The following is a 70,863-nucleotide window of genomic DNA, read 5'->3' on the forward strand; positions in this document are numbered from 1 at the left end:
TGAGTTCAGGAAGCTATCATTTGCTGTTTGGGGCTATGGGCCAAGCTCTGGGTGGAACATTCTCATGTTATCTCATCTAATACTTAATATTATCCCTGTTTTAAAGATGAGGTGTCTCTGTAATTCTTCCACTATGAAATGGGTGTGATAACCATCTCTTAGGATGATAATAAGGAACAGATGGATAAAAACAGAAAGTGTATTGTGAATAATTATAGGAGATTATTAACATATTGGCTTAGTCTAATAGATATTTAATTATATTGCAGCTCTGGGAATTCTAAATGAGTTTTGGGGTCTTTGAAAAATAGACCAAGAAGGCCATCTGAAAATCAATGATAATTTCTCATTGATTTCCAAACACGTGTATTTCAAATCCTTTAACTCAGAGTCCTTTTAGTTCAACACTGTTCATAGATTTTTACAAAATCCCCAAGACAATTACTTAATTGGTTAATAATTTGGTGATGGTATTTGCATATACAAATAGTGAATATTCCTATTCAATAAATTCTACCCTCCAGGGAATGACATAGGTGGAAAATTTTGAAATTTTTATATTTCAACCTGATAGGTCAGATCCAGTACTTCGTATTTCCTGTGTCAAATTTCCATAATTACTTGACTGTATTTTTGGTTGTTTTGTTTTGTTTGGTTGTTTTGTTTTGGCCACGAGATGTCACACTCTAGTTCCTCAATCAGGGATCGAACATGTGCCTCTGGCAGTGGAAGTGCAGAGTCTTAGTCACTGGACCACCAGGGAAGTCCCTTGACTGTATTTTTGGATAGGTTTTGGAAACTGCTGGTAGTGTTTGAGAAAATAGTGATGTGTGAGAAAAAACATGCAGAGAGTAGTGTTCTTAAAAAAAAAAAAAAAAAGATAATGAACTGAGGCCCAGCTTATTCCATGGTTTGACAGTAAATGATGATTCCAAGGGCTTTTCTGGTCCAAGTGGGCACTTCTGGGTGCTGGACAAGCAGCCCACCGATGAAGAGGCTGAGGATGGAGAATGGGAGTGGTTGCAGCTGTGAGGTGGGCAACTGTTTCCCTCCTAAACCTCACAGGAGGGGCAGACTCAGCAGTCATAGCTGAGGGCCTGAGCAACCAGCTGGCAACCAGTTCAAATAATCTCTGAACTAGAAGGGGATTAAGGATCATCTCATCCCATCTTGCAAATCATTGTGGTATCTTCTTACAACAGCAGTCCCCAATATTTTTGGCACCAGGGACCAGTTTTGTGGAAGACAATTTTTTTCCACAGACCCGGGGGTGGGGATGGTTTTAGGATGATTCAAATGTACTACATTTATTGTTCAGTTTATTTCTATTATGATTACATCAGCTCCACGTCAGATCATCAGGCATTAGATCCCAGAGGTTGGGGACCCCTACCTTATAACACCTTGAAATCTCACCCCCATTTGCCTTTAGTGTCAGGAGGTTCATTTCCTCCAAAGACAATAGTCCCTTCTAACTATGGACAGCTCAGGTGGTTAGAGTTCACAAAATCACTGAGCTGGAACCTGCCACCTTGAAGCTCCCATCTACTAGTTGGTCTGAGTCTTAAAGATAAGGAAAGTAATTCCTCCAAAATCCCGTAAGTAGAGAAGTAGCAGAGCCCAAGTTTATTCCCTGTTGTGCCTCTGGGGGTCCATAGCTTGCCCTCTCTCCAGCAGTCCTCCCGTGAGACCGAGTCTCCCCATAGCCCCACCCAGAACAAGTCTGCCTCCCCGGACTCCGGCCAGCCCAGGCCAGCCCAGGGATGTGGCCAGAACTTGCCTCCCACTTTTTCTCCTTCTACAACTCAAAGGCCATTAGCTGTGTGAGCGATTCTGGCCTGCGGGTGTAATCTAAACAAATTCCTCCGAACACCTTAGGGTCTTCATAACACAGCTGCTTTACCATGATCTCCCAGAAACAATTAGGCTGAGTCACTATTCATGCCCTGGAAAATAATTTTCTCTCTTGGTTGAGAAGTTATTACCATCAGGCTCCAGTCCCTCCATCTGCTGACCTGGACTTTCCTGGTTTCTTTTGTGCATAGGTGGGTAGATTAGCTGTGGGAGGATAGGGGTGTTGCAGTGAGAAGTCTCTTGAGACGCCCACATCTTTCCCCACTCTGGTCTGGGGTGTATTTCAAAAGAGAGATCCCACAGGGTTCTAGAAAGTACTTAGACCTGGAACCCAGGGTTGATTTTTGTCACTCTTCATTGGGCCTGAACCACTCATGGAATTTTGGATTCATTTCCTCCTTCCTTTAGCATTATAGATGGGAATGTGTGTGCACGTGTGCGTGTGCGTGTGCGTGTGTGTGTGTGTGTGTGTGTGTGTGTGTGAGTGTGAGTCACTTAGGTCGTGTCTGATTCTTTTCAACCCTATGGACTGTAGCCCACCAGGCTCCTCTGTCCTTGAGATTCTCCAGGCAAGACTACTGGAGTGGGTTGCCATGCACTCCCCCAGGGAATCTTCCAACCCAGGGATCTAACCTGCGTCTCCTGAGACTCCAGCATGGTGGGCGGATTCTTTACCACTAAGCTACCAGAGAAGCCCATAGATGGGGTCACCAAAGCCCAAAGAAGTGAGATGACTTGCCTAAGGTCACCCATTTAAGATCTGGCACTAGATCCTAAATGTCCAGATTCCTCATGTTGGTCCTTTGCCCTTTCTCCAGCAGGTCCAGATTTTCCCCTGGGTTTCCAGGGCAATGACAGGTGATCCCTGCCAGGTTCATTCATCAGTCCCAGAATCATAAGCAAGAGGGAGTGCCAGGTTTTAGAACAAATAAATGCCCCTTTTGCATGCTAGGCTACTCATAAGCTCCCATCAGGAAGAAAACCGTAATCCCGGTTGGGTTAGGTTTCTTAAAGCTGGGCCCAGGTTGGCCATGAAATCTTAGTAAGGAGATCTTCCCTCGCCCCCTTCCCAGAAGCCAGGGTCCTTTATGGGTTCTGTAGGTCCCACATCGAAGGGGAGGGTAATGTGGTTGGGGAAGTTGAGCTCAAAGGCTGAGGGGGCTTGCGATCCAGAGAAAGCACATGGCTTGGAGTTGAACCCGGTAGGCTTCCTGGAGGAGGCGGCGGGGCCGATGGGTTAGACAAAGGGAGGGGTGGATCTTCTTGCTGATGGGAAAGGACTGACTGGAGATTCAGACCAGGCTGGAAACATCCTTTCCCCCAGTCCCTATACCCCGTTCCTCCCTCTCTCTGGTCCTTGCCCTTTCCCGTCGGGTCCTGGGGGGCGCTGCGGGCGGTGACGGCTCCTAACCTTCGAGGCCCAGCGCAGCCGTGGGGCGCGCGGCAGGCGGGGAGCTGGGTGAGCGCGCCCCGCAGGGGTCTCCTCGGCCCTTACAAGGAGTCGGCGGCGCACAAGGCGGCCCCGCCCGCCGGCACCCCCCGCCCTGGCCCCTCCTCCCCGCCGGGTCTGGCGGGGCCGCGGGAACGCCGCCCGCTGGGCGCCGGGCCCGGGAAGCGGACGCCGACGCCGCCGGGCCCGCGAGTGCCAGGGGGCCCGCCACTCGCTCCCGAGGCCCCGACGGGCTGGCACGCTGCTCGGGGCCCTGAGGCGGGACCCGCGTCTCTCTCCGCAGCGTCGCCATGGCCTCGGTGTTCGGGAAGCCCCGCGCGGGCGGGGGGCCGCAGAGCGCGCCCCTCGAGGTCAACTTGGCCATCCTGGGGCGCCGCGGGGCGGGCAAGTCCGGTGAGTGGGGTGCGGGCGGAAGGGAAGGGGTTCGGCGGGTACGGGAGACACGGGGAGCGGTGGAGAGAAGCGGGAGCTCGGGGTGTGCAGGCAGGGTCTCCCACTGTCTTTAGGGGCTTTCTGCGCCCAGGTGAGCTGGCTGAGACCCCGTGATTTTCCTCTTTGCCTCAGTTTCTCTGTTGCTTGGTTCTCCCTCTTATTTTGTTTTCAGCTCCTCCGTGTCTCAGCTGTCTTGGGTTCCCGGCCTGTCTGTCCCTCTGTGTCTCCCCACTGTGTGTCCTCCTTGTCTGTGATCCCAGCTGTCTCCTCTCGTGTCTCAGGTCCCCTGCTGGTCTCCTCCGTGCCCTGTACCACCCTGTATCTCCTCCTCCCCGCCAGCAGACAGCCCTGGTGACTGGCCCCAAAGGGATCTGTGAGCCACTGATTCCCAGCCCCGTGCCCCTATTAGCTTAATCGCAGGGGTGAAGGGGCCCCAGACGCCTGAAGGGAGGTGATACTGACTTTGGGGATTTCCCAGGGGGAGAGTGCCATTACCCACTCCCCACCTCAGTGCCCTAGAATTCTGGAACAAAGTGTGAATTCTTTTCAAATGTATTTGTTTCAAGCCAGACCCTTCTCCTGACTTTCTGGAAACACGTTGGACTGTAATCTCAGGTGCCTTGGACTGAGCCTGCCGGGGTCAGCCCCGGTTGGATCCAGGGATTCCCTCGGGACGATGGCGTTGATGAGCAAAGCTCTTGGATTTCTACTTAGGCCATTTCTAGCAACACTGAACAGTCTTCATCACTTCTGGTAGCTATCACCCAGCTGGAGCTCAGGTGGTGGGGGTGTCACCGTAGGCAAAGATCCAGAAAAAGGATCTTTGCCTTAGCCACTCTCAGTCCCAGGCAGCTGAAGGTGGGAGGGCCGAGGGGGCTCCTCCACTGGCTGTTTTCCAGTTACAGCCATTCGTGAATGGCCATCATGGACTCCGCTATGAGTTTCCTTCTTTGAGAGTCAGGGGGGCCTCCTTTCCACTTTTAAAGCCAGCCCCCTGACTCAGAGTGGGGATTCTGAATCATGCTGTCCTACAGAAAAGACTTCCCTCGTCCCTTAGAAAATCAAACTGTTATCCGCAGCTCAGTCACTGGTACATTAGCCAATGACTACATGAATGAAGGAATTTAAATGTTAAAATATGTGTTCCCTGGATAATTAGTTTGCAAACTGACACTGTTAGGAATCCTGGGATAGAATTTTAAGGATTTTCTTTAAAATATTGTGCTTCTTTTTAAGAGTCCAGTATAGTAGTGGGCTGGCCCTTGGCTTTACGTGGCTGAAGTGAAATTGCTTAGTCGTGTCCAACTCTTTGCAACCCCATGGACTGTAGCCTACCAGGCTCCTCCCTCCATGGGATTTTCCAGGCAAGAATACTGAAGTGGGTTGGCATTTCCTTCTCCAGGAGATCTTCTTGACCCAGGGTTTGAACCTGGGTCTCCCGCATTGTAGGCAGACACTTTACCATCTGAGCCACCAGGGAAGTCCAGGTGGCTAAAGTTCTGAACAAAATTAGTCTTGTGAATGCATTCCACCTGGAGACAACTTCCCTGGGTTTTACATTCTGTGAGACTTGCATGATTAGTGTGGAGGCCTTAAAGGCGAGACTTGAGGACTAAGGACTAGAGTGTGTTTACTTGGGACTCAGAGGCTTCATACCCCTCCCAGAGATTACCCACTGATCAGCTCAACTTGTACTCTCTCTTTGGCTTATAGCCAAGATTGGGCTAAATGCCCCCATACTTCAGAATCTCTGTGCCTCATCTCTGAAGGGGATGTCTCTCTTCAGTTTCAGTCTCACTAGGCTGACCCTATGGTAACTGATTGCATGAGTCCAGACCCCTTAATTAGGGTCTTCATAAACACAAACACCCCTTAGACTTGCCTCTCATTTCTTTAATTGCTGTCTCCCCCCCAAATGCAACTGGGAAGGACGTGTTCCCCATATTTCTGGTTTCATCTGAGCCTCTCAAACCAGCTCCCCAGCCACATTCCCCCAGAGAGCAAAGGGGTTACAGCACCTAGAAAAGTCTTCTCTAAAATGAGAGGAGCAGCCTCCAGTGTTCAGCAGCCAGACACAATGGGGATACTAAGCCAACTTCTTTCTACTTCTTGCAGCCCTGACCGTGAAGTTTCTGACCAGGAGGTTTATCAGCGAATATGACCCCAACTTGGGTAAGGACCCACCTACTCCTCCCCGTTCCTCTGGCTGTGACCCATTGGACTCTCCCCTGCACACCCACATACACTGTGGTAGGTCCAGGCCTGACCAGAACCACGCATCTGGGGGCCAAGGGGAGGAGCCATCAGCATAACCCAGGCCATGGGCAAAATATTTTAGGTTCCAGAAATGTACCCTTCCACAGCACACCCCAGATAGCTTGGGGGTTAGCCCAATTAAGAGAACTGAGAGAAGTTGATTTGCCCTAAAATATTAGGTATGATGAGACTTGAAAAAAAAAAAAAAATCAAACATTGCAGAACATGCACCTCCATGAAGTGTTATTCTTCCAGATCGTCATTCAGTGTACTTTTCCAGAAAAGCTGGACATTTGGAAAATTCCCTAGTGATACTGGGTTCTAAACCAGTTTTTTAACCACGCAAGAAAACTAGTCTTGTTTGGTGGCTCTCTCATGGTATATTGGGAAAAGGGATGCCCTGGTGTCAGTCAGAACTGAGTTTGAATCCTGGCTCTGTCACTTACTGGCTGTGCACCTTTGAAGCAGTCACCTAACCTCTCTGAACTTTTGTTTCCTTCTCTGTAAAATGGGCATAAAAATAGCTATCTCAGAGAATTACTGTGAGGATTAAAGAAATAACATATGTAAAAGATCTAGCCTAAGGCTTGACCCACAGGAGACACTAAATGCATATTTTCTTCTCCTTCCTTCTTCCTTCTCAGATGGCTTCCCATCTGTGGTGGCTGAGATTCACCCAAGTTAATCAAATCAGTGTTTCTGAAAATTAATTTTAGCAGCAGAATGCTTTCCTCAAATAACTGCTTAATGGAGCCCCAATATCTAAATAAATACAGAATTTTATTAGTATAAACATAATTTAAAGCTCACATTTATAGCATTTCTTATGGTCAACTTTCCACGGAGATAAATGGGATGTCTGGGTGCTCTCTGCTTTTTGGAAATGGGGACTGCAGTCTTAGATTATTTTCCCCATTCATGAGAATTGAATAAGCTTTTGTGGAACCCCCAAAGGCCCTCTGAGGAAATCCAAGGCTCTGGGAGGACACTTGGGGTCCCACAGTGAAGCAGCACCCACAGCAGGCCTTTGATGGAATGTCCCTGTGACACCAAAAGGAAAGAGCTCTTTAGCCCCTAGGTGTCCATCAGCCCTTCAGTCCAGGCTGGGATATTGAATCCCAGTGTCAGACCAGGAAGGGGGCGTCATGGCTATTTGGTCCAATGGCTTTTAGAATTTATTCCTTAATCAGCAGAATCTCTTCTTCCAAGGAGATCTTACACAAAACCCTTGGGTATCAAACAGAGAAAGCAAAAGGGGTCCCTGGCTAAGTCAGGAGTGCAGGGCAGGCAACTCGCTGCCAGTCCCTAAGGGGTGGCAGGGAATGGTGTTGGGAGAGGCCAGACTTGAAGTTGGTCACTGAGGGGAGTGGGAGGGAGAAAAGTCACACAGCAGGGATGTCTGGGAAGGAAAAATGGAGATCCCCAAGGACAGTGCCTCAGAAGACAGATTCTGCCTGCCTCAATATAAGTATGGGGCATACTTATAACTATTAGCTGTTTATCTGAAATTCAAATTTAACTGGTCATCTTGTATTTTATTTGACAACCCACCTCCAGTGTCTCTCCTTCCTGTCCCCTAATTCATACACTTCAGGCAGGGTCCCACCAGGGGCGCCTAGTACAGTGGTAGTTTGAGCCTCCTGATTGAGCAATTTTGGAGTTCTGAGCGGGTGGAGGAATTTGAAGTTAGACAGCTGAGGGGGCGGCAGCTGCGCAGTGGTTAGTCACCTCAGCCTTTGGTCTCTCACCCCGCCCTCAGAGCTTCTGAGCTGGAGAGACGGCCGGACGCTCTCCTGTCAGCCATTGGGAGGCCAGCGCTGCTCCTTGGGGAGCCTGTCCACTGTCTAAACATTCCAACCACTATCCCATGGCTGGTTCCAGCAACAGCGGGGACTCTCTGACCAGATCCTCTTCTGTGCAGAAAGGTCTGAGCATCTAAGGGAGAGGTAGCCATGTGGAGATGTAAAACCACCCTTTCATCCCCTGGAGAAGGAAATGGCAACCCACTCCAGTACTCTTGCCTGGAGAATCCCAAGGAGGGAGGAGCCTGGTAGGGATCGCAACGTCGGACACGACTGAGCAACGTCACTTCACGTCACTTCACTTCTAAGAGCTTGAGCCCAAAGAAGCCTTTTGGGGGCGGACACCTGTGTTGTTCATTCCTGTTTCCAGCCTGGAGTGCACAACATGCTGCTGCTGCTAAGTCACTTCAGTCGTGTCCGACTCTGTGCGACCCCATAGATGGCAGCCCACCAGGCGCCCCCCCAACCCCCCCAGCCGGTCTCTGGGATTCTCCAGGCAAGAACACTGGAGTGGGTTGCCATTTCCTTCTCCAATGCATGAAAGTGAAAAGTCAAAGTGAAGTCGTTCAGTCATGTCTGACTCTTAGCGACCCCATGGACTGCAGCCTACCAGGCTCCTCTGTCCGTGGGATTCTTCAGGCAAGAATACTGGAGTGGGTTGTCATTCCCTTCTTCAGGGGATCTTCCTGACCCAGGGATCAAACTAGGTCTCCCGCTTTGCAGGCAGATTCTTTATCATTTGAGCCACCAGAGAAGTCCAGACCTCCTATTATTATCCCCATTTTACAGGTAAAGAAACTGAGGCAGAGAGGGCTCAGTGTTTTGCCTAAGACCATGGAGAACTTCAGGTATGAAGGAAGATAAGACACCGCTCCAGTTGTCCTCCATTAAGGGTAGCCTTATGCTATTGAGGACTTCCCAGGTGGCTCAGTATGTAAAGAGATATGGGTTTGATTCCTGGGTTGGGAAGATCCCCTGGAGGAGGACATGGCAACCCACTCCAGTATCCTTGCCTAGAGAATCCCCATGGACAGAGGAACCTGGCAGGCTACAGTCCAGACTGAGCATGCATGAGTGGCATGCTATCGAGGGCCTGAAGTCAGAAGCCTGTGGGAGCTCTGAGCCTCAGTTTCCCCATCTGGAAGATAGGACTAATAGACTGTGCTCTGTGTGTGAGTTGTGCCTTGTTATGGGACTAATAATAATAAGTTGTGCCTTGTAATAGGACTAATAGCCTGTGTTCTGTGTGTGAGCTGTGCCTTGTTATGGGTTGGGAGCTACTGGAACCAAGAGATTCAGTGCCTGTGTGCGTGTGCTGAGCACTCCAGGAAGGGAGCAGGGTCTCCAGAACACCCTCTTCTCACAGAGGGACTGGGGGAATCTTGGCTGGTCCGCTTAGGGCAGAATGACAGCTTCTTACCTCTCTTCCTCCTCAACCTGCTCCAACAAGGATACAGGTACCATTTCGGAAGCATCATCCTATACATACTCTGACAAGAGCTCCTTTGGTGGTGCTTTAAAAATTATTAGTGTAAATGAGAGAAAAACACTTGGGGGAAAGAAACTTCTCTCAGCATTAAAGTCCTCAGAAGTTCATATAGAACTAGGAGTTGTGCTGTGTGCTCAGTCACTTCAGCCGTGTCGGACTCTGTGACCCCTTGGACTGTAGCTCACCAGGCTCCTCTATCCATGGGATTCTCCAGGCAAGAACACTGGGGTGGATTGCCATTTCCTTCTCCAGGGGAATCTTCCCGACTCAGGGATTGAAGCCGCGTCGCTTATGTGGCTTATTTCTCCTGCAGTGGCAGGCAGGTTCTTTACCACTACTGCCACCTGGGGAACCCTAGGAGTTCTGAAGCCCCTATTTATTAAGGGACTCCAGAATGTCCCGAGGGCAGGGAATTTGTGACAGGAAGGCAGGACGTGACTACATCTTGAAAAGGAGCCCCTACCGCACCCCCAGCCCCTGGAGTCACCTCACTTGCAAGGGAGCGAGGGAGCTGGGTGAGATGATCTCATGACCTCTGAGCCTTCTGCACTCCCCCACGTATGTTCCACAGTTGCTGTTGGATGGGCAGCTTCTGCTCTGCCCAGTCAGAGCTGGAGGACTGGCGGGTCCACTTAACAGAGGGTGTGAGAAGGTCTCACTGTGGAGCCCTGAGTTCACGTTCTTACTGGTAGGGTGCTGTGTGCCTGTGACCAAGTTCTCTCCTCTGGGTCTCAGCTCCTTGTCATCTCTCTTCAGCAGAGCTAACAGGAATCTCAGAAGGCTATCGTGTTGTACGGGGCTACAGTAGACCAAGCCTGGGCTAATATTTCCCCCCAGGCTGGGCACAGCAACGGTGTCTCCTTGGGCCCAGGACTTGGGAAGCACCTAAAAGGCACGCATCAGACAACTCTGGCAGGAAAATAAAGACAAATCTGAACGAGACGTAGGCATCCACTCTTCTTGCACCAAATATAGTTAAACATTTGGGGCATATTTTCCATTAGATTTTTTTTTTTTTTGTCTTTGAATAAGAGCAGCTATTTATCCAAGTCCCCACAGCAGGCTGGGGATGGGAGCTGTCTGCGATTTCTGCTGGCTGCTAGTGGGCCTGGCGTGTGTCCAGGCCTGGCTTGTCTGCCAGTGACCCTCAGAGAGAAGTGTTTGTGAATTCCGCCAGAGTTGGGGGGGAACTATTCTCACAGTGGATTCTGCCAGCAAGGCAGAGAGGACCCCAGTTCTGCCCAGAGGGTTCTTCTTTGGGGTTATCTGGGGGCCCAGGGCACCCCCAGGGAAAGGTGACGGCGAAGTGCACCCCACATGTGGGCCAGTGGCACAGGGGAAATTTGGGGGTGGGGAGAGCAATTGCCTGTGACAGTGAGGTCCTCTTTGCAGGTCTGGCCACTTGACTCTTTCTCAGGTTTGAGGTTATGAGAACTTTGAAAAAAAATAAATAAAAACTAATTTGAAATCCAAATAAGAATCAGCGGTTCAGCTCATAGTATGGCATCAAAGTCAGTTTCCTAGTTTTGATCCTTGTACTATGGTTATGTAAGGGGCTAACACTGCGGGGAGAGGTGGGGCATAGGGTACACAGGAACTCTGTGTACTGTTTTGCAACTTCTACATGAGTCAAAAATTATTTCAAAATAAAAAGTTAAAAAAAAAATCACCTAGGAATGTGAACCTGCCCTGGAAACTTTGGAGCATCATGTCCCCAGCGTCCTTTCCTAGGCATTTGTGGAGGGCCAGGTATGTGCCTAGGGCCCCATCCAATCCTCCCACAGCCCTTTGAGATGGCGTAGGGACAAGCCTTTAGCACAGTGCCTGACACAGAGTTAAAACTTGAAAACTGTTAGCCATTGTTATCATGTTATCCCTGCTGCTGCTGCTGCTAAGTCACTTCAGTCGTGTCCGACTCTGTGACCCCATAGACGGCAGCCCACCAGGCTCCCCAGTCCCTGGGATTCTCCAGGCAAGAACACTGGAGTGGGTTGCCATTTCCTTCTCCAATGCATGAAAGTGAAAAGTGAAAGGGAAGTCGCTTAGTCGTGTCCGACTCTTCGCGACCCCATGAACTGCAGCCCACCAGGCTCCTCTGTCCATGGGATTCTCTAGGCAAGAGTACTGGAGTGGGGTGCCATCACCTTCTCCGTCATGTTATCCCTATTTACTTTAAAATTTTTTTATTTGGCTGAGCCAGGTGTTAGATGTGGCATGTGGGATCTAGTTTCCTGACCAAGGGTCAAACCCAGGCCCCCTAGCCACTGGACTACCAGGGAAGTCCCACGTTATCCTTATTTTAAAATTAGAAAACAGAGCCTCAAAATGTTGAAAAGACTTGGCCAAGCCACACAGCTTAAAAGTAGCTGACACTGGGTTTGATTTCCATATCTCCAACCTAAAACTTTCAACTCTGCTAGATTCCTCTGCATTTATTTTGACAAAGATCATGTGTAAAGCTTCCTTGGAACTTCTAAACAAGATCTGACTCCCCAGCCTCAATCAGGTTGTGTGTTTCTCCTTTCATGTCCCTTCCCCTACTGAGTGCAAGAGGATTGTCCTGACCATCCTTGAGGGGCTTCCTGTGGGCGAGGTGCTGTGCTAGGAGAAGAGGGTGGAGAAGCTTGGGGATCAGGAGGAAGGGGCTAGCAGTGTAGTTCCTGAGGCCTCTGCTGCTCACTGGGCCTAGGAGCTGCATACCTCCTTCTGCAGGCATGGTGGGTGGGCCCAGCACACAGTCCTGTCCTCTGTGGCATGTTCTGTGAGTGACCTCTGATGCTCTGAGCCCTGACAGGTGCAGCAGCATCTCCTTGGTGGGAGGTTCTGCCCATGTCCTCTATGTGGGTGAGAGCCAAGGTCTTCTCCTGTGGTCCCAGCTCAGCCAGCCCCAGAGCCAGCCCCCCAGGGGTGCACAGGGTCTAGCAGAAAGGCAAGCTGGGAGTCAAACTTAGCTCACCCTGGAGTGGCCGGCCTGCCTCTGACTGGGCTGACCGTCTGTTACAGAGGACACCTACAGCTCCGAGGAGACCGTGGACCACCAGCCTGTCCACCTGAGGGTCATGGACACTGCAGACCTGGTAACATTACCCCCCTGTTACCCTTGAGGAGCAGAGAATCTGTGCAGCCTCTGGAGGAGTCCTGCTTCCAGAGTGGGGGCCTCGGATGGGAATCTGTAAACCTTTTCAGCCCCAATCTGTTGTGTGTTCCTGAGGTGCTGACCTCTCTGGGCCTGAATCCATCGATTTGCCAAATGAGAAGGGATAGGACAGGGCCTGGGGAGAACTGATGATTACCGGTGTCAGTTCTGAGATCCTGTGCTCCGGGGTTTGGTGCCTGTGTTCACAGGTGCACACATGTGTTTACAGATGCCCCTCTGACCCCAACTCCCACTCCCCACCCAGTACATACATCTTCCTATGTTCTCACCACCCCCTACCAAGGCCCAATGCCAGTTCTTCTCAGAAGCTAAAGGGGCACCATGAACCTGACCCCAGATCAGCAGTGCCCAGGCACAGCCAGGTCTCAGTAGGGGCCATGCCAGAATCTTGGCTCTATGCCCCAGAGGCCAAGGTCTCCCAGTCTGTGGTTGGGTGGTGGGAGTGAGGCTCAGAGACAATGTCTCCTTTCACATCAAGCCAAATCCACACTCAAGTGCCCCTTTGAAAAGGGCCCTGTTGGGGAACAATGTACAAAGACCCAGGGAGCAGGGAGGCGGGGAGAGGCAGCTTCAGGTGAAGTCCTTTACCCCCGTCTGTTCTGCCCCTGACTGAGGCTGCCTGCTTTGTCCCAGGACACCCCCAGGAACTGTGAGCGCTACCTGAACTGGGCCCACGCCTTCCTGGTGGTGTACAGCGTCGACAGCCGCCAGAGCTTTGAGGGCAGCAGCAGCTACCTGGAGCTGCTAGCTTTGCACGCAAAGGAGACGCAACGCAGCTTCCCGGCTCTGCTGCTGGGCAACAAGCTGGACATGGCCCAGTACAGGTGAGCACGCACTTTGTCCCACAGCCTGGAGCTCGCTTTCTTCATCCAGGCGGTGTCATCTTCGGGGATTATTTGGCTGCTAAGAAGAGTGATCCCCTCCGATGTAGGTGGAAGGGAGGGGGTGTGTCGTAAGGGTACAGGGTGGGCAGGTCTTCCAGGCAGTGCCGGGCAGTAAGGGAAAGGCATCCAGGCTGCACAGGGGCTGGACCCTGAAGGTCAGAAGAGAGGCCACTCCTTCCATCTTCCTGGGCCTCTGAGGTTTCTCTTGGCTTCACCCTTTCTTGCCTGGGACTATATGACCTTCTGTTTCCACACCCTGCAGCTGGCTGGTCATCCAGGGCCCAATTCCAGTTCTGGAGAGAGAGGCTCTGATAGGCAGCCTGAGTCAGGCCAGTCTGCTCTGGTTCAGCCAGGTCTTGCCTACCCCAAGTGAGGTCCCCAGGCTCACTCCAACCGTTGGCTGTGCCGAGGGCAGGAGTCTCTTAGAAAGGGCTGGACTTCAATCAAAGGCCACAGACTGGGCCAGGGGGCAGATGACCACTGAGTACTGCAGTCATATTTTGTTTGGCCGGCACAGTGTTTTAAAAGACCTGGAACTGGAATGCTTTAGGGTGGGGTGTGCTCCCTCCAGCTGACCACAGGCCTCATAGTCCCCATGGCTTATCGCTCCCCACACATTCAAGTTGCCTGCCTGGCCCCTGAGGTGTTTGAGACTATAACGCCTTCACCTGATGAGTGCCCCATTGGCCCTCTCCAGCACAGATGTCCATCCCTTGTGGCCGGTCTACCTGGGAGGTGGGGCAGCCTTCCTCCACCCATCCCTCCTCAAGGCCAGTTACCCCTGCTTCCCAGATGCCAAAGGCCCATTGACTGGTGTTAGACAGGAGGGGATGCTTGATATAGACCAGAGCTGATGGGCAGTGGGGAAAAGAGATGTGGTCTCATGAAAGAGATTCACAGGAGGAGCCTTCAAAGGCAGGCATGCCCTCACATCCAGACAAATTCCATCTCAGGGAATGAGGGAAGTTGTGTGAACTTAAAGCCAAAAGGTAGTCTTTGTGGAGTCAAAGAGCCCCCAGAACCTAGAGGAGGAATCAGAAGATTGGATTGAGAATAAACCAGTTTTAAATATGAAGGAAAAAACTAGGCCACCATTTTGGTCCCAATATTTGCCCAGGGGATTGTCTGAAAGTGGTTTGGGAGCAAAGAGCAAAGCAGCATCAGTTCCCTAAGAAGGAGTCATGATGATTTATCCCCATTTCCTTCTTTGGTTGAGTCCCGAGGTTGGTAGGTCAGGATTTGACAGGCACAGTCAATCTAACTTTGCTGAGCAGTGGCCAGTGTCTCCCATGATTGTCTTGCAGCTGAAGGGTAAAATGTGGGTTAGGGCAGTGGTTCCCAAACCACTGATGCCATTTTTGCTAGACTATGCCAAAATAAGCAAAAAGGGTAATAATGTTACATGCCGGGTCAGCCATTCACACACCTGCATGGGCACATGGGGTCGTCGTTTCTGAAAGCTCATTATTCAAGCCCCACAATGACAAAGTTTCAGATTCAAGTTCAGCACAGATGCATGTAATACCAAGTATTCTTTCAAAAGGAGCTCCTCAGGAAACTGAACTGACAGGACACCAGCCTTGGGTGGGGAATGGATTCTGTGCTCTGCCCCGACCCTTTTTGTCCTAGACACTCTCCCCGTCTGATGGGCTAACCTGCTCCTAGCCCTTGCTTCTGCTAGATTACCCTTGGCTCAGAAATCTTTTCCCTCCATACTTGCCCTGGGGTCTCCTCTAACCTCACAGGCTGTGTCCTCATGGATGGTGGGTGAGGCTGCTCAGCAGTGGGATTCAGTCATTGAAACCTTGATCTCCAGCCCTTTGGGGCTGCCCCCACTGCATCTCTTCTGGACATCTGGTCTACCAAAGGGCCAGTATTTTTCTCTCATCTGATGTCCATGCTTTCAGGACCTTCCTAAAAGTTACAAATACTTGATCCCACCATCAAGAGAGGTGGTTACAAATACTTGATTCCATCGTTATGAGTTGTTGTTCAGTCATCCAGTTGTGTCTGACTCTTTGAGACCCCATGAACTGCAGCATGCCAGGCCTCCCTGTCCCTCACCATCTCCTGGAGTTTACCCAAGTTCATGTTCATTGCATTGGTGATGCCGTCCAGCCATCTCATCCTCTGAAACCTTCTTCTCCTGCCCTCATTCTTTCCCAGTATCAGGGACTTTTCCAATGAGTTGTCTCTTCACAGCAGATAACCAAAATACTGGAGCTTCAGCATCAGTCTTTCCAGTGAATATTCAGGGTTGATCTCCCTTAAGATTGACTGGTTTGATCTCCTTGCTGTCCACGGGACTTTCAGGAGTCTTCTCCAGCCCCACAGTTTGAAGGCATCAATTCTTTGGTGTTCTTTCTTTACGGTGCAGCTCTCAAAACTGTATGTGACCACTGGGAAGACCATAGCCTTGATAAAAGACCTATCGGACCTTTGTTGGCAGAGTAATGTCCCTGCTTTTCAACATACTGTCTAGGTTTGTCATAGCTTTCCTGCCAAGAAGCAGTCATCTGATTTCATGGCTGCAGTCACCATCCACAGTGATTTTGGAGCCCAAGAGGAGGAAATCTGTCACTACTTTAACCTTTTCCCCTTTTATTTGCCATGCAGTAATGGGGGCAGATGGCACCCCACTCCAGTACTCTTGCCTGGAAAATCCCATGGACGGAGGAGCCTGGTGGGCTGCAGTCCATGGGGTCACTAAGAGTCGGAGACGACTGAGCAACTTCACTTTCACTTTTCACTTTCATGCATTGGAGAAGCAAATGGCAACCCACTCCAGTGTTCTTGCCTGGAGAATCCCAGGGACGGCGGAGCCTGGTGGGCTGCTGTCTATGTGGTCACACAGAGTCAGACAAGACTGAAGCGACTTAGCAGCAGCAGCAGCAGCAGCAATGGGGGCAGATGCCATGATCTTAGTGTTTTTAATATTAATCTTAAGCCGGCTCTTTCACTGTCCTCCTTCACCCTCATCAAGAGGCTCTTTAGTTCCTCTGCCGTTAGAGTGGTATCATCTGCATATCTGAGGCTGTTGATGTTTCCCTCTCCTATCTTGATTCTTTGGGCAGAAAACTCCCTTGATGTTTCCAATTTTCCTGTAGAGATCTCTCATCTTTCCCCTTTTGTTGTTTTCTTCAATTGTTAAACACTGTTCATTGAAGAAAGCCTTCTTGTCCCTTCTAGCTATTCTTTGAAACTCTGAGTTTAATTGGATGTACCTCTTTCCCTTGCTTTTTGCTTCTCTTCGTTCTTCCGCTATTCCTAAAGCCTCCTCAGATAATCACTTTGCCTTCTTGCTTTTCTTTTTCTTTGGGATGGTTTTGTTCACTGCTGCCTGTACAATATTACGGACCTCTGTCCATAGTTCTTCAGGCACACTGTTATCTAGATCTAGTCCCTTGAATCTGTTCGTTACCTCTACTGCAGATTGATATAGGATTTGATTTAAGTCATATCTGGCTGGCCTAGTGTTTTTCCCAGTTTTCTTAGTTTAAGCCTGAAGTTTGCTATAAGAAGCTGGTGATCTGAGCCAGTTAGCTCCAGGTCTTGTTTTTGCTGACTGTATACAGCTTCCCCATCTTCGGCTACAAAGAATATAATTGATTTGATTTTGGTATTGACCATTTGGTGATGTTCATGTGTAAAGTCATCTCTTGTGTTGTTGAAAAAGTATTTGCTATGACTGATGCATTCTCTTGGACAGAATTCAGTTAGCCTTTGCCCTGCTTCATTTTGTTCTCCAAGGCCAAACTTGCTTGTTACTCCAGGTATATCTTGACTACCTAGTTTTGCATTCCAATCCCTGATGATGAATAGAACATATTTTTTAGGTGTTAGTTCAAGGAGGTCTTCTAGGTCTTCATAGAAATGATCAACTTCAGCTTCTTCGGCATAGGTGGTAGGGGCATAGACTTGGATTATTGTGATGTTGAATGGCTTGCCTTGAAATGAACTGAGACCATTCTGTCATTTTTTAGGTTGCACCCAAGTACTGTATTTCAGACTCTTTTGTTGATGATGAGGGCTACTCCATTTCTTTTATGGGATTCTTGCCAACAGTAGTAGATACAATGGTTATCTGAATTCGCCCATCCCCATCCATTTTAGTGTGCTGATTCCTAGGATGTAAATGTTTATTCTTACCATCTCCTGCTTGACCATGTCCAATTTTCCATGATTCATGGACCTAACTAACATTCCAGGTTCCTATACAATACTGTTCTTTGCATCATCGGATTTTACTTTCATCACCAGACACATTCACAACTGAGTGTCATATCTGCTTTGTCCCAGTCACTTCATTCATTCTGGGGATATTGGTGATTCTTTTTCACTCTTCCCCAGTAGCATATTGGGCACTTTAAGACCTGAGGGACTCATCTTGTGGTATCGTAATTTTTTGACCTTTTATACAGTTCATGAGAGGTGGTTGCAAATACTTGATCCCACCGTCATGGGAGGTGGTACAGGATAAAGTGGGAATAGGTGCTGCTCCCTCTCTTGTGTTGTCACCCTTGCTGTCTCTGGGCAGGCAGACAAAAGTTCCCATGAGCCCTGAGAGCTCTGCCGACCACAGGTGTCCTGAGTCACGACCATAGCCCACCAGGCCTCTATAGACACCGTGGTGTCACATCCTTCTGACCAAACCACCACCTCTCTCCAGAGCTTAATCCACACCCCAGGGCTGAGGGCGGCTCATTTCCTGACCAAGGAAATGAGCTGAGGAGACATGGGGCTGAGAGTGGCCATCTTCCTCTGGCCACTGGCAGGGTCTAGCCAGGGACTTTGGGCCAGCTTCTCCCTTCCCTGAGCCTCGTTCTGACATTCTGGCTTAGGTGACATCAGCTGCCATTTACTGAGCAGGGACTGTGCTCGGCCCTTGACACAAATCATCTTTCTTAATCTGAACAACCCTGAGAGGCAGCTGTCATTCTCCCATTTTACTGATGAGTAAAACAGCCTCAGAGTGATGAAGATGGCTCCAGGTCATGGAGCTGGTAAGTGAGGAGCCGGGAGTAGGGCCGGGCCTGCCTGACTCGGATGCTCCTGACCCTGACTCCCCCTGCTTCCTCGCCAGGCAGGTCACCCAGGCAGAGGGCGCCGCCTTGGCGGGCAGGTTCGGGTGCTTGTTTTTCGAGGTCTCTGCCTGCCTGGACTTTGAGCATGTGCAGCACGTCTTCCATGAGGCAGTACGGGAGGCGCGGCGGGAGCTGGAGAAGAACTCCCTGGCCAGGCCGCTCTTCATCTCGGAGGAGAGAGCTGTGCATCACCAGGCCCCACTCACAGCCCGCCACGGGCTGGCCAGCTGCACCTTCAACACACTTTCTACCACCAGCCTGAAGGAGGTGCCTGCTGTGGCACAGGCCAAGCTGGTCACTGTGAAGTCGTCCCGGGCTCAGAGCAAGCGCAAGGCACCCACCCTGACGCTACTGAAGGGCTTCAAGATCTTCTGAGGGCCCCTGCTCAGGATCCCAAGCTCGGCACTGGGCGGTCTGCCGGGCAGGGGCTGGCTTCTCACCACCGGCTTTCCTTCTGATGGAGTAGTAGCCCTCACCGTCTGGCAGACAGATGACCCCTCCTCCAGCGCCAGACAGTGTCCCTGACACCCAGATCACTGTAGGAGCCGTAGGGACAGACAGGAATGCTGCTCCTGTTCCCTCCAGGCCTTAGTTTCCATGGTAACCACTGTATCCCTCACCCTGAAGGAAACACCACTGTGACAACGTGGAGACCTGGGGTCAGCCGGAAATGGAAGAAAATGGCAACATCCGTCATGGTGCCATCATCCCCTTTCCTGCTCCAGCTACAGCCAGGCCTGATGTGGCCCCTAGGGGATGGCTCTGGGTGGACAGCTTCATGAGGCCTTCATGAGGCTTGAGAGCAGCCCACCCTGAAGTCCCAGCACCTCCTGGTGGATGGGCAGGGCAGGGCAGGGGCAGGTTTTGCAGGGCTGGAGCCTGACCCTCCCCTTGTCTTCTGACCTCGCAGAACCCCCAGGCCACAAACCCCACAGTTTGCTCAAGTAAAATCTAGTTGAGAAATCCTACTTAGCCTGTGAGAAGCAAAGCTGTCTGGGGAAGGGCTATTTCCAGTGCTTTGCCTCTCAGTGAAGGTGGAGGGAAAGTGCTGCAGGCTGACCAGTGCAGGGAGCCTCCGGGGTATTTCTCCAGGAGGCAGGGCCCCTGTATTTTCCAACCTTAAATCAAGGACTCTGTCCACAGACCCTCAGGACCAGGCTTCTCAAGGTGACTGATCAAAACTGCAGAACAAAGTCATCTTCTCCAATGACAATCACCCAGGACTCCAGGGACCCCACACTGGGTGTACCAGGCATCCAGTAAGGAGAAACAGTGTTCTGCGTATTCTGTCTCTAAGAAGTCTGGGATGGCAGGACCTAGGATCTTTGGCAACGGGTCTGTGTGTTCAAAGTCCCCTTTTGGAAGACAGAACCTACAGCATTTTGGGTTCATAAATTTTGCATAAATTATCTGGGGTTGCCACCCCAGCGTGTACTGCAGCATGGTGGCTCATACACAGGATCAAGACACTCCTTTGGGACCCCATGGTTAGTAAGAGAAAGGCCTCAGAGGCAGGGGGTTTCATAGTTTTCTAGCTCTGCTTACCGCAGGGCCCCTGGCCCAGAGGAAGTCTTTCATGGACCCTCGGCAGATCAGCAGGTAAAGGAGAGGGCTGCAGTGGAGGGAAGGGAGTGTATACATGCTAAGTCACTTCAGTCGTGCCCGACTCTGTGCGACTGTATGGACTGGAGCCCACCAGGCTCCTCTGTCCAGGGCTTCCCTGGTGGATCAGATGGAGGGAAGGGAGGGGCAAGGAATTCTGAGCCCAGAACCCTGTCCCTTCCTTACTCAGCCCTTCCAGGAGCTTGGATTGAAAACAGGAGCTCCAGCCCAGGCTTCAGCCACATTCTACAGATGGAGAAGCCAAGGTCAGAGGGAGGCTGGGAACTCCTCAAGACCATGTGAGGAGTCTGACCAGGCTTTCTGACCCACAGGCTGGCTCTGGATTTCACACTTTCACTCCAAGCCACTTCTGTGTGGCCCACCGCCATTTGAACAAACTATGCAATTCCAACTGCCCACATCCAGAAGCATTTTAATAAAAAGATTTTGTTTGTTTTTTTTTCAAAACAGGGTTTTAGTTTGATTGCAGTTCACTCACTCTGCGAACACTCCGGGGGCACTGCCCTGCACCCTGACTAGCTTTCAGATTCTTGTGGGTCTGGAAGACGGACCTGTGGCACATCCCTGCATTTTGCCTCCATTTCTCCCTGGGCCAAAGTTGGCTTTTCAGAGAGCAAAGTCTCTGTTAGGATGGTCAGGTTCTTGTCATCTTTGTTTCTGCCCTCAGCCAAGTACAGGACTTCTGGAGTTTGTTTTTCCGGTGGCAGCTTCTTTTGATTTCTGGGAGGAGAGAAAACACTATTGATTGTGGGTTCCCCGTGTGGGGCACCTAGTGGTTGGAGCAGTGGTTGGGGCTCCCAAGTGGGTCAGCAAGTTTGAGGGGGCAGATCCAGTACACAGTTCTGGAAACAGTCTGGGGAGAAAGCTGAAATGGTTTGATAGGTTTTTGGCAGAGAAACATCTTAGACTTCTCCATGCATCATCTTACCAAACCCACAGTGCCATCCGTGAACTCAGCTACTGTTGCTTCTCTTGCAAGTGACATAATATATCTCAGAGGGGCCTGAGGAGCATGTGCCTGGGTCATGCATTTCTCTCCTGACTCCAGTCCTGTGTTCTTTTCACCAAGCTATAGTCTCATCTTGCTTAGTGTAGTCCTTATACCCCATCCCCACCCTCACTCCACTCCATCCCTAGATGGAAATTCCTACCTAATCCTTCTGCCTCTAGGTGCTTATGTCTCCAAACCGGCCTGCACACACCAGCCATGATTCCAGAGTCCTCAGCTCAAGTACCTTCACTGACTCCCCACTGCCCATTCTGGAACCTGGCATCCAAGATCCAGCCTTCCTACCAGCAACTTACCCAAACATCTTCCCTCCGAGGTGGTTCTACTCCAAGTTCCCACCCCTAGATCTCCTAGTGGAGAGATCCCGCCAGGGTTTGAGCTGACTGCCCAGACAATCTGTTTGGGTCACAGGGGAACATCTGACTGTCTGCTGCTCCTGAGGACAGCTGCCTTGTCTCCTAGGTGACTTTGCCGAGGCGGATGCTTCCTGACAGTCTGAGAGAGGAAAAGTCACTTTCTCAGAGGCACTACCCCTCTGGGTCTTTCTAGCAGACTGATCTTGCTAAAACATAAACCTTTCATGTCCCTGTACAAAGCTCTTCTCTGGCTCCCCAGTGCCCATGAGCTAGAACCTGAAAACTCCTTAGGGAGCCCCCAGGGCGTGTACACTCTGGGCCCTGCTGCCTCTTGGCCTCCCTTTCCTCCCCCCACCACAGTCCACACTACAGCCCCCTGGGCCCTCCTGCTCCTCCCTTGGGGCGTGCTGTCCCTTGGTCAGCTCAGCCTCCGTCTCTTTTTTGCCCTCAAGGCCCTAGATCCCACCTCTATCTATCCCACAGTCATCACCTGTCATTCTCAACTACACTTGTCTCCCCACCAAACTGTCAGCTCCATAAGACCGGGGCTGAATCTATCTTGTCCAGCCCTGTGGTCCCCATTCTCGGCACAGAACCTGGCCCACAGCAGTGCTCGGCTTATTCTGTGGAATGAATGATGACTGAGCTGTAGCAGTTCATAATGACTAGTTACTGATGTGAACGAAATAACTGAGTTCTTTCTTTCTGGCTTTATAGCAAAACTATGAGGAGGATTCATAGATGACATAAGATACAGCATAGGAAGAAGAGCTTGGAGGTTGGCCAACCCTTCCATGGATCCTCAGTGAGCTTAATCTGTACAGTGGGACTAAGTAACTTGTGCCAGCCTCACTTTACAGGGCTGGTTTGGTCAAGTGAGAGAATGTGAAGGTGCCTTCAACATTGCAAACCATGATACAGATCTGAGGAGGGATTCTCAGTATTACTCTTTAAAAGTTACTGCTAGTTACTGCTGCTGCTAAGTCGCTTCAGTCGTGTCCGACTCTGTGAGACCCATGGACTGCAGCCTACCAGGCTTCTCCGTCCATGGGATTCTCCAGGCAAGAACACTGGAGTGGGTTGCCATTTCCTTCTCCAATGCATGCAAGTGGAAAGTGAAAGTGAAATCCCTCAGTCGTGTCTGACTCTTAGCGACCCCATGGACTGCAGCCTACCAGGCTCCTCCATCCATGGGATTTTCCTGGCAACAGTACTGGAGTGGGGTGCCATTGCCTTCTCCCACTGCTAGTTACTAGGATATAGTAATTATTGAATGAATGAAGGAATGAGTGAACCAATTATTTGTTGAATAACTTCTAGAATCTGACACTGAGCCAGTTGCTTGGGGAAGCAAAGTTGAGGCAAATGTAGTTCCCGCCCTCAAGGAGCTTTCAAAAGTTAGTCCTGGACTCATCCAGAGAGTTTAACAAAATGCCAGTGCCCAGGTCCCCTCCCCCGCAGACCCTCTGCATCAGACTCTCTAAGGTGAGGCACAGATTTCTGTGTTTAACGTTCTTCCGCAGGTGATTTGTTTGTTCAGGGTTAAGGAGTATTGTTGTCATAAAAATGTCAGAATTACCCAGGAGTCCCAAGTGATCTCAGGTCTCTATCCATGCCCTGCATTTGGCCTTGGAGTAGCACGAGGTTTTCCCATGTAACCACATCCCTAATTCTGCAAAAGCCCCCACTGAGCACTTCCCACAATCCTAGGAGGAAAGAATCCATCACGGTTGCCATTTATAGAAGGAGAAGCCAGCCTGGAGGTACTGAGTGTCTTGCCCAGCTAGTGAGTGGCAGAACTGGAATCTGAACCCAGCCTGTATGACTCCAGAGCCAGTGAGCCTGATTTCTGAGACACACCAGCCCCCGCCCTGCTTGCCGGCCAGGGAATGGTCATCGGGGACAGCTGCTAGTTTTTCTGCAGCTTTGGGTTCTCAACCAAACAAAACCCTGCAGGCTGCATTTTGTTGACCCAAAGGGTGGACAGCCAAGGTCTCTAGATGACCCCTCTTTAGATTTCCCCACCCTTCAGAGACCACCCCTAGACCAGCTCCTCACCTGTTTGCCTGGATGTTCCTTCCCAAGAGGATGAAGCTTATTATGATCACCAAGGCTGCCAGGACGAACATGGAACTATTCCAAGGAGTTGCTGAGGAGGGACACGCAGGATGGAGCCTTGAGGACAGGCCGGGTGCCCCTCAGGCCCCTAACAGACCAACTCACAGCATCAGCTTCCCCCTGCTGTGGGCCACATATTGTAGAGAGAGAGTAGCCAAGCTGAAGATGAGCCAGGGAACTCCTGGTCCAAAGTAGGGGACAGGGGGAGAAGAGATCTCTGCTCCAAAGAAGTTCTCATCTACCTGGGGGAGACAGCACTGCAGTGGGATAATAATAGTGGGGAAAGGAGGTGTGTAGTGAGGATAAACTTCACCATCTTCAGAGTTTTGCTAGGGGCTGGCCAAGTGCAGTACAAGGGAAAGGAAGGGAGGGAGGAAGTGAGGAAGGGAGGGAGAAAGGGAAGAAGGAAGCAAGGGAGGGAGGAAAGAAGTGAGGAAGGGAGGGAAGAAAGGGTGGCAGTTAAATTAGATTTGACAAGCTGCCTGCAGATAATACATAAAGTAGCGAATCTGAGTTTGGATAATCAGGATCTGTCCATACCGTACCCAGATGAGGCAGCATCTAGCTTCAGAGCTTTTGCATCTACTGTTCCCTCTACCAGGAATGCCTTTCCCCACATAATCTGCATGGCTAATTCTGTTGCCTCCTTCAAGCCTTTATTCAAACATCAGCTTCTGAGCGAGGCTGTCCTTGACCACATGCATTCCATGGCTGCACGCTTCCTATTCCTTTCTTGGCTTAAATTTTCTCCTTATTACTCATTTCACCAGCACGCTATAAATTTTAGACATTTGCTGGTTTTCCTCTTTCACTAGAAGGAATGCTCTATGAGGGCAGAGATTTTTGTGTGTTTCCACTTCTGTAACCCCCATGCTGAGAACAGTCCCTGGTGCACAGAAGGAACTTAATAAATATTTGTGAATGACAGGATAGATGAGTAAATGAGTGACCAGCCCTGAGGAAAGGAGAGCGCAGTTTAGCCAGGCCCCTCTGGGTAGTGAGACCCTCAGCCTCAGTTCTTGCCCTGGAGGAAACGTGCAGCCTGCCATGGAGGAGAGGACCATGATGGGGGCTTCAGCTAGGAGAGCGCACCCTCACCACCCATCCCCGCCGCTTACCATCCTCTACTCGGAAAAACCAAAGCATTTCTTCCAGCAGCTCCAGAGGCACCTCGGTCATGGGTGGGGCTCCGGTTAGCTCCTCACTGTAGTTCATGCCCCTGCTCCTGGTTGGGATATGTTTCTGACAAGGAAGTTCTCAGACCCCTTCGCTCCCAGCTGCTCTCCTGGCCTACTAAGGTTATGACCCTTGGCAAAGGCCTTTAGACTCCTGGAAACGAAGAACGGAGCATGAATGGATATCCCACCCCAACTTACTCTCCCCTCCCTGCCCAAACCCTGGGCCCAAACCCTGCCTCTCCCTGGGGCCAAAGTTACAGGACTGAAATAGCTGGAACTCCCGGAGCAGGTGGGGCCTGAGCAGAGACCAAAGAAGTGGGAGCCACTCAAATCTTTATTAAAACTCATTACACGTGAGGAGGAGCACTGACGCGGGTGTGGGAAGGACTGAGCCACTGATGGGCTGTGGGACCGACCCTTGCAGGGTCTCTCCAGTCTCACCTGCCCCGCATTCCCTCCAGCGTCTGCAGTCCACCCCACTCCTTCCCCAAGTTTCCTTAGCAGCGGATTTTCCTGTGCTGGCCAATCACAGTGCCTGTCTCCCCCACGTGATGAAGGCTGGGCCTATCACCGTCTCTCTCTTGGATATCAACATACCCAGGACCCAGAGTGGAGAATGGTGAAGTGCCAGACAAAGATAGCTGCTGGTTAAATTTGGACCATTACAGTTTAATATAGTCCTAGAGGTCAGAGGAGCCTGGTAGGCTGCAGTCCATGAGGTCGCTAAGAGTCGGACACGACTGAGCGACTTCCCTTTCACTTTTCACTTTCATGCATTGGAGAAGGAAGTGGCAACCCACTCCAGTATTCTTGCCTGGAGAATCCCAGGGACGGCGGAGCCTGGTGGGCTGCCGTCTGTGGGGTCGCACAGAATCGGACACGACTGAAGCGACTTAGCAGCAGCAGCAGCAGAGGTCCTAACAAGTGCTATAAGGAAAGAAAAGGAAGTGTAAAACTTGATAAGAAAGAGTTAAAACTCATAATTTTCAGATGACAAGATCATCTATTAATACCTAGAAAAATAAACAATAGAACTTACAGACGCATTCACTGAAGTTGCTGTATACAAGCTCGAAATAGTATTTCTCCCATTATTAGTGAAACTGGAAAATTAAATAAAAATAAGATCATTCACAGTAGCATCCCAGCATCCCACAGCAGCACAGTAGCATATAAAGAATTTTTGGGAGGTGGGGGCTGTGCTGCGGGGCATGTAGGATCTTAGTTACCCAAACAGAGATTGAACCTGTGACCCCTGCAGTGGAAGCATGGAGTTCTTAACTCCTGGACCACCAGGGAAGTCTCTTGAAGAACATTTTTTAACTCTAGAACAAGATAATAATAATAAATGATCTGAATAAATAGAGTGGGATTTATGTTTTCAGACAGGATAAACTTACTAAGATATCAGTTATCCCCAAATAAATCTATAAATTCAATGCAATCTCAGCCAAAATTCTAACTGGATGGTTTTTGAGGACCTCAATACACTTATTCTAGTATTTATATAGACAAAGTAAACTGCAGAGTCAGACAGGACTGAGCACCTAAACATCGAAAAAAAGACTAAAAGGGGAGATTGGCCCCATCAGATGTTGAGATGTATTATAATAAAAAATGTGGTTTTGACATAAAACCAAGTCATTATACCAAGGCATGGGAACAGAGATTTCATAGAGACCTATATTCATGCAGAAACTTAATATTTCTAAGGTAAGGATAGCTCTGCTGACCAGTAGGGAAAGGAGGAATTGTTTAATAGATGGTGTCAGGAAAACTGGCTCACTCTATGGAGAAAGGAAGACCAGTTGCACATCTAGGGGTTTCCCAGGTGGCTCCAATCCACCTGCCCATGCAGGAGATGCAGATTCAATTCCTGCATTGGGACGATCCCCTGGGCATGTAAATGGCAACCCATGCTAGTATTCTTGCCTGGGAAATCCATGGACAGAGGAGCCTGGCGGGCTACAGTCCATGAGGTCACAAAGAGTCGGACAGGCTAGCACATGTCATGCACAGATGCACATCTAACAAACAACACACACAAAAACAAACTCCAATATTAAAGGCCTAAATGCAAGAGGAAAAAGTGCAAAGTTAATAGAAGTAGGGTGCTGCTGCTGCTAAGTCACTTCAGTCGTGTTCGACTCTGTGCGACCCCACAGACAGCAGCCCACCAGGCTCCCCCATCCCTGGGATTCTCCAGGCAAGAACACTGGAGTGGGTTGCCATTTCCTTCTCCAACGCATGAAAGTGAAAAGTGAAAGTGAAGTCGCTCAGTTGTGTCCGACCCTCAGCGACCCCATGAACTGCAGCCTTGCAGGCTCCTCCGTCCATGGGATTTTCTAGGCAAGAGTTCTGGAGTGGGGTGCCATGGCCTTCTCCGAGAAGTAGGGTAGCACTTCTTAAAACCATACAAGCTTAAGTCACTGAATAACAACAGAAAACTGTTGAATTTGATTACATCAAAATAAGATGATCTGTTCAATGAAGAATACTATCAATACAGTAGTAAACACATTTCTGATTGGGATAACATACTTGTGATGCTTAAAACCCAGAAGAAACTGATATCTAAAATGTACAAAGAATTCTAACAAATTAACAGGAAAAGGACTAGAATCCTAATAGATAATATAAACAGGCAGTTTACAAAATAGGAAACTCAAAAGGCTAACAAGCATATGAAAATATGCTTAAACTCTTTGGAAATCAGAAGAATGACAATTAAAATGAAATGAAACACCACTTGACATCTATTAGACTGGCATAGTTTGGAAGGTGGATAATGCCAGGTGTTGGTGTGGTTCTGGGGCTGTAGCCTTATGCACGGCCAGGGTGTGTAGACTGGGGCGGCCATCTAGAGAGCACATTAGTCAAAGTGAGTGTACACATGACCCAGCAGTTCTTCTCCTGAGCATATTCATATCCTGAAAATATCCCCAAGGATCATAAGGGAGCATGCAACACCATTTATGAAAATTCAAAATACATGCATACAAAACAACAATACACATTTTACAAAGACATATTTTTAAAAAGAGACATTCAACACATTAGATAATTATCTCTGGTGCGGGGGTGGGCATGGGAGGGAGAGGGGAGGAAAAGGGGTCAGAAGTGGAGATCAAAGTAAAGGGTTTTGAACAAACCAATCATGAAAACATGTCATAGGGCTAAGAGGACAACAAGGCAAAGAGAGACCAGAGGCCATCTCAGAATCCTCCCACTCTTGATGTCCAATCCAAAATAGCCTTTGCAGGCTCAGCCAGGAACATCCAAAAACAACTGGATGGCAAGCAGCCAAACAAAAAAACAAGGTACTAATAAAAAGACTGACGTCAGAGTTTTCTCCAACTCTAAATGCTCTGAGAAAACTGAACAAACATCTACAGATTTTGAAGGAAAATATTTTGATACAAATATAATACTGAGCCAAGTTTTCCATATATGAGTCATCATTCACATGCCAAGGGCTTCCTGGGTGGCTCGGTAGTGAAGAATCTGCCTGTAGTGCAGGAGATGCGGATCTGATCCCTGGGTCAGGAAGATCCCCCGGAGAAGGAAATGGCAACCCATTCCAGTATTCTTGTCTGGGAAATTCCATGGACAGAGGAGCCTGGAGGGCTACAGTCCATGGGTCATGAGAGTCAGATACAACTTAGCAACGAAACCATCACTACACTACTAATGTGCCAGGACAGAGATGGAAGTCAGGGAAAAAGAAAGATTTTTTTTTTAAAGAGTTTCACGGACTCAGATGCCCACTACCTACTTACTCATTTTAATTATATATATATATACTGAATAATGGAAAGACAAATTACAGGGATGGCCAATCGATGTGATCTTGTGTTCCAGCTCCAACTTCTCCAGAGCACTTGTTAAGGGTTGTGATCTTCTGTCTAGTCTCAGATGCAGGAATACCTGAATTAATTGGTAATATTGGCCACAGACCCCTGTTGCATATGCGGAACATGCACCCCCTCCCCCGATATACACCCACAGAGAAAAGAACACGGAGGTCAAGATGCCAACACCAGCTCCCTCTAGGGAAGTGGGCTGGGGTCTAGACCCATGGGACATCCACTTTGAACACTTCTGTACTGTATACCGGAGAAAGCAATGGCACCCCACTCTAGTACTCTTGCCTGGAAAAGCCCATGGACGGAGGAACCTGGTAGGCTGTGGTGTTTGGGGTCGCTAAGAGTCGGACACGACTGAGCGACTTCACTTTCACTTTTCACTTTCATGCATTGGAGAAGGAAATGGCAACCCACTCCAATGTTCTTGCATGGAGAATCCCAGGGTGGGGAGAGCCTGGTTTGCTGCCATCTCAGGGGTCGCACAGAGTCGGACACGACTGAAGCGACTTAGCAGCAGCAGTACTGTATACATTTCTCCTGAGTACCTACTACCTTTGTGAAAATGATACATGTAATTACATTTTTAAATGTATACATTTTGTATATATATTCTAAAAACACATATTTTGTGTATTTGTGTGTATTTTAAATGTATGCATATATTAGCCAAAGGAAATGAAAACACCAATTCAAATGATACATTCACTCCGATGTTCATAAGTAGCATTATTTACAATAGCCAAGATATGGAAGCCACCTAAATGTCCATTGACAGAGCAATGGATAGAGATGTGGTACACCTGTACCATGGACTCAGTCATAAAAAAGAATGAAATCCTGCCATTTGCAACAGCATGGATGACTTGGAGGCATGAGGCTAAGTGAAATAAGTCAGGCAAAGAAAGACAAATACTGTATGTGTCACTTATATATGGAATCTAAAAAATAAAATAAACTAGTGAATATAACAGAAAAGAAACAGACTCACAGATATATAGAGAACAAACTAGTAGTTACTAGTGGGAAGAAGGCATGGGCAGGGACAAGAGGGGGTAGGGGATTCAGAGATACAGACTACTATGTATAAACTAAGTAAGCTACAAGGATATATTGTACAGCACAAGGAATACAGGCAATAGTTTATAATAACTATAAACAGAGTATAACATTTCAAAATTGTGAATCACTATGTTATACACCTGAAACATATAATATTGTAAATCAACTATTCCTCAATTAAAAAAAAGTATGTATCAATTGTGTGTATACCTTTCTGGACAAAAATTCCAATTTTGGATGTTAAATTAGTGGAACTAATCAACATGTCAGTTCTTCCCAATGGGATCTAAAGATACAGGCAGCCCAAATCAAAATCCCAGCGAGTTATTTTATGGATATTGACAAACTGAATTTCAAGTTTATAAGGAGAAGCAAAAGGCCCAGGATACTCAACACAGGATTGAAGGAGAAGAACAAAGTTACAGCACTGATGCTACCCAACTTCCAGACTCACTTTAAAACTCCAGTAATCAAGACAGTGTGGTACTGGAACTAATCAAAAAGTGTACACATCTGCATGTGGGCTGATGCCCACAGTGGAATGTATGTTTTTAAACATGCATAATATTGTTATAATAAAAATATAGCAACACATGAAACAAAATGATAAGATGGATACACGTTGGCCCTCTCTATGTTAATGCTACAGAAACAAAGGACACATTCCCCTCAAAGCACTTATCCAGTTTTTTCTACAGAGAGTACAGTAGTAATATCTCTGAATTTTTAAAAAATTATTAGCTAAATGTCATGATTTATTTGCATTTCACTTTTCTGTTATTGTCTTTTTCCTGCTTCCGGTTCCCATCCAGGATATCGTATTGCATTTAGTCGTCATGTGCTCTTAGGCCCCTCCAGGAGATTCCTGCTTTATTTATATTTTTATCTTTCTTTTTCATTTTTCTTTTGAACTTTTAATTTTGTATTGGAATATAGCTGATTAACAATGTTGTGACGGTTTCAGGTGAACAGAGAAGGAACTCAGCCATACATATACATGTATCTATTTTCCCCCAAACTCCTCTCCCATCCAGGATGCCACATAACATTGAGCAGAGTTCCCTGTGCTGTACAGTAGGGCTTTGTTGGTTATCCATTTAAACATAGCAGCGTGTACAGTGTCCATCCCAAACTCCCTAACGATCCCTCCCCCGGGCAACCATAAGTTCTGTTTCCTCAGTCTGTGAGTCTGTTTATTTTGTAAGTAAGTTCATTTGTATCATTTCTTTTTAGATTCCACAGATAAGGGATGTCACAGGGTATTTCTCCTTCTCTGTCTGACCTACTTCACTCAGTATGAGATGCCTGCATTTTAATCAGAGCTTAACCACCTGCCCCTGGACATGATTCCTGCCAAAGACCTGGCACCCACCACCCCATTCCCGCGGCAGGCTGAAGACACTCACCCTGGGTCCCGGGTTCCGAGGACTCGTCTGGCCTGCTGGCGGGAGCAGCACTGGTTTCTCTCTTCCTCCTCCTCCTTTGAGGGGACACTGGCTGGTCTCCGCACCTGAGCTTCCTGCACAGCTGTCACCTGGGGGGCAGTGCGGCAGAGCCTGTGGCCGCCAGGCCCTTTTGGGAGCTCTGATTTAGCACACGCCCATGCCTGGAGCCTCCTTTGTCATTCCGGGGTGACTGACCTCTTGAATGAGTGGCTGCTGATGGCACACAGGCTCCATCTGACTTTCACAGTCAGCAAGAACCAGGAGCCCCATACTTTCCTTCTTATCTGTTGGCCTCAGGTAACAGGAAAACATCCAAACCCTCCTGCCAGCCCAGAGGAACGGGCTGGGGAGGACTCTCTGTCTGGAGCGCCATCATCGCAGGGGGATGTGTGCTATGTCCACTCTGGGGCTCTATTTCCTGGTGTTATCAATATTTAACCACCGAGCAGGGAGCCAAGGCTGGCCTTTTACAGCCTCTGCTTTCTCACAGCGAGGGTCATGGCCTCATGTGATATCCGCACAGAAAGCTATAAAATAAGACCTTTGGAGGGCTGGGGGTGGAGAGGCAAGACACGTGAGGCTGTGTGGGTGACCCAGAGAGGAGGAAGCAGGTCAGCGCTGTGTAGCAAGAGCTTGGTGAGGAGGCTGGAGCGAGGTGTCCCCCAGCCAAGCCAGACACATTCAATTCTGATCATCAGTGGGCTTTTCTACCTACCAGCTCCTTGCATCTCCAAAAACGCTTAGAGCTGGCTTAGCAAGGAGTAGGGTTCCCATTTCCCAAATGACAAAAGAGGTTGAAAGAAGTCACATGACAGGTGCAAGCTCCTCTACGTGTTAATACTGGCCAGCGGTGTGGATAACAGAGAAAAGGAGGTGCAGTGGGGAGCTAGGGCCTGAACGGAACTCCAGCTCCTCCTCATTCTGTCACTCATTCATTCAATAAATATTACTTGAACACCTACTGTGGACACAAGGTAAGCAAGACAGGCAAGGTCTCTAGTCTCCTGAAGCTCATACTCTAGGGGACAGACAGCCCACAAAAAAGTGAGTAAAACAAATAATTTCAACTAGTGACAATTTCTGTGAATAATTGCAACAGCAAAATGATGCAGAAATAGATGGGGGGCTGTGATTACTGTATTACATTACTAAAAACTGAATGATGAAGAATTAACTATGCAAAGACTTGGGGCAGCAGGTGCAAAGGTGCTGAAGAAATAATGAGGTTCATGAGTCTGAGAAACACACAACAAAGGGCAACGCAGCTGAAGCACAGTGATGGTGGGAGGTGGCACAATAGTTACAGGGTAGGCAGAAGCAGCTCATGCCGCAAAACAGGATAAGGGATACGGGTGTAGAGAGAAATCACTGGAGGTGACATCATTGGACTGACATTTATCCAGGATCAGTTCACCTGCTGGGTGGACAGTGGTTTCCCAGGGAGCAAGAGAGGAGATGGTAGCCTGTTGCATTCATCCAGGCAAGAGACAGTGGTGGTTTGGACCAGGTTAATGCAGTGGAGATGGTGAGAAGTGCTTAGGTTCAGGATGTATTTTGGAGAGAAAGGCAGCTCATAGGTTTCAAAAAAAGGACCGCAATTCTAACTTTCTTAAGCACAAAAGGAATTTAAAAGGAATTCATTGGCTCGTATAATTGGGAAGAGCAGAGTGGAGTCGATCTTAGGGATAGCTGGAATCAGGAGCCTGAAGATCCTTCGCTCTTTCTCTCTCTTGGTCTCTCCCTGTTCTCTCTGGATATCAGGTTCTTTCCTACAGGCAGGCCATCTCCTGGCAGCTGGACCAGACTGTGGGAAATCCAGGCTCACACCGTCACAGCCAGAGGGGGAAGGAGTCTCTTTTCTTAACTCCAGTTTGACAATTCCTGGGACAGGACCCTAATTATCCAGGTCTGGGTCACAAACCCACATTTTGGATCAGTTATTGTGGTCAAGGGTGAAGTACTATGAATGCTCGCTCAAATCTCATGCCCATTGAGTAGCCAAGACAGAAAGGCTGTGAGCTGGATGGGCATGTCAGTGTGGGTCCCTAAAGTGACCCTTGACCACAGTCATCTGAATCTGCCCTGGGGGCGTGTCCCTGGGATTGTGTCCCCTTCAAGATGTGCCTTCCCCAGCCAAGGCTTTCCACTCTCCTGCCTGTGTCTCTTTTCTTCCTCCTCTCATTCAGTTCTTTCTGCTATAACTTAACCAGTAACTATTATTCCATGTCTGCCCTGTGCCAGGATTTATGCTACTAATGAACAATCACAGGCATTGTCCCTGACCTCATGGAGACTACAGTCTTGTGGTCACACCAGGGATCATGCAATTGATAGCTGTGTGATAAGTGCCATGAAGTACACACAGAGATGTGAGTTCATTACCAAGCCCTCCCTTCCGCATAGCATCAAATGTACCTCTGGACAAATCAATCTTACCTTGAACTCTCTTGACCTCTCCAGCCCCTAGTCTTCCTGCCTGGAAGACGGTGGGCAATTAGTGGTGGAAGGCAATTGAAAGGGCTGTGGACTTTCCCCTGCTACTCTATCTGCCACCTCATAATCTGCCTAGTCTCAGCTTAAACATTATCTTGTCAGGGAAGCTTTCCATATCAGTTAAGAATTGTGATTGGCTCCGGGTAGCAAAGACCCAATTTCAATGGTTTAAATACATAAGGGCTTATTTTTTCATATAGAATTTGAGAAGTAGCCAATTACTAATTTAACTGCTCAAAAGCTCAAAGAAATCAGCACTTAGATTTCTGAGATTTCCCTCATGGCTAATGCAGCTCTTGCTATGATGTTCAAGTTCCAAGGAGAAAAAGAAAAAGGGGAAAAAGAAAAAAAAATGTGGCTATCAAGTATCATGGACATATAATCTGGCAACGAGTAAATCCAGACAACACAGAGAATTACAGATGATGACGGCATTCCCATAGCAGGCTAACCAGGGAACTTTATTGCCAGGGGAACCTCACAGGTCATGCCCAGCAGGATTTGATAACGGTCATGGACCAGTGATGGCTGCACAGACTGTAACAGAGCCTTCTAACTGTCTCTAGAACACATTGTTACCTTCTTCCTTTTCATAAAAGAACCCTCTGAATTTCAGAGTCATATGGCCACCCAGCTAGAGCCCACATTTCCCAGATCCCTTGCAGTTTGGGGTGCTCCTTTGATTCCGTTTTGGACAAGAGGTCAAAGACAGTAGTGTAGTACTTTTGAATTACTCTTTTTCTGCAACTTATGTAAACCTTCTAATTGATGTGTAACCTATACACAGGAAGGCAAACAAATACTAGGCTGTGGTTTAGTGGGTTTTCATGTGTGAACCTACCCACGTGTGGGAACTTACATCCTCCAGATCAGAATATTTTCAGAAGCTAGAAGCCTTCTTGTGTCCACTTCTGGTTCCTGACCCCAGCCCCTCGAAGGCAACCACTATCCTGACTTATAATACCGTATGTTAGCTTGCCTGTTTTTATATTTCCCATAAATGGAATCGATCAACATGTAATCTTTTGTGTCTGGCTTCTTTTGCTTAACATTATATTGTGGTATTCATCCATGTTGTGTGTGGTTGTGGTTCATTTATTCTTATTTTCAGAATATGCCATTGTGTGACTATGCCACACTATTTTTAATCTATGGATTTTGTTTTTATAAGAGAAATTTCAACCCACCCACTTCCTTTCTCTGTCTGGAACATGAATATGGTGGTGGAAAGAACATCTAAAGGCAGGAGTCATTAAATTACAACCCATGGACCAAGTCTAACTTGCTTTTGTAAATACAGTTTCATTGGAACATGGCCATTCCCCTTTGCTTATGTAATGCCTATGGCTGCTTTTGGGCTTCCCAGGTGGCTCAGTGGTAAAGAATCCCCCTGTAATGCAGGAGACTTAGGTTCAATCTGTGGGTCAGGAAGATCCCTTGGGGAAGGAAATGGCAACCCCCTCCAGTATTCTTGCCTGGAAAATCCCATGGACAGAGGAGCCTGGTGGGCTACAGTCCGTGGGGTCGCAAAAGAGTTGGACACAACCTTAGTGACTAAACAACAACAATATGGATGCTTTTGCATCACATTAGCAGAACTGAGCAGTTGTGACAAAGATTGCACAGCCTGCAAAGCCTAAAATATTTACTATTTGGGTCTTTACAGGAAATGTTTGTGGACCCAGACAACAAGTCAGAAGGACCTGGGTCCCTGGATGACCTCATGGAAAAGAGCAGCCTACCCGCCCTGGATCAGTTGCCCACCTCTGGAGTGTTATGTGTGAGAGAGGCACACTTTGGTACGATTTGAGGCACTGTGTTTGAGATCTCTTTGTTACAGAATCTTAGTCTATACTGTAACTAATACATACATTATTTATGCTCAGTAACTGTTTAATTAGTGAATGCAATGGCATCAGAAGAACTCAGTACTAGTCCAGTTCACTTTTACTAGGACCAGGCATACGTCCTTGGACCTTGGACTTCTTTTTCTTATCAAACCATATAAACTTCAAAGAGGAGTAAAAAAGAAAGGTTAGACATTATTACCATGACAAAACCCAGACCCTTTAAACTCAGGAGGTTTTTTACCTGGGGCTAACCAGTTAGCTTTTCCACTTAATAAATAAACAGGTAAAACCCAATATGAAGAGGGGAAGCCTTTGCCTAAGAACGAGGGTAGTGAAGGTAGGGCAACACCAACTGAGCTGTCCAGGGTCCTGATCCCTCAGTTCAGGGCACTTCAATATGCGTCCAGGATTAAAGTGCCAGGTAGGGTCCTCCCCTGAGCTCCAGGAACTTAGGGGTAAGCATCTTTCTGCTTCTCAACCTCCTTCCTCCTTCCTCCCCACATAAAGATGTGATGCTTGTCAAGGCTGACAGCAAAGGCTTCAAGGTGGTGGAGACTGCTCTATATTTTCAGATCAGACTGTTCTGTTCTTTGGGATGAGCCATTCATTATTAGCTGAAGCCAAACGAGATGGTCATGCCCTTGACTAGCTGTTCTTTCCTTCATTTTCACAAACGTCGCTTACACTCAGAAGCCAATTTAGTCATTAAAACAATACTTTTTCCAAGTCCCCCAAAGCAGCACATTCTCTTCTCAGTAAACCTCACAGAAAATGAAATGAAATCCAGAGGGAAATGACAACACACACGATAATGCAGTAGGGATACATGTACAAAGATGTTCACTGCAGCATCGTTTAAAGAGGTTTTTAAAAATCTAAATGTCCAAGAACAAGGGAGAGGTTAAATCATGGTACAATTGGAACCAATATTTCTTCTAAGGGCCAATTTTTATATTAAACTCAGAGGAGGGAAACATGTAGTAGATTTAGTGAGGAGATTTTCTGAAAAGACACTGCAATTAAATGTCCAAAACTATCGGTGTTTAATCACTGACCTATGCCTCCATCTGCAATAGGGTGATTGAGAAAAAAGATCAGTATCCAAAGAGAAGCCACCATTACATTGAAATAAAATCATCTCAGTGATTAAATGCTTTTTCAACAGACATAGGTTTTGCTGGAAGTATTTCAGGAACATTTGCAAAGCATTGGACATTTGGGCAGAAACTGGTTGAAACAATGGCACAAAGTTTATGCTTTCTCCAAGAAAGGACATTCTGTAGCCAGCACTTTTACCTTAGCTATAACACTGGAAACTTTCTATGTCATTGACCCCTTGCTCCTGGTTATAGTATAACCAAATAGCTTCTTCAGTCTCTGACTAAATCAAAGTCCAAGAGTAGAATAAAGCCAAAGTCTATCAGCCTTTCATTTTAATCATATGAAGTACTTGAAGTTTAATCATTCCCCTGCACAGAACACTGAATAGTTTTATCTTGAAGAAAGGTGCTCAATAATCTGTTTGAGAAATGTCTAACAACTTGGTCAAATAAGCGTTGTGTGTTACTTTGTCTGAATTTTGTGGTTCTCATCTTCACAAGCAGGTAAGCATTCTTTCAGGAAACTAAGTAGAATATAGTTGAGAACTCTTGAGACTGCTTAGTTAGGACTATAGTTAAAGTTTTATCACCATCTTGCTGTCAGGGGAAAGGCCTCTGGTAGTCCCAGTTTGGAGAAGGCAATGGCAGCCCACTCCAGTACTCTTGCATGGAAAATCCCATGGATGGAGGAGCCTGGTAGGCTGCAGTCCATGGGGTCGCTAAGAGTCGGACACGACTGAGAGACTTCACTTTCACTTTTCACTTTCATGCATTGGAGAAGGAAATGGCAACTCATTCCAGTGTTCTTGCCTGGAGAATCCCAGGGATGGGGGAGCCTGGTGGGCTGCCGTCTATGGGGTCGCACAGAGTCAAACACGACTGAACTGACTTAGCAGCAGCAGTCCCAGTTTAGAGGTGTACTTTTGGTGAGTAATTAGATAAGCATTGTGAGACTAGATTTAAAACCAAAACCAAAACCATGTTCAATTAGAAAGTCACTAAGACTCTTGACTGATATCAATTGTGTGGGTAAGTGACTAGGGTTTCCAGAATAAGTCTGAATCCCCCTAAGTTTATCAGAAAAATTTCTGATTTTTTTAATCAGAAAATTTAATTTATTTCCAGAAGGAAGTTATGAATTAAATCATTCAAAAAGAAAAAAATTATATCTTGGACCATATTTGGGACAATTTTTCTCTTGCACAACTTCTCCTTTGGGCTCAGATAAGTTTTAAAGATCTGCCTTGGTTAAAAAAAAAAAAAAGACTCTATGTCCATTAAGTTTCTTATCTAGTTGATCACTTTTTACTTTTTTGAGAAAATGGAGGCAAGTAGTCATATAAAAACATAATCATTGATGGAAATATTTGTATCCACATTAATATTATTCTTGTAAACCAGCTTCCTATCTTTGGAAGGAATTTCTCTTTATTTTTAATTTTTTTTCTTGAAATGTAGTTGATTTACAATGTTGTGTTAATTTCTGCTGTATAGCAAAGTGATTATATATATATATGTTATTTTTCATATTTTTTCCATTATAGCTTATCACAGAGTACTGAATATAGCTCCTTGGGCTTATGCCGTAGGACCTCATTGCTAATCCATCATGTAACACTAGTATGCAGCTGATAACCCTAAACTCCCTCTTGATCCCTCCCCCAATCCTCTCCCCCGCTTGGGAATCCAAGTGTCCTTTATGTCTGTGAGGCTGTTTCTGTTTCATAGATCAGTTCATCTGGGTCATATATTAGATCCCACATATAAGTGATATTATACGATATTTGTCTCTCTCTCTCTGACTTACTTCACTTACTGTGAAAATCTCTAGGACCATCCATATTGTTGCAAATGGATGCAACATCTATTTAGTTCTTTTTCATGGCTGAATAGTTTTCCATTATATATTTGTACCACATTTTCCTTATCCATTCCTCTGTTTGTTGGCAGACACTTAAATTGTTTACACATTTTGGCTATTGTTCATAGTGCTTCTATGAACATAGGGGTTCGCATATCTTTTTGAATTCTAATTTTATCTGGGTATATAGATATGCCCAGGAGTGGGATTGCTGGATAATATGGAAACTCTATTTTTAAATTTTTGAAGAATTTCCACTGTTTCCATAATGACTGCACCAACAGTGTAGGAGGGTTGAGAGGAATTTCTAAACAAATATGGGATGGTTTTCATTCAGTCTGGTGGTAGCTGTCTAATGCAGTTTATGAACCTGAATTACGTAAGTATTATTCTACGTGTCATGTTTTAAATCAGGAGTGCAACAAGAGGTATCTATAAATGGGCAAAGCCTCCTCACTGAGTGGTCAACAAAATCAGAGCCATAAGATTAGAAGCAGAAAGTTAACTTTTGCCTGTAAATGGTTACAAAGCTGTAGAGTTGAGTTTCCATTTCTTCCACCAGAAGAGCTTGATACTCACCTTCTCAGTGTGTTTGCTCTGAAAACAGAAACCAAGCACCCTCTAATTCCCCTCACCGGGTTTGGTCATCAGTTTCCTCATCTCTTTTGCAGCCCAAGTTCGTCAATGTTTCTGGCCTGCCTAGTAGTGGCAGCCTGTATGACATGTAAGTTTGTGACTCTCTAAGTCATTTTCCCAAAAGGTTTTGTAGCATCATTTCCGTATATAAAATGCAGTGCTTGTTTCTTATCCATGGGAAGCTTTAAAACTCATAAAAAGACATTAATCTCTAAATATGACCCTCCTGATTGGATTTACATGTGTGGATCTTCCAATCATACTTTGGTGAGAAGGAGAACCAATTCTAATTGAACTTACGACTGGAAAGCAAGGGCCTTGCAGACGTCTCTTCTGGATGGTGCTGCAGAGAAGGACACTTTGTACATCCTAGTCTCTAATGCAGTGTGATGGTGGGGCACGTATTCTGAGGCAACCAGTCCCTGGCTTCTGAAAACTGGATGATCGCAAGTATACAATTTATTTCTTTCATGAATTTTGATGGGTCAAAATAGGAATAGGATTTATCTGGGAAGTAATTAAAATGTTCTAAAATTGACTGAAATAAAACACAAACTTATGGGAAGGATTCACAAAGCTAATAATCAGGGAGATTTAGGGTAATAGTTCCTTTAACTATGTGTGTTAAGGGAGGGCATTCCTGGACTTCCTGTTAGTCCAGTGGTTAAGACTGTGCCCCTAATGCAGGGAGCACAGATTCTAGCTCTGTTCAGAGAATTAAGATCCTGCATGGTGCAATCTGAAAAACAAAAGAGTATATCTTTCAGTTTGAACAGTTAAAGCCTGCTAAACTGAAGGTTAGAGATGCAATAAAAATGCCCTTAATCAGTCATATGTATAGCAGAGTGCAGAACAGCAACATTCCAAGACAATGCCATCCACATTCCATCACTGGTTTCATTCAGTCCTACATGATGAATTCTCTGTAGGCAAATATGGGATCAGCTGTCCAAATTTACAGATTTATCTGCTTCTAGATAAAGGAGTTTCAGAAGTTTTGGGATTTAAGTGCTCTGGTACATCCTGCCAGGCAAAGTCAACTCACACCAAAAGGCCAGAGCTCCTGAGTTAATGCTCTGTAGTATTAATAGTTAAAATTGCTGGCACACCATTGTACACTGCTGGTGGGAATATAAAACAGTGCAGCTACTTTAGGAGACACCTGACAGTTCTTCTAAAAGAAGAATGTGAAACTATCATATGACCCAGCAGTTCCACTCCTAGGTCTGTACCCAAGAAAACTGAAAACATACGTTCACACCAAAATTTGCACATGAATGTTCACAGCAGTATTATTCATAATAATTAACAAGTAGAAACAACCCAAATGTCCCCCAGCTGATGAATGAGTGAGCAATGGAATATTCACCAGCTATTAAAAGCAATGAAGTACTGATACTTACAACAGATGAAGCTTTAAAACTATATAGTGAAAGAAGCCAGTCACAGAAGACTACATCTGATATGATTCCATTTACATGAAATGTCCAGAACAGGCAAATATATGGAGGCAGAAAATCAATTAATGGTTGCCTAGGGGCAATGGAGGGGTTGAATAGGGGTAATGGAATAGGATTTATATAGGAAGTAACTAAAATGTTCTAAAAGTGACTGAAGTAGTTGGTGCACAACTCTGTAAATATACCAAAAGCCACCAACTTGTACATTTTAAATGAGTGAATTCAATAATATGCGAATTATATCTCAATAAAACTGTTAAAAATAATGAGTATCTGATACAGTCCTTGGGCTTCCCTTTGTGGCTCAGTGGTAATAAATCTGCCTGCCAATGCAGGAGACACAGGTTCGAACCCTGGGTTGGGAGGATCCTCTGAGAAGGAAATGGCAACCCACTGCAGTATTCTTGCCTGGAGAGTCCCATGGACAGAGGAGCCTAGTGGGCTACAGTCCATGGGTCGCAACGAGTCAGACACGACTTAGCGACTGAGCACATATGCATGATACAGTCCTTACGACCAAGGTTATAAGATTTGCCTTTGACATTTCTTGCAGAAGATCTCTGACTTATGTACAAGGGCATTTAGAGAAATGTGAAGAGAGAGCAAAACCCACATGTTGATGACAAGCCTACATATTAATAGCTCTGCTTTCACTTATTATTACAGTGTCAACTAAATACATCAGAATGAAAGAGAATGGAATTCCCTACTGGAGAGTAGGACAGAAGCAAGGGGCTTTTCCATAACTCTTATATAAAGACTTAATTGATCATCAGTCCCAGCAGGAAAGATGTTTTAGACAGCAAAGGCTTTGAAAAATCTCCAGGATATGACCCTCTGACTGTAAAGTGTAGAGTGGATATCACAATCACCTCCAACTGACAAAGTTATTATCATTCTAAGAGAAACCTTCTTAGAAATAAATTTATTGACAACCTTTATTCATGAACAGAAATATGCTACTATCCAACACAAGCTCTGTAATAATATAGCCACAGCGATACTTTACCTGTAGAAACTAATAGGGTAGTAGCTTGTGCTTCTCTTTGTAATTAGGCAGCTTTCTCCATATTCTGAATCCAATAAATAGAGAAGCATGCTACTGAGGTAACGGAAAACTATGGAGTGTAACTCCTATGCAACTGATTTCTAGCATCTCTCTTCTCTGTGAGTGATATCTGAGGGTAAAAGGTGAAAGAGGCTTTGGTGCTGTCTAGTAGCTGTCTAGAAAATAAAAAAGATGGGTTTGGGTGTAAAATCAGGCTAGCTATTTTATTACTTCAGATGTGGGGCCCAATTTCAGGGAAGAGCAAAAATGGCCATTGCTTTAGCTATTGTACTAACCAGAGTTTTGCAATGCTTTAAACATTACAGCAGAAGGCAACACAACAAACAGGAATTCCAGCAGCTCAAGAAGCAAGGAATCTTTACAGTTCTGTTTGTTTGCTTACAGTCATTCATAGATTTTATATTTCCAAAAGTTTCGTGAAAGTTAATAGACTCCTTTAGGATTTCCCCAGTGGTGCAGTAGATGGGAATCCTCCTGCCAATGCAGGGGACACAGGTTTGATCCTGGGTCCAGGCAGATTCCACATGCCATGGAACAACTAAGCCTGCATGCCTAGAGTCCATGCTGTGTAACAAGAGAAGCTACCACAATCAGAGGCCTGCTCAGGGCAACTGAAGTGTAGCCCCTGCTTGCTGCAACTAGGAAAAGGGCAGAAACAAACAAATTCTCCAAGACAGGCTTCAAAAGTACATGAACCAAGAACCTCCAGATGTTCAAGCTGGATTTAGAAAAGGCCGAGGAACCAGAGATCAAATTGACAACATCTGTTGGAGTGTAGAAAAAGCAAGAGAGTTCCAGAAAAACACCTACTTCTGCTTTATTGACTACGCTAAAGCCTTTGACTGAGTGGATCACAATAAACTGTGGAAAATTCTTCAAGAGATGGGAATACCAGACCACCTGACCTGCCTCCTGAGAAATCTGTATGCAGGTCAACAAGCAACAGTTAGAACTGGACATGGAACAACAGACTGGTTCCTAATCGGGAAAGGAGTACGTCAAGGCTATATATTGTCACCCTGCTTATTTAACTTATATGCAGAGTACATCATGAGAAATGCCGGGCTGGATGAAGCACAAGCTGGAATTGGGATTGCTGGGAGAAATATCAATAACTTCAGATGTGCAGATGACAGCATCCTATGGCAGAAAGTGAAGAAGAACTAAACAGCGTCTTGATGAAAGTGAAAGAGGGGATTGAAAAAGTTGGCTTAGAACTCAACATTCAAAAAATGATCATGGCATCTAGTCCCATCACTTCATGGCAAATAGATGGTGAAACAGTGGAAACAGTGAGAGAGTTTATTTTCAGGGGCTCCAAAATCACTGCAGATGGTGACTGCAGCCATGACATTAAAAGATGCTTGCTCCTTGGAAGAAAAGCTATGACCAACTTAGACAGCATATTAAAAGCAGAGACATTACTTTGCCAACAAAGGTCTGTCTAGTCAAAGCCATGGTTTTCCCAGTAGTCATGTATGGATGTGAGAGTTGGACTATAAGGAAAGCTGAGCACCGAAGAATTGATGCTTTTGAACTGTGGTGTTGGAGAAGACTCTTGAGAATCCCTTGGACTGCAAGGAGATCCAACCAGTCCATCCTAAAGGAAATCAGTCCTGAATATTCATCGGAAGGACTGATGCTGAAGCTGAAACTCCAATACTTTGGCCACCTGATGCAAAGAACTGACTCTTTGGAGAAGACCCTGATGCTGGGAAAGATTGAAGGCAGGAGGAGAAGGGGACGACAGAGGATGAGATGGTTGGATGGCATCACCGACTCAATGGATATGAGTTTGAGCAAACTCCAGGAGTTGGTGAGGGCCAAGGAAGCCTGGAGTGCTGCAGTCCACGGGGTTTCAAAGAGTCGGACACGACTGAGTGACTGAACTGAGCAACAAAGACCCGGGAAGCCATAAACAAATACTTTTAAAAAATAGACTCTTTTAATAGTATACATTTGGGAAGTTACAGCAAAAATCTTCTAAAACCTACGCAAAAGAAAAATACAAGTCGATTTCACTACTTCACGTCAAGGACAGACCATATACTCACGATCAGGTATGAGATTCCTATATCAAGCTAGATTTTTTAGTACTTTATTATACGTGTGTGTGCACGTGCACTCACTCAGCCTCATCCAACTCTTTGTGACCCTGTGGACCGTGGCCCACCAGGCTCCTCTCTCCATGGGATTTCCCAGGCAAGAATTGTAATGTGTTGCTACTTCCTCCTCCAGGGGATCTTTCTGGCCCAGGGATCCAACCCACATCTCCCGCATCTGCTGCATTGCAGGCAGATTCTTTACCTCTGAGCCATCAGGAAAGCCCATTTATCATACATAAGCTTACCAATATAAGCTTTTAATATAGCTCTATACATCTATATTTTGAATGTGCAGCCTAAATGACAGGTACAATGTTATTCAAAGTTTAAAATTTTGGCTTTAAAAATAAAATTAGCCTAATAAACATACTTTAGGACGTTTTTTACTGCATTGATTTTATTCTAACAATTTGAATCTAATGAAAAATTACATTCCATACAGACCAGAGTATGTAAAAAACATGTTTTAATAATTTTATTGAAATATAATTGAGGTACCACATGATTCATTGATTTAAAATGTGTGCAAGTCAATGACTTTTAGTAAGTTCAAAGAACTGTGTCACCATTTCTGTTTCTACATGTCTGCCTGTTTTGGACATTTGTGTATACGGAATTGTACACTTCTTTGGTCTTTTGTGATTTTTTTGTGACTGGTTGTAAAAGGGATTGTGTAACTTTCAAGAACCTGGATGTTGTCTATTCTTTTTAATTTCTTTAGTTTATTTCAGATAACCAAAAATAATTTATTAATTACCTTAATATGTCTAAGCTCTTAAAGTTAACTAGTGATCTGGGAATTACTATTTAAACTGGCATTAAATAATGAATTAATCACTGTTGATATTAAATACACACCCTAACTTTTACTGAGGTATTACAAGCAGAGCAATTCTGTGGTTTCACATGGTTTGCAGTGTTGTCTAAATTTTACATATCACACTAGTCATTATAACTGCATTCAGTTGAGATGCCATGTTTATGTCTACATAATTTTACGTTCTTGGTGTAAAGAACAATTAGTTATGTAATCTATAAGATAAGCATGAGGAACTTAGAAAATTCCAATTAATTAGGCTTATCAGAATATAAATCCAAGCTTCCCATGAATTAAAATGCTATGTTGGCATTTTACCCACATTGTGATCAAATCTGAGTCTTTAAAAAAATTGAATTCCAAAAAAAAAAAAATTGAATTCCAGCACACACAGAACCCATTAATCATAAAAATAGAACCTGATGAATTTTCACAAACCAATCACACTTGCATCATCAGTCCCAGATAAAGAAATGAAGCCTGACCAAACACCTAGAAGCCACTCTGTGCTCCTTCCCCAGTCACCACCACCAAACCCCCTCCAAGGGCAACAACTATCTTGAGGCTTTTTTTTTTTGATGAGCATGCACTTGGCCAGCTTTAGTCTCCAAACTTAGTCTTTTAAAAAAAATATTTATTTTTGGCTGCACTGGGTCTTCTTTGATGCTTGTGGGCTTTCTCTCATTGGGGTGAGTGGGGGCTACTAGATTTTTTAGTACTTTATTATACGTGTGTGTGCACGTGCACTCACTCAGCCTCATCCAACTCTTTGCGACCCTGTGGACCGTGGCCCACCAGGCTCCTCTCTCCATGGGATTTCATCAAGTTCTATTTTTATGATTAATGGTTTCTCTTATTGCTCTAGGCACAAGGGCTCAGTAGTTGTGGCACATGGGCTCAGTCGCCCCTTGGCATGTGGGAATCTTATTTCCTGAACCAGGGATTGAACCGGTGTCCCTTGCAGCGGCAGGTGGATTCTTAACCACGGTCCCCTGGGAAGTTCACAACTATCTTGATTCTAACACCATGGGGTCGCAAAGAGTCGGACACGACTGAGCAACTGAACTGAACTGAAATGGCTTTAGTATCTTGTCAGTTTCCTTGTGGCTAGGCAAGGGTAGTTTATGAAAAGACATTATATTCTCCCTTTGTTAATATTACACAGTTGTTTTGCTTGGGGGAAGGGGCTGAGAAACAAACCAAAGATTTTATGATTTGATTTATTTAAGCCTGTTTCAATATTTCTCTTGGTTTCCTAGGTTGACTGTGGGCAGCACAGAGAAACTTTCTTAGCCCTCTCTCTTATCCCTAAGCTGTGTCTCATTCCTGTAATACCTCATCTGGCTTCCTTCCCTGGGACTGTGAGACTCTTCAGCTGTCATGTGACCTCTCCAGTCTCTCTCCTCCAGGGCCCTCAGTCCTGTGGGTCCACGATGCTTCTTAAGCTCTCTCCCGAGGTGGAAAGGCACGCAGATGTTGCATAGAATAGCCTCTTCAATATTTGTGGATCATCTGTAAGAGCTTAGGGCTTCCCTGGTGGCTCAGATGGTAAAGAATTTGGCTGCAATGCAGGGGACCTGGGTTCGATCCCTGGTTCGGGAAAATACCCTGGAGAAGGGAATTGCAATCCACTCCAGTATTCTTGCCTGGAGAATTCAGGCAAGGAGCCTGAGGAGCTACAGAGGAGCCTGGCGGGCTACAGTCCATGGAGTCGCACAGAGTGGGACACAACCGAGAGACTAACACTTGTAAGAGCTGGGGCGGGTGTAGGGATGTGGGGTGGTCAGCAGGTCCCGGTCCTTCCCCAGCGGGTGGCCTTGCAGATCCAACCCTGCTTTACAGAGCGGCTAGACAGATTAGGAAGTGACATATGCTGAGCGCACGGATGGCAGTAAGAACAAAGCCGAAAGGGAGTCAGAAGCACGTTCAGGTACGGGAAATTAGTGCGCAGCGCCCCCTCGCGGACTTCTGATGCAACCACAGGCAGTAGATGGTAGGGTACGAATCTTCGCTCTAAGGGGCTGCATACCAAAAGGCACCACTGGGCTGCGTCCCTCGGTTCAGTTCCCGCCGCTGACAGTGGCGCGATGCTTATATGTGGCAAACCTCCTCCTGGTTGCATGCGGCACGGCCTCCCGGGCCACAGATTCTTGTGCAATAAAGCATCGGTCACCTTGCTAACCAGAGCTCTGACCATTTCCACTTGTGCCTCAGCTCCATCTTTCCCAGGGCTCTGTTTGTTCCTCGTTAAACTCTCAATGCCAACGGGCTAATTTTATACACAGACACACACACACACACCCACAGTCTGTGGCAGGTCTCCTGACTCCTCAAAAATTACGTTCGCATAGGTTTAGGTGGGATGATGGGGAACAAGGGACATTTCCTTAAACTCCTGGATCACCTCTCTCAACAGCTTCTCATGGAAGCCAGTCCCACATTCTAGGTTTCTACCAAACATCTCTGCTTGCTGGTCTCATCACTTCAGTTTCAAAGCATTCAAAGCTGAAATGTTGTCATGGTTACCACCAGGCAGTTCTTCCTCTGTCAACCACACTGCTCTTGTCTTGTCACCCAGACTCAGAACTTGGAGTAATTTCATTGATTCAAATGCACACATACTCCATTCATCAGGGGAGAGAAATTTCTGGAAACTGAAGCACCAGCCAAATTAGTTCTATAATAGCCCAGTCCTCTTGGATATGCTTTCTGAACATCTTAATTTATTACCTAAAACTGCTTGCCATAGAGGCTGATGTCTTCATCTTTGTGTTCTCCAGCCATGGATTTGTCTGGGCTTGGAAATAGATTTCACCCCATTCCCGCCCCCATACATCCCCAGTTTACCATCAAGAGTTTCAGAAAGATTTCCATGTTAGCATCCTGGGAAAATGTCAGTTGCTATAATAACATCATTTTCAGGTTTTTTTTTTTTAAGAAATTTGCTAAAAATGAAAAGAACGCCTGCTAGAAACTTAGATGTCAGTGGTTCAGTTCAGTTGCTCAGTTGTGTTTGACTCTTTGTGACCCCATGGACTGCAGTACGCCAGGCTTCCGTCTCCATCACCAACTCCCGGAGCTTGCTGAACTCGTGTCCATTGAGTCGGTGATGCCATCCAACCATCTCATCCTCTGTTGTCCCCTTCTCCTCCTGCCTTCAATATTTCCATCAAGGTCTTTTCCAGTGAGTCAGTTCTTTGCATCAAGTGGCCAAAGAATTGGAGTTTCAGCTTCAGCATCAGTCCTTCCAATGAATATTCAGGACTGACTTCCTTTAAGATTGACTGGTTGGATCTCCTTGCAGTCCAAGGGACTCTCAAGAGTCTTCTCCAACACTACAATTCAAAAGCATCAGTTCTTTGGCACTCAGCTTTCTTTATAGTCCAACTCTCACATCCATACATGACTGCTGGAAAAGCCATAGCTTTGACTAGACGGACCTTTGTTGGCAAAGTAATGTCTCTGCTTTTTAATATGCTGTCTAGGTTGGTTATAACTTATCTTCCAAGGAGCAAGTGTCTTTTAATTTCATGGCTGCAGTCACCACCTGCAGCGATTTTTGAGCCCCCAAAATAAAGTCTGCCACTGTTTTCACTGTTTCTCCATCTATTTGCCATGAAGTGATGGGACCGGATGCCATGATCTTAATTTTTTGAATGTTGAGTTTTAAGCCAGCTTTTTCACTCTCCTCTTTCACTTTCATCAAGAGGCTCTTTAGTTCTTTTTCACTTTCTGCCATAAGGGTGGTGTCATCTGCATATCTGAGGTTATTGATATTTCTTCCAGCAATCTTGATTCCAGCTTGTGCTTCATCCAGCCCGGTGTTTCTCATGATGTACTCTGCATATAAGTTAAATAAGCAGGGTGACAATATACAGCCTTGATGTACTCCTTTTCTGATTTGGAACCAGTCTGTTGTTCCATGTCCAGTTCTAACTGTTGCTTTCTGACCTGCATACAGATTTCTCAAGAGGCAGGTCAAGAGGCGGTAGTTTTCCCTACTTTCTTCTGTTTAACTCTGTGGAGGAAAGCCAAGGGATTAGAAACGACTTTTCAGACTGAGCAGTCGCTATGCACCCCACTCCAGTACTCTTGCCTGGAAAATCCCATGGACGGAGGAGCCTGGTAGGCTGCAGTCCATGGGGTCGCTAAGAGTCGGACACGACTGAGTGACGTCACTTTCACTTTTCACTTTTATGCATTGGAGAGGAAATGGCAACCCACTCCGGTGTTCTTGCCTGGAGAATTCCAGGGACGGGGGAGCCTGGTGGGCTGCCGTCTATGGGGTTGCACAGAGTTGGACATGACTGAAGTGACTTGGCAGCAGCAGCAGCAGTCTCTCTAATTCAAGGAGAAAAATTACATAAACACAAATATGAAGAGTCACACTTTAGACAGCAGCCAGATTCTAAGGTGAAAACCCAGATGACTATTTGACTTGTATTTATAGGTCATGTTGTATGGGAAAATACCATTAAATAATATTAGAGGAAATTCCATGGGGGTCCAGTGGCTAAGACTCTGTGCTCTCACTGCCCAGAATGCAGATTCAATTCCTGGTTGGAGAACTTAGATCCTGCAAGCCCTGCAGTGTGGCCAAAAAGAAAAAAAATCACATTCCACTTACCATGAGAGGATATTAGAAGATAACTTGATCGAAGGAATAGAAGGTTGAGATTGTATCTTCATCCCCTTCTCATATACAATCAGATGAGCAGAATCACTGGAAATATAGCCCCTCCCTTCCTCTCTGCCTATCTCTTTCTTTTCAACACACAGGTGAATTTGTCAGTGTCTATGCATACATCAGACAACTTCCCTCAGTAATTCCAAACTGTGAGAAGCAGAGGTCCCCACAGGGCATTAAAAGGATACATAGAGGTACTTCCCTGGCCAGCCGGTAGTTAAGATTCCACCCTTCTACTCCAGGGGACACCAGTTCAGTCCTTAGTTGGGGAAATAAAATGTCACATGACCAAAAAGTAAAAAATAAAAATAAATAAATTAGGCCAAGATATTAAAAAAAAAATAGTATTAAAAAGGGTACATAGAGAAAAACACTAAATCCATACAGGCAGGAACTTAAGGCTTCAGGGATGATGCCTGACCTTGACATTAAAGAATGGATAGTATTCAGAGAGGAAGTGGGGAGGGGAGCATAAGCTAAGGCACTGAAGCAGGGATGTGCAGAGCTCATAATTTAGGGAAAAGGACTGGCCCAGGGTCACTGAGCCTGAGGTTGTGTGATGGGGAAAGGTGGTCTGGTCTCCACTGTACAGACAGGTTGCAAAGGCCACTCAAGGACCTCAGAAATACAGAATCTAAGCACTAAAAGCGTTTAGATTCTTCTGAGGACAGCTTCCCCTGCCCATAGTCCTTGAGAATCTCTTCTGTGTTCTCCCTCTGTGCGGAAAGGTACCCACAAGGAATGGGAAAAAGTGGACCTTTGAGTCACTAAAGTGACTACAAACAAGAATTGGGGACACTGACTTCCGTAGTACTTGGGATTGCTGTGAAGGTTAGGATAACAGACTTTGGAGCCACGTGGGGCTAGCTGTGAGGACCTTACATAGGTAACTCCCCTAACTTCACGGAGTCTCAGATCCTCTTCAGTAAAATGGCTGTAATAATATCTACCTGGTATGGGTGATATGAAGATTAACTAAACAAAGGGGATCTAGTAAATATTAGTTATAATGGCTGAGAAAATGGTACAGAAATAAATACATAAATAGAGATTTCGTCATCAGAAAACATGTATGATTTGTTTCTAAAAAGAGTTGTTTGGGGAGATTGGCTAAATCGTGCAAACAAATGCAACAAAAGTCACGAGCACTTTTGAACCCGCAAATTCCTTTTCCAGCTCCAACACTGATGGGGCCCGCCTCCGATCAGGCAAGCCACGCCCCAGTCGCGGAAAGGCCTCGCGGGACGAGTTTCCGCCCCGGCCCCGCCCCTCCGTCCTGGCGCCTGCTCCCGCACCGCTACGCGCCTGCGCAGGGTAGGCCGCCCGCGGAAGAGATGAGGGTGCTGCTGCGGTGCTGCTGCGGGCACCTGCCAGTCGGGGGCGGCGCGGGCCGGAGGCCGAACCCACGCTGGCGAGCGCTGGCCAGGCTGAGCGCGTCCCCTGGCTGGAAGGACGGCCAGGGCGCTCGAGTCCGCGAGAAGCCGCCTTGGAGGGTGCTCTTTTTCGGCAATGACCAGTTCGCCCGCGAAACGCTGCGGGCGCTGCACGCCGCCAGGTACCAGGGCCGGGGATTGGGAGGCCCGGGTGTTGAGGGCGCAGCTGTGGAAACTCTGCGGCCGACCTCGAGGATTTGGGCTTCTCGTCGGGAAAAGCAGATGAGCGGGAGGAGCGTGAGCCCAGATCCCGGCGTCTCGGGCGCCCGGAAGGTGCGCCGCCCCCCTCGGCAGTCTTTGGGTGCCCGCCTGGTCCCGCCCAGCCGATCTACACGCCCCCGACTCTTAACGCGCTCTGAGCTCTACATGGCACCCCATGGTGTTGAGACCTTGCTGCCTGCTTTAACTGCATCACCTCTGTCTTGTCCCAGCACATCCCTGCCCCCTTTGCATGGAAACCGTGACCCAGAGAGGTTAAGAGATTGCCCAAGGTCATCAGCTGAGCAGATTGGGACTAAGATGGGGTCCGACTTCAAAGACCTCCCCTTTCCACTCTCTCCTACTCCGACTCAATATGATTTGTACTCGCTAATCCTTTGGGCTTCTTACTAGACACAGGCATCTCTCTGCACACGCTTGCCTTACACTTTGACTACCCATCTCCTCCCTGTATACAACCGGATCCAGTTTTCTGGGACTGAAACGAAGACATAGTCCAAAAGCGAACTGCTTTTCCAATGAATAAATTTATAAACCAGAACTCTTAGGTATACATTTAATATTTATTCTGCAGGGGGATCCTAGTTCCCCGGCTAGGAATCAAGCCTGGGCTCCCATAAGTGGAAGTGGGGAGTTCCAACCACTGGACCGCCAGGAAATTCCCTACATTTAGTATTTTAAAAATTCAACAAATTGTGATTCCTGGGGGGGGGGGGGGGGAATTATTTGAGATCTAGCCTGTCCAGAAGGTCCATGGTATGTGGTGGCTGTCCCCACATACACTGCTCTGCCTCCTTTCCCCTAGTCTGCATGTTTTGTTTCCCCATTCCTTGTTTTCCCCATGCACCCCAGACTCAGTTCTGTCATCTCCCGCCATCACGTCTTCCCTGCAAGTACTTCCCAGCAGACCCTCACGTTGACTCCTTCACGAATGCCCTTGTATTCCCGGTCCGCACACTCCGCTCTGTAACACACCCTGACACACTCCCTTCACACGTGCTCCCTTTGGACACTGTCTGTAACGCACTCTCTGCATGCCGCTTTCCCTGTGTGGTCTCCTGCGGCTCCTGATGCTTCTGCTGGTGCTTCACTTGGCGGCCCCAGTACTCCTGCACTTTCTGTTTTGGGCCCTCCTGTCTACTTCTTTTCTCATAACGCCTTAACATTTGATGCAATACCTGCCAAGTAAATGAACAGCCCCTGGCACTGGACTACTATGCAGCAGGTAAAAAATTGAGTAGTGCTACATACAGTGTCATGGAATGATGCCCATGGGGTGTGTGTGTATGTACATAGAAATATATACATACATACATACATATATATTTTTAAAATATTGTTTGAATAATGTGGTTATAGTAAAAAAAGAAAATTCAAAAAATTTAGAAGATACACGATGAAAAGTCAGTTCCTTCCTTCTCGTTCTCTCAGTTCCCAATTCTTCTCTTCAATTTCTTATTCTAGAAATGTTTGATGCATACATAAGCAAATGTATGCTTAACCTTTTTTTTTTAAAAGACTCACATAATATCATACAGTGTTAGAGAAAAAAACAAAATGCAGGACAGTATATATAATATTCCAGTTGTGTAAAATGTCTACTGTATGTGTTTCAGTGTGCACAGGAAATTTCTAGAACCGTAACAGTCTGAACAGTAGCCAGTAGCCACTTGCGGCTCTTTGAATTTAAACAATTAAAATTAAATAAATAAACCAAACTTTAGTCTCTCAGTTGCACTGGTTTTAACATTTACCCTTAAGTGCTTCGTGAATTAATCAGAAAAATGCCTTAGCAATGTATGAAGTAGTTTAACATTCCGTCATTGTCTTAACCCTGTCATATTTTCTTCTAATCTTTCCACCTTAGGGAAAACAAAGAAGAAGAGTTAATTGAGAAGTTGGAGGTGGTCACAGTGCCCTCCCCATCACCAAAAGGACTGCCAGTGAAGCAATATGCTGTCCAGTCTCAGCTTCCAGTGTATGAGTGGCCAGATGTGGGATCTGGAGAATATGATGTTGGTGTGGTAGCATCATTTGGCCGACTTTTGAGTGAGGCTTTTATTCTTAAATTTCCCTAGTAAGTTTTATTTGCAAGGAAATACAGTGTGCAGACCTTGGTCTTTATAGATTGGACCTGGTGTCGAAAGTGCAGCACAGTGTGACTTGAACTCTAATTCTGCTTGGTTCAGTATTTTCTTATAAAGTAAAAGATTTCATTAGTGGCCTGAATTGTTTTGTTTGTTTTGTGGCTCAAAACGACACAAGTTTATTGCCTTAATAGTTCTGTAGGTTAGGAGTCTACCTATGGCTCATGAGGTTAAAATCAGAGTGTTAGCAGGGCTTCATTCTTTTCTGGAATCTCTAGGGGAGAAGATTGCCCCTTCCAGCTTCTAGAGGCCACCGACTTTCTTTGGCCCATGGCACCCTTCCTCTATCTTCAAAACCAGCGATGGAGGATCCAGTCTTTTTCACTTCACATCTCTCCATTCCATTATCACTTTCTGACCTTCAACTAGGGAAGGTTCCCTGCTTTAAAGAATTCATGTGATTAGATTGGACCCACTGGATAATCCAGGATAATCTCTTTATCTCGAGGTCTTTTACCTTAACTGTATCTACAAAATGTGTAAGGTAACATATTCACAGGTTCTGGGGATTAGGACATAAACATCCTTGGAGATCCATTATTCAGCCAACACTGGAGGAGATGCTATGATTGGTTTCATGAGTCAGTAAGCACTGGCTCCAAACACCCCTGAAATCCTCTCTATGTTCCCATATTTTTCAGATACATTGCACAGTATTTGATCAGTTCAGTTTAGTCGCTCAGTCGTGTCCAACTCTTTGCGACCCCATGGACTGCAGCACACTAGGCTTCCCTGTCCTTCACTGTCTCCCAGAGTTTGCTCAGACTCATGTCCATTGAGTCGGTGATGCCATCCAACCATCTTATCCTCTGTCGTCCCCTTCTCCTCCCCTCTTCAATCCTTCCTAGCATCAGGGGTTTTTTTCCAGTGAGTCAGTTCTTTGCAATACTTTGCATCAGGTGGCCAAGTATTGGAGCTTCAGTTTCAGCATCAGTCCTTCCAATGAATATTCAGGACTGATTTCCTTTAGGATGGACTGGTTGGATCTCCTTTTGGTCCAAGGGACTCTCAAGAGTCTTCTCCAACACCACAGTTCAAAGAAGCATCAATTCTTCAGTGCTCAGCTTTCTTTATGGTCCAGCTCTCACATACATACGTGACTGCTGGAAAAGCCATAGCTTTGACTAGACAGACCTTTGTTGGCAAAGTAATGTGTCTGCTTTTTAATATGCTGTCTAGGTTGGTCATAGCTTTTTTTCCAAGGAGAAGGCATCTTTGAATTTCATGGCTGCAGTCACCATCTGCAGTGATTTTGGAGCTCCCCAAAATAAAGTCTGTCTCTGTTTCCATTGTTTCCCCATCTATTTGCCATGAAGTGATAGGACTGGATATCATGATCTTCGTTTTTTGAATGTTGAGTTTTAAGCCAACTTTTTCACTCTCCTCTTTCACTTTCATCAAGAGGCTCTTTAGTTCTTCTTCGCTTTCTGCCATGAAGGTGGTGTCTTTTGCTTATCAGGTTATTGATATTTCTCCTGGCAATCTTGATTCCGGCTTGTGCTTCATCCAGCCTGGCATTTCGCATGATGTACTCTGCATATAAGTTAAATAAGCAGAGTGATAATATACAGCCTTGTCATACTCCTTTCCCAATTTGGAACCAGTCCATTCCATGTCCAGTTCAGTTCAGTTGCTCAGTTGTGTCCATCTCAATTATGAAGTATGCAGTCATCGAGATTTCAATATTTGCACAAAGCCAAATGGTAAAAAAAGCAAGTCAAATGCAGAGCTGAAAATGAAAAACATGCCATAGTAATTTAAATTGTCTTACATGTCAGTTCTCATTACTGATATTTCAAGTCACATGGGAAGATTAATTAACATTACTGGCATGAAGTGTTAAAATGTATGATGCCCTTTATCACTGTCTATGGGCTCTCACCCACCCTCATTTAAGTTCTGTGTGTATGCCGACAGTTCCCAAATTTGTCCCTCCAGTTCAGATCTCTGTCTGAACTCGAGGCCCCTGGCACACACTGCCTTCTCTGCAGCTCTGCTGGATGTCTGAGAGGCACCTTACATTTAAGATATCCTGAACCTTTCACCCCAAAGCCTGATCCTTCCCCAAATCTTCATTTCAGCACATGGCAACTCCAGGCTTCAAGACCCAAAACCTCAGCATTATTGTTAATTCCTTATCTCACACCACACATCCAATCCGTCGGGAAGTTCTCTCAGCTCTGCCTTTGAAATCTGCCTAGAACGACGGCCTCTCATCACTTCTGTGGCCACCACTCTTGGCTCTTGTACTGCATAACCTCCTAAGTGGTCTTCACTTCTGTCTTGGGCCCTTCAGTCTTTTACCACCCAACACCACACGATCCTTTTAAAGTGTAAGTCAGTCATGTCACTCTGCTCAAAGTTCTCTGGTGGTTTTCCATCTCGCTCATAGTAAAAATCCAGTCCTTTTTTTTTTTTTCTTCCTGTTGGATTCATTATTGCTTATATCCCCAGTACTTAGTGCCAGGACATGAGTTGTACTTAGTAAATATTTGATGGATGAATGAGACTGGGCTGAACAGTGGAATTTAGAATATAGGAGGCTCATATATATAGGGGCTTCCCTGGTGGCTCAGTTGGTAAAGAGTCTGCCTGCATTGCAGGAGACCTGGGTTCGATCCCTGGGTTGGGAAGATCCCCTGGAGAACGGAATGGCTATCCTCTCTAGTATTCTGGCTTGGAGAATTCCATGGAGTATTCCATGTGGTCACAAAGAGTCCGACTCAGCTGAGTGACGTTCACTTTCACTTTATATATATATGTATATATATATGGACAGGGAGGCCTGGCGTGCTGTGATTCATGGGGTTGCAAAGAGTCGGACACGACTGAGCGACTGAACTGAACTGAACTGAACTGATATATATATACACACACATAGTCTCAAGTGCATACTCATGCTGATGGAAACATTATTAAACTAATGGCTGCTGCTGCTGCTAAGTTGCTTCAGTCGTGTCCGACTCTGTGCAACCCCATAGACGGCAGCCCACCAGGCTCCCCCGTCCCTGGGATTCTCCAGGCAAGAACACTGGAGTGGGTTGCCATTTCCTTCTCCAATGCATGAAAGTGAAAAGTAAAAGTGAAGTCGCTCAGTCGTGTCTGACTCTTAGCGACCCCATGGACTGCAGCCTACCAGGCTCCTCCATCCATGGGATTTTCCAGGCGAGAGTACTGGAGTGGGGTGCCATTGCCTTCTCCAAACTAATGGCAGATTAGTAAATTATTAAAATTGCTTATTTATGGGTGAAAAGCATATTGGGATACACACCAATGGTGAATAAATCATTCAGTGGGGATCTAAGAAGCTTGTTTTAGGAACTCTATATAAAAATTTAGTAAATTGAGGGTAATTATGTAATTTGACTAAAAATATAATTTTAGATTGTCCATGAGATGCACAGCTGGTTTGAGTGGTTCTTCTCATATAGTAAGAAAACACATTATATATGTTTATTTAAAAACTCCCAGATGTCACAAGCTGTTGTGGAACATCTTTGGAACAATGAATAGTTCTTGCTCTGTTATTGAGTTTCATGGGTCTCTTATGGCAAGAGAGTGTACTTAGCTCTGACTCCTGCTTTAGTTGGTTTGAGACTAGATTTAACTGTTTTTCAAATTTTCTGGCAACGTTTAATGATGAAAAATAGCATATTAGTTTAGGTAGCAGTAAACTAAGGGGCTTCCCCGGTGGCCCTGCGGTAAAGAATTCGCCTGCAATGCAGAAGCTGCAGGTTTGATCCCTGGGTCGGGAAGATCCCCTGGAGGAGGGCACAGCAACCCACTCCAGTATTCTTATGTGGAGAATCCCATAGACAGAGGAACCTGATGGGCTACAGTCCACGGGGTCTCACGGAGTCCGACACACTGAAGCGATTTAGCCCACATATATGCAGCAGTAAACTAAATGGTGAAAAAGCCCACTTTCACACTAATTTCTGTCTTGTCTAACTCAGTGGCATCTTGAACGTCCATCCCAGTTGCCTTCCGAGGTGGCGTGGTCCAGCCCCTATAATCCACACCATTCTGCATGGAGACACAATTGCTGGAGTAACGATTATGCAAATTAAACCCAGAAGGTAGAGCATATTTTCTTGTCCTGAGACTTTTTGTGAGTTTTGACTGTTGATGTCATTCTGCCTGAGGGAAAGGGGAGGTGGATAAGTGGGTGCTAATCACTAATTTCTCTAACTCCAGGATGCTTTTTTCTTCTGTTTCTTCCTGGTTTGTAACATAAAACTTATGTGTTTTAGAATTTACACAGTGTCTCTTTATACTTGTTAATGAAATAATGTTATTAACAGCTGGATTTCTGTAAATGACATTTGTAAGTGAAAGATGGATTTTTGCATATTGGTTGTCATAATCTCAGTTTTCTGCTGACCTTGGTTTTTATGGTCAAAATTTTTTGGAATCTGAAGTAATACATTGTATACCAATGTGTTATATAATTGTCTTTAATATTTAATTTCTTAAATCATACCTACAATCTAAAAAACAGTTATTTTAAATTGTACCAGGAGAGTATCTTAATACTCTGCCTGTTATCACCTAATGTCTCCAGAGAAAAGAAAAATTCACAAGTTCACAAGAATAAGTCAATATCTGGGATTTGCTTTAACTTCCAAAAAAAAAAAAGAGGGAAGGGTCAGATGAAACAAGAGTGGTGAAACTTTGGTAGTTCTCAAATCTGAGTGATGGTGTGTATGGGGATTCCTTAGATTGTTCATTCTGTTTTTGGAATGTTTGTAACTTTTCATAATAAGCATTTTACTAAAGCTTATAGGTAAAAAAGAGTTTAACAGACCACAGAGTTACATATTTAAAACAAAATATATTTCTAATAGAAGTTGATAGCCAATATTTGCAGAGCTTGATATAAAATTCAAGACTTGTGGCAATGCAAATACATTTGCACCCACTTGTAATCACTATTGATTATAATTCAGGCAAAACTTTTGTCCTTTGAGAAAGGAAATATTGAAAGGAATGATTATAAATTCCTTAATTATACTTCCTTGGAAAATAAATTCTTTGCTTTGTGCTTTCATTATATAATTAGAGACTTTCTCATACTATTTATTACTAATGGTAGAATTATTTGTGGTTTTAATTAAATCCCTGATGTGCAACTTTATACTTTTTTCCTTTGGGAAAAAATAAAATCTAAATATAGGCCAGATTTGCTCTCCCTTCTTTCTTTCTTTTTTAATTTTATGGATTTTAATAGTTTAGTAAAATGACTGTATTAGAATTTAATTTTGTTAAGCTCAAATATTGACTCCATATACAGCCTATATGACCAGAAAATGGTACTTAAGAGTAAAGCAGATGAAAACGCAGAAAATGGTGAAAAGTTAATAGGCTTAAACTCTCTAGTTAATAATAAACTCAAGTGATATTAGTAACATGCTAATGTTGCTCACCTTTCTTTCAGACTCACATTTCTCCCTTGCCGATGGCTAACAGTCATATTCATGGCCATGGTTAAACTACCCTTGTTGGGGACTTCCCTGGCGGTCCAGTGGTTAGGGTTCTGCGCTTCCACCACAGGGGGCCCAGGTTCAATCCCTGGTCAGGGAACTAAGATCCCACAAGTCATACATGTGGCCTAAAAAATAAACAAAAACTATCCTTGTGGTATGTAAACACTCATGTAGACAGACATATTGATCTTAAGAAATAGTCAGTGATCATGTTACTATTTGCTTTTGATTTTCTTGGTAGGTTTGATGTAGGTCCAATCCTCAAACAGGAAACGGTTCCTGTGCCACCCCAGAGCACCTCAAAGGAACTGGAAGCAGTGCTGTCAAGACTGGGTGCCAACATGGTACACTTTTCCAATATCCCCCTGCTGGTTTCCAAAGTGTTTATGATGAAGAGAATACTTTTATGATATATAATTTTAAACTTATTAAAAAAAATGATTTTTATCCCTGGCTTCCTAAAAATCAGCTTGGAAGTCTTTGAGAATTTACACAAAGGAGGTACTTAATCATGGCTTTTGAATGAACTATGTGATTTTATATGATCTATTGTATTCCATGGAGAGGCTTTTAGACTGTTCTTCCAATTTCACTCAGTCTCAGGGACATACCATTCATCCCTGTCAAACTGGACCAGGAGCATTTCCTAAGTAAGTCACAGCTTTCCTCCCACTTTTGTACCTATGTTCCAGTCATCTGCATCCATGTACTTTGGAATTCTGCTGACCCCCTTGCTGTAAATGAACTCTGGGACTTTTTCATTCTATCTGTCTGAGTAACTGCTTAATGACCCAATTAGTGATTTTCATCTGAACTAAACTTTCTGTAGAGGAAAACGTTCTCCCCTGGTTTATAGATGGTGCTTTCCATTCTAGGCACTCACCTCGGAAATGCTGTTACGATAGTCTCTGTCATTTATGGAGCACTGGCTTGTGTGCCAAGGACTGTATTAGATACTGTTATCAGATCAGATCAGTCACTCAGTTGTGTCCAACTCTTTGTGATCCCATGAATCGCAGCACGCCAGGCCTCCCTGTCCATCACCAACTCCTGGAGTTCACTCAAACTCATGTCCAACGAGTCCGTGATGCCATCCAGCCATCTCATCCTCTGTCGTCCCCTTCTCCTCTTGCCCCCAATCCCTTCCAGCATCAAGGTCTTTTCCAATGAGTCAACTCTTCGCATGAGGTGGCCAAAGTACTGGAGTTTGAGCTTTAGCATCATTCCTTCCAAAGAAATCCCAGGGCTGATCTCCTTCAGAATGGACTGGTTGGATCTCCATGCAGTCCAAGGGACTCCCAAGAGTCTTCTCCAACACCACAGTTCAAAAGCATCAATTCTTCAGCGCTCAGCCTTCTTCACAGTCCAACTCTCACATCCATACATGACCACAGGAAAAACCATAGCCTTGACTAGATGAACCTTTGTTGGCAAAGTAATGTGTCTGCTTTTGAATATGCTATCTAGGTTGGTCATAACTTTCCTTCCAAGGAGTAAGCGTCTTTTAATTTCATGGCTGCAATCACCATCTGCAGTGATTTTGGAGCGCAGAAAAATAAAGTCTGACACTGTTTCCACTGTTTCCCCATCTATTTCCCATGAAGTGATGGGACCGGATGCCCTGATCTTCGTTTTCTGAATGTTGAGCTTCAAGCCAACCTTCAAGAGGCTTTTCAGTTCCTCTTCACTTTCTGCCATAAGGGTGGTATCATCTGCATATCTGAGGTTATTGGTATTTCTCCCGGCAATCTTGATTCCAGCTTGTGTTTCTTCCAGTCCAGCATTTCTCATGATGTACTCTGCATATAAGTTAAATAAACAGGGTGACAATATACAGCCTTGACATACTCCTTTTCCTATTTGGAACCAGTCTGTTGTTCCATGTCCAGTTCTAACTGTTGCTTCCTGACCTGCATACAGATTTCTCAAGAGGCAGGTCAGGTGGTCTGGTATTCCCATCTCTTGAAGAATTTTCCACAGTTTATTGTGATCCACACAGTCAAAGGCTTTGGTATAGTCAATAAAGCAGAAATAGATGTTTTTCTGGAACTCTCTTGTTTTTTCCATGATCCAGCAGATGTTGGCAATTTGATCTCTGGTTCCTCTGCCTTTTCTAAAACCAGCTTGAACATCAGGAAGTTCACGGTTCACATATTGCTGAAGCCTGGCTTGGAGAATTTTGAGCATTACTTTACTAGCGTGTGAGATGAGTGCAATTGTGCGGTAGTTTGAGCATTCTTTGGCATTGCCTTTCTTTGGGATTGGAATGAAAACTGACCTTTTCCAGCCCTGTGGCCATTGCTGAGTTTTCCAAATTTGCTGGCATATTGAGTGCAGCACTTTTACAGCATCATCTTTCAGGATTTGGAATAGCTCAACTGGAATTCCATCACCTCCACTAGCTTTGTTCGTAGTGATGCTTTCTAAGGCCCACTCGACTTCACATTCCAGGATGTCTGGCTCTAGGTCAGTGATCACACCATTGTGATTATCTGGGTCGTGAAGCTCTTTTTTGTACAGTTCTTCTGTGTATTCTTGCCGTCTCTTCTTAATATCTTCTGCTTCTGTTAGGTCCATACCATTTCTGTCCTTTATCGAGCCCATCTTTGCATGAAATGTTCCTTTGGTATCTCTGATTTTCTTGAAGAGATCTCTAGTCTTTCCTATTCTGTTGTTTTCCTCTATTTCTTTGCATTGATAGCTGAAGAAGGCTTTCTTATCTATTCTTGCTATTCTTTGGAACTCTGCATTCAGATGTTTATATCTTTCCTTTTCTCCTTTGCTTTTCGCTTCTCTTCTCTTCACAGCTATTTGTAAGGCCTCCCCAGACAGCCATTTTGCTTTTTGCATTTCTTTTCCATGGGGATGGTCTTGATCCCTGTCTCCTGTACAATGTCACAAACCTCATTCCATAGTTCATCAGGCACTCTATCTATCAGATCTGGGCCCTTAAATTTATTTCTCACTTCCACTGTATAATCATAAGGGATTTGATTTAGATCATACCTGAATGGTCTAGTGGTTTTCCCTATTTTCTTCAATTTAAGTCTGAATTTGGCAATAAGAAGTTCATGGTCTGAGCCACAGTCAGCTCCTGGTCTTGTTTTTGCTGAATGTATAGAGCTTCTCCATCTTTGGCTGCAAAGAATATAATCAATCTGATTTTGGTGTTGACCATCTGGTGATGTCCATGTATAGAGTCTTCTCTTGTGTTGTTGGAAGAGGGTGTTTGTTATGACTAGTGCATTTTCTTGGCAGAACTCTATTAGTTTCTTCTGAATCCCTCAGAAGAAATGGAGTAGCCATCATGGTCAACAAAAGAGTCCGAAATGCAGTACTTGGATGCAATCTCAAAAATGACAGAATGATCTCTGTTTGTTTCCAAGGCAAACCATTCAATATCACAGTAATCCAAGATACTGTTATAGTATACTATTGTAGATGCTCTTATATCCTTTTTTTTTTTTACCTTTCCAACAAACCTTTTTCAACTGTTTTATAGATGATGACCTTTAAGGTCACAGATAAGTAAAACAGCTTTTTCCACAGAGACACAGCTAGTAGGCAGTGAAACTGGGATTTGAATCCAGAACTATGTGACTCCAGAGTACACTCTCTGTAAGTCTCCACAGCTTTCCTTCGTACAGAGTGAGAGTGTGGTTGGCTGAGCTCGGGCTTTTCTAACGGCCAGTCAGGGCTCACCATTCTCAGAAAGGAAATCGGTGACTTGTAGCCTGCAGAGAAGCAAGAGCTCCACTGAGACCCCACCAAGTAGATGGCTCTTCACGGCTTAAGCCAATTTATTGCCTGACCCCAATTTCATGGTACTGACTTGTAATGTATTTCTGTTTTTGTTTTTTTCATCTTGAATATATTTCTCTCCTTTTTTTTTTTTTAAAGCTTATTTCAGTTTTGAAAAATTTGCCTGAAAGTTTGAATAATGGAAGACAGCAGCCAGCCGAGGGGGCGACACATGGTAAGTGCAGATGGCCCAGAACCTTACGTCTTTCCTGAGGTTTTGTTTGTCGTGATTGGCATCTGAACCCTCTGACTTCCTCACTTGAACATTTCCCTTAATTTGACTAAAGATCGAGTGTCCACCTGCAGGTCTGTTTCCAGAGAATGATTGGTAAGGGATCTTTCTCCCTCTTCACGTGTAGCCCTATGAAAGATTAAAACAATTTTTTCTATTCTTTTTATCGAAAAGTACCAAACACGAAGGTAAATTGAAAGACAATGAATACCTGTTTAATCCAGAGTCAACAATTACTAATGTTTGTTCACCTTGTAAAGTCTCTGTCTCTTGTCATATTTTCTTTATATATATGTGTATGTGTTTATATAGTATATATATTTTAATTTCTGCTGTACCATTTGGGGTCTTCCCAGGTGGCACCGGTGGTAAAGAACCTGCCTGCCAAAGTAGGAGAAGTAAAAAAACAAGGATTCGATCCCTGGGTTGGGAAGATCCCCTGGAGGAGGGCATGGCAGCCCACTCCAGTATTCTTGCCTGAAGCGCCCCATGGACAGAGGAGCCTGGTTGGCTGTGGTCCATAGGGTCACAAAGAGTTGGACACGACTGAAGCAACTTAGCACATACCATTTGGAAGTATGCATTATAACTTTTCATCCCTCAATATTTTAACATGCATCTCCTAGGAAAAGTGAACATAGCCAGTCCATATTTAAATTTTCCTGTCTAAAAACATATTTTATAGCTGTATATTTTTTCAGACTAGGATCCAGTTACGGTGAGTTGTGTGTCTCTTTAGTTTCATTAGAGTAATTCCTCCACTGCTTTTTTTCTATGTCATTAACTTTTTGAAGAGACCAGGCCAGTTGTCTCTTTCCTTTCAGTATTTAGTTCAGTGTTTAGTTTTTCTAGCCCTGAAAGTTCCTGTAAATCAGAAGTTCTCAAGACTTGATTAGATTCAGGCTTAAAGTTGTGGAAAGAGAATTTCATAGATGATACTGTGTTCCAGTGATATTTGTTTCTGTTTGTTTTTAACCTTGTGTTGCTTTTTATGTTAACTTGTGATTTAATTTTATTTCTTGACTATGTGAGACATTTTCATGACTCAGAATTTAAAACTGTTTGGAGGATATACTTGGGGAAGTCTCTGGAATTGAACATGAGCACATACATGCGCGTGGGGAAGTCTCTGTCTCTGTTGCAGTTGTAGCGTGTCGAATACCAGGTTGCATCAAAGCTAGTGAAGCTAAGTTTGATCACTTGGTTGAGGTGGTGACCACCAGATCTTTCTACTGTGAAGCCATGTTTCTCCCTTTGCAAATGACAGGTGATCTGTGGGGTAATACTTTGATATCCGTGCAGATATCTGGTTTCCTAGAGGCTCAGCAGTAAAGAATCTGCCTACAATGCAGGAGATGCAGAGACACGGGTTCAATCCCTGGGTCAGGAAGATCCCCTGGAGGAGAAAATGGTAAACCACTCCTGTATTCTTGCCTGGAAAATTCCGTGGACAGAGGAGCTTGGCAGGCTGCAGTACATGGGGTTGCAACAAGTTGAACGTGAATGAGCAACTAAACAGCAACAACCTTTCACAATTTTAGCAGGGATTGATGCTCCTTCCTTCAATGAATTATTTCAATGAAAATCAAAATGGTTATTTTCCAGTTCCTTTTATATTTAATGGTTGGCATTATTCTGTAAAGAGCTTTTCCTCATTAGTTGGGGGTGAATTTTAATTCATCCTAGAAGGGCAGGATAATTTCTTAATTCTTTCTGTAATTATCAATTTTTAAAATAGGGAGTTGGCACCATAATCACCTTCAGTTATGATGGCAAGTGAATTTTTGTATTATTTGACTTGTGGATTTTTATTTATTGTGTTTTATAGTTAATCACATTCCTAATGCTTTGTGCTGCTCAAGCTGTCCCAAATTTGGCCAGTGGTGGCCTCTTAAACTTGGCTCCTGCATCCTTTTGATATCCCCCCACCCCCAAAATAGTTTTTGAGTGCTTCCTTGTTTTTTCACAAGATGTCCCAGGCTCACCTTATAAATTCTGTGCCCCATGTTGGAATCAGCCATCTCTCCTTTGTTCATTTTAGCTGGGGAGTAGTATTTAGAAACTATCTGATACCATGATGTGTTCCAAAATGAGGTATCAGAAAAGGCTAGGTATTATATATTTTTTTAAATATTTGAGTTGATACTGTTTCTAATTCAAATTTTAAAGTACAGGATTTTTCTTGTATTTTCTCTTACACAAAAAAGCTTTTAAAAATCAATTCTGTACCATTTTTTATTTGCTGTGCATAAAATAATTTCAAAATTGCAACACCAATATTACTGTGAAAAATTTAAGTACTAAGTAAGAGTTAAGATCTACAATTTTTTTTTTTTTTGGTCCTTAAAATATATTCTTCTAAAGTATATAGTCAGAGTACTGGGTTCAAAACTTACTGGAGATAATTATTTTTTCCATGTGGCTTTGTTATCTAGTTTGATATTAGATTATATAGTTAAGTTTCTTTGTTTCAGTTTGGTTTTATTTTTCAGGGTTGCCTTTTTCCTCTTTACAACTAAATCTTAGTTTTGAATATTTGAAACATTTACATGATTCAGAGTTAAAAGCATTTGGAAAGGTTGCACAGAGAAGTCTTCCATCCCATTCCTATCTCCTTGGATCCTGTTTCTCTCCCTCTAGAACTGTTAGTTTCTGATTTAGCCTTTTAGTTGTTTCCTTTATAAAAATAAGCAAAAACACATACTTTAAAACTGATTTTTTTCTTTTTTATTCCACAAAGGATGGCTTAAAATACACACTCTTCTGCATCTTTCTTTTTTTCACTTTACAGTGTATGCTGGTGATCATCTATCAATAAGAAGTTTTCTTTTTTTTTTTTTTTTAAATTAATTAAAGATTTTTATTAAATTTCAATCCCGGAACATTTTAATAGATGAACTATCTCAATAGTTTTTGTTTTAATTTGTGAAACACAAGGCTTCTTGAATCACGAGTCCTAATATTTTCCTAGGAATGAGGCCACGTTACAATCTTAATTAGTCCCTTAAACTTTACAGACATTATTTTATTTTTATGTCTGATGCCAGTTTAGCACAGAGTACTTTTGCAGTAATTTTCCTTTGGAATTCTATTTTTAATCTTTGAGGTTAGACTTAGAGGTTTATGGAGAATGTGTACAGGGGAGGGTAACTGTTACATCAGTCATATTTAATCAGTCCATTTATTCTGAATTTCTTGCATACAGAAAAGTGAAGTAAGCCAGAAAGAAAAACACCAATACAGTATACTAACGCATATATATGGAATTTAGAAAGATGGTAACAATAACCCTGTGTACGAGACAGCAAAAGAGACACTGATATATAGAACAGTCCCATGGACTCTGTGGGAGAGGGAGAGGGCGGGAAGATTTGGGAGAATGGCATTGAAACATGTAAAATATCATGTATGAAACGAGTTGCCAGTCCAGGTTCGATGCACGATACTGGATGCTTGGGGCTAGTGCACTGGGACGACCCAGAGGGAGGGTATGGGGAGGGAGGAGGGAGGAGGGTTCAGGATGGGGAACACATGTACACCTGTGGTGGATTCACTTTGATATGTGGCAAAACTAATACAATTATGTAAAGTTTAAAAATAAAATAAAAAAAAACAACTAAAATAAGAATTATTACTAAAATCATTTTTTAAAATAATACATACATTTGACTGTGGAATACACAACAAAGAACTAATTTATTATTAATATTACAAGAATGCTGTTCACTTTGCTACACTTAGATATTTTTCAATAAGATGTGGTGTGTTTTCATTAAACAATATAGATTAGCTTATTTTCACTTGTCACTTCAAAATTGTTAAAATACAAGATAGGAAAGAGGCCTTTGTCTTGTAAGTAAGACTTTCTTGCTTTTTCAAGACAATTCAGACTAGTGCTAGCTTCCTGAGGCTGTCCCGATGGGATATTTATATAAATCAGTTTGATTATATTAATACACTGTATTGATCTACAATTCATCTAATTGTTGAAAGGATATTAATGGATTCCATTAATCCATTTTCTAATTTCCACATGTTCTGAGGACAATAAATCTTTAGTTCTCATGTTCTTTTTTATGGCAGTATAGTTCTCATTTGTATGGAAAAATCATAGTTTAATCAATAGACCCCCTTATTGGTAGACATTTGGATTATTTCTAATCTTTTGCTATTTCCAATAATGCTACTATGAATAACTTTATGCATATGTTACTTCCTAGTCTAAGAGATAAGAAATTGTGTCTTCGAGTAGTTTTAATTCACATTACTCCTTGAGTAAAGTTGAGGAACTTTTCATGTTTAAGGACTATTTGCATTTTTTTTTTTTTCTGAGAAGAGTCAATTATATCTTTTGCCCATTTTTCTATCCAATTTTTGGTTTCTTTTGTCCCAGTTTTTAGGAGTACTTTGTGTAATAGATATAAATAAATCTATATAATACATATACAGTGCTCCTAAATATAATATAAATATAAGTAACACACACATATATATAATACTTATATGTAAATACTTACATTTATTATATAGATATATCTCTCATGCAATATGTATAAATAGATATAAAATACTGTGATATAAATTGCAAATACCTTGCTTGTCATTTGTCTCCTGGCTTTATTTGTGGCATTTTTTTTTTGTCTTACAAAAGTTTTTTATGTAGTCACATTTATCATTCTTTAATTGCTTCTGGACTTTGAATCATAAAAGAACTTTTTCTCTTCCTAGGTTATAAAGAAATTTACCCATGCTTTCTTCTGTGCTTAGTCACTCAGTTGTGTCCGACTCTTTGCCACCCCATGGACTGTAGCCCGCTAGGTTCATCTGTCCGTGGTGATTCTCCAGATAAGAATACTGGAGTGGGTTGCCATGCCTTCCTGCAGGGAATCTTCCCAACCCAGGGAATGTTTTCTTCTAGTATTTTTATTTATTATGTATGTATGTGTATGTATATATACACACATATGTATGTGTATGTATATATATACACATATGTATGTGTATATATATGGGAAATTTAAGACATACAGAAGTTGAGAAAATAATATGATGAATTTTCTATCATTCAGATCATTCTCTCTGTCATTCTGTATTATTATTATGGTCATTGACCTGATATTCATTCTTGCCATTGGTTTTCTCTCACAGCCCCTAAGATTTCTGCTGCTACCAGCTGTATTAAATGGGAGGAACAAACTTCAGAGCAAATATTCAGACTTTATCGTGCTGTTGGAAATATAGTAAGTTGGAACTCAAATTGCAGTTATACCTAATTGTGTGTGTATATGTGTGTGTGTGTTGTAATTTACTTTCGAAGTATTTTTATTTAGGAATAAATCTCAGAAACAAAACCTAAGGATCCTGAAATTCATTTTTTCATTTAATTAACTATTTTATTTTTGACTGCGCGGGCTCCTCATCGCAGTGGCTTCTCTCGATGTAGAGCTCGGGCTCTAGGTACACGGGCTTCAGTAGTTGAAGCATGTGAGCTTGGTAGTCACGGCTCGCAGGCTCAGCTGCTCCTCAGCATGTGGGGTCTTCCTGGACCGGGGATGGACCTGTGTCCCCTGCATTGGCAGGCAGATTCTTAATCACTGGACTACCAGGGAGGTCCCTGAAATTAATTTCTAAATGAACTTTTTCTTCATCTCCAAGTGAAACTCTATAACCATTAAATAACAACTCCCCATTCTACCCATCCCACCATCCCTGGTAATCACTATCTACTTTCTATTTGTGAATATGCCTATCATGCTGCTGCTGCTGCTGCTAAGTCGCTTCAGTCATGTCCATAGTTGTGTCCGTGCTGTCTGTGCGACCCCATAGATGGCAGCCCACCAGGCTCCCCCGTCCCTGGGATTCTCCAGGCAAGAACACTTGAGTGGGTTGCCATTTCCTCCTCCAATGCATGAAAGTGAAAAGTGAAAGTGAAGTCGCTCAGTCGTGTCCAACTCTTCACGACCCCATGGACTGCAGCCTACCAGGCTCCTCCATCCATGGGATTTTCCAGGCAAGAGTACTGGAGTTGGATGCCATTGCATTCTCCGATGCCTGTAATAGGCACCTCATATAAGTAGAATCATACAATATTTGTCCGTTTGTGCCTGGCTTATCTCACTTAGCATAATGTTTTCAAGTTTCATTCATGTTGTACCATGTATCAAAATGTCATTCTTTTTTAGGGCTGAATAACATTCCATTGTATATATATGTAGCACATTTTGTTTATCCATTTGTATCTTGATGGCCATTTGAGTTGTTTCCACCTTTTAGCTAATGTGAATAATGCTGGTATGAATGTGGATGTACAAATATCTGTTTGAGTCCCTATTTTAATTCTTTTGTATATCCGACATTCATTTTTTAATAGAATCTTTTTTAACTTTTTTATTTTTTAGTTTATTTTTTGGTTTCAGTGAGTCTTTGTTGCTGTGCATGGGCTCTCTTACTTGAGGCGAACAGGGTCTCCTCTCTAGTTGAGGCTTCTCATTGTGATGGCTTCTCTTGTTGCATGGCACAGGCTCTAGGGCACGTGGGCTTCAGGAGTTGCTACACTCAGGCTCAGTAGCTCCAGGTCCTAGGCTCTGGAGAGTGGGCTCCATAGTTAGCGCATGGGGCTAGTTGCCCTGGAGCGTGTGGGATCTTCCTGGACCAGGGATTGAACCTGTGTCCCCTGCATTGGCAAGCAGATTCTCAACCACTGGACCACCAGGGAAGTCCCAAGTTTGGGGCTTTTAATGGACTACCTTTGTTGGTTAAAATGGAGAACTGCCTTTGAATATCTGTAACATGCCCAGTTCTTCAGTGAGGATTACAACCTTATGTTATGGGTATTATCCCATTTTAAGTTGACAAATTGAGGCTTAAAGTAGATGCTCAATGAATGGCTATTGAATGTTGCTGATGGTCACATTGTTAGTGAGAGTCAGGTTTTGAACCAGATCTGCCTGACTTCAAACCCTGTACTTTTCCCACTGTAATAGAATGGCATTAGGGAAAGGAACATTGACTTTAGAACCAGACAGATCTGGATTCCAGCTTCTCTCTGCTACTTCCTAGCTTTGTAGACTTGAGAAAGTTATTTAACTTCTGAGATTTAGTTAGTTCATTTGAAAAGTAGAATGACATATTGTATATAAAGCATCTAGTACAGTATCTGATGCCTACTATACCTACTGTTCATTAAAAAAAATAATTTATTGAAAGCCTATTATGTGCCAGGCATTGTTCTAGGTGTTAGAGGTGATGTGGGAAAGCAAAAACAAATAAGCAAATAAATAAGGATAATATCAGATAGTGTGATAAGCTCTTCAGTGAAAATTAATGGAAGATAATGTGATAGATTCACTGGTGGCTATTTTAGATTGGATATCTGTTTGGGGAAGGCCACTCTGAACTGACATTTAAGCTGAGGTCTGAAAGACAATTAAGGAGAAAGTCATGCCTAGATCAGGAAAAGAGCATTCCAGGCAGAGGGAGCAGCTAATACAAAACTCAAGTAAGCTAAATCAGATAAAGATTTACCAAAAAAGAAAACTACAGATCAATAGCCCTTATTAACATAGAGGCAAAAATCCTTAATAGAATTAACCAACTGAGTCAAACAACATGTAGAAAAGGATTATACACCATGGTTACATGAGATGTAGCCCAGGAATACAAGGTCAGTTCAGCACAGAAAAATCAACGTAATACACCATATTAATAGAGTAAAGGACAAAAACCATGTAACTGTCTGTGTAGATAAAGAAAAGGCATTTGAAAAATCCAGTATCTTTTCATGATAAAAATATTCAACAGACTAAGAATAGACAGGAACTTCCTCAAACTGGTAAAGAATATCTACCAAAAAGAAAAAAACAACCCAAAGCCAACATCATATTTAATGGAAGAAGATTGAAATTGTTCCCTCTAAGATCAGGAACAAGATAAAGATCTCTACTCTCACTGCTTTTTAAAAAATTTTTATTTTTAATTGGAGGATAATTGCTTTACAGTGTTGTGTTGGTTTCTGCCTTACAACAACTCACCACTTGTATTCATACTGGAGGTTATAGCCAGAGTAATTAGACAAGAAAAAAAAGGAACAATGTAAAACTATGTCTATAATATTATATATAGAAAATTATAAAGACTTCCCCCTCCAACGGAGAAGGCAATGGCAACCCACTCCAGTACTTTTGCCTGGAAAATCCCATGGACGGAGGAGCCTGGTAGGCTGCAGTCCATGGGGTTGCTGGGAGTTGGACACCTGAGTGTGACTTCACTTTCACTTTTCACTTTCATGCATTGGAGAAGGAGATGGCAACCCACTCCAGTGTTCTTGCCTGGAAAATCCCAGGGACGGGGGAGCCCGGTGGGCTGCCGTCTATGGGGTCGCACAGAGTCGGACACGACCAAAGAGA

General features: G+C 44.7%; 3 protein-coding genes and 1 non-coding gene across 8 annotated transcripts in view; 3 read left to right on the top strand and 1 right to left on the bottom strand.

Annotated features, from left to right (window-relative positions):
• The first annotated feature begins 3,264 nt into the window (after nt 1-3,264).
• Nucleotides 3,265-20,472, top strand: RASL12 (RAS like family 12). 3 transcript variants are annotated; one of them, XM_025296332.3, is made up of 5 exons: nt 3,265-3,697; nt 5,852-5,986; nt 12,287-12,360; nt 13,074-13,264; nt 18,412-20,472. In XM_025296332.3, exons 1-5 carry the CDS (start codon nt 3,595-3,597, stop codon nt 18,668-18,670), a joined length of 762 nt encoding a protein of 253 aa, XP_025152117.3. In that variant the 5' UTR covers nt 3,265-3,594; the 3' UTR covers nt 18,671-20,472. The 3 variants fall into 3 exon arrangements, with proteins under 3 accessions (XP_025152117.3, XP_025152116.2, XP_006050238.1); XM_025296331.3 differs by having other exon boundaries at nt 3,375-3,697; nt 18,408-20,472; XM_006050176.4 differs by having other exon boundaries at nt 3,391-3,697; nt 5,852-5,908; nt 18,408-20,472.
• On the bottom strand, nt 20,424-31,410 carry SLC51B (solute carrier family 51 subunit beta). 3 transcript variants are annotated; one of them, XM_006050178.4, is made up of 4 exons: nt 31,024-31,410; nt 24,633-24,843; nt 23,455-23,545; nt 20,424-20,751 (listed from the first exon to the last, which is right to left on the bottom strand). In XM_006050178.4, exons 2-4 carry the CDS (start codon nt 24,727-24,729, stop codon nt 20,547-20,549), a joined length of 393 nt encoding a protein of 130 aa, XP_006050240.1. In that variant the 5' UTR covers nt 24,730-24,843; nt 31,024-31,410; the 3' UTR covers nt 20,424-20,546. The 3 variants fall into 3 exon arrangements, with proteins under 3 accessions (XP_006050240.1, XP_025152118.1, XP_006050242.1); XM_025296333.3 differs by lacking the exon at nt 31,024-31,410 and adding an exon at nt 25,507-25,571; XM_006050180.4 differs by lacking the exon at nt 31,024-31,410 and adding an exon at nt 25,134-25,368.
• Nucleotides 31,411-50,401: 18,991 nt separating this feature from the next.
• Nucleotides 50,402-70,863, top strand: part of MTFMT (mitochondrial methionyl-tRNA formyltransferase) — a 26,482-nt gene continuing 6,020 nt past the window's right edge. The window contains exons 1-6 of the mRNA XM_006050175.4: nt 50,402-50,695; nt 52,660-52,869; nt 56,896-57,018; nt 58,667-58,769; nt 62,326-62,401; nt 67,607-67,698. Of these exons, the coding sequence (XP_006050237.4) occupies nt 50,475-50,695; nt 52,660-52,869; nt 56,896-57,018; nt 58,667-58,769; nt 62,326-62,401; nt 67,607-67,698 (825 nt within the window). The 5' untranslated portion in view covers nt 50,402-50,474. The remainder of the gene's footprint in view (nt 50,696-52,659; nt 52,870-56,895; nt 57,019-58,666; nt 58,770-62,325; nt 62,402-67,606; nt 67,699-70,863) is intronic.
• Nucleotides 58,450-58,522, top strand: TRNAG-UCC. The gene has a single exon. It is a non-coding gene; the product is annotated as a tRNA-Gly (tRNA).

Source organism: Bubalus bubalis, chromosome 11 (assembly GCF_019923935.1).
Source record: "Bubalus bubalis isolate 160015118507 breed Murrah chromosome 11, NDDB_SH_1, whole genome shotgun sequence".
Taxonomy (NCBI): Eukaryota; Metazoa; Chordata; class Mammalia; order Artiodactyla; family Bovidae; genus Bubalus; species Bubalus bubalis.

Bases quoted from the DNA above. Each gene is read 5' to 3' on its own strand.
- SLC51B (XM_006050178.4), bottom strand. From the start codon at position 24,729: ATGAACTACAGTGAGGAGCTAACCGGAGCCCCACCCATGACCGAGGTG. The intron at 23,546-24,632 runs GTAAGCGGCGGG...GTCCCTCCTCAG, and splicing joins GTTTTTCCGAGTAGAGGATG to CAACTCCTTGGAATAGTTCC. The intron at 20,752-23,454 runs GTGAGGAGCTGG...CTCTCCTCCCAG, and splicing joins AGGAACATCCAGGCAAACAG to AAATCAAAAGAAGCTGCCAC.
- RASL12 (XM_025296331.3), top strand. From the start codon at position 3,595: ATGGCCTCGGTGTTCGGGAAGCCCCGCGCGGGCGGGGGGCCGCAGAGC. The intron at 12,361-13,073 runs GTAACATTACCC...GCTTTGTCCCAG, and splicing joins TCATGGACACTGCAGACCTG to GACACCCCCAGGAACTGTGA. The intron at 13,265-18,407 runs GTGAGCACGCAC...CTTCCTCGCCAG, and splicing joins CTGGACATGGCCCAGTACAG to GCAGGTCACCCAGGCAGAGG.